Source organism: Theropithecus gelada, chromosome 17, assembly GCF_003255815.1.
Source record: "Theropithecus gelada isolate Dixy chromosome 17, Tgel_1.0, whole genome shotgun sequence".
NCBI lineage: Eukaryota > Metazoa > Chordata > Mammalia > Primates > Cercopithecidae > Theropithecus > Theropithecus gelada.
The window spans coordinates 82,394,407-82,466,495 of NC_037685.1; the positions used below are offsets into that span (position 1 = coordinate 82,394,407).

Consider the following 72,089-nt stretch of genomic DNA (forward strand, 5'->3'; position numbering starts at 1 on the left):
ATGACAAGATCAAGTTCACACATAACAATATTAACCTTAAATGTAAATGGACTAAATGGTCCAATTAAAAGACACAGACTGGCAAATTGAATGAAGAGTCAAGACCCATCAGTTTGCTGTATTCAGGAGACCCATCTCACATGCAGAGACACACATAGGCTCAAAATAAAGGGATGGAGGAAGATCTACCAAGCAAATGGAAAACAAAAAAAAGCAGGGGTTACAGTCCTAGTCTCTGATAAAGCAGACTTGAAACCATCAAAGATCAAAAGAGACAAAGAAGGCCACTACATAATGGTAAAGGGATCAATTCATCAGGAAGAGCTAACTATTCTAAATATATATGCACCAAATACAGGAGCACCCAGATTCATAAAGCAAGTCCTTAGAGACTTACAAAGAGACTTAGACTCCCATACAATAATAATGGGAGACTTTAACACTCCACTGTCAACATTAGACAGATCAACGAGACAGAAAGTTAACAAGGATTTCCAGGAATTGAACTCAACTCTGTACCAAGCGGACCTAATAGACATCTACAGAACTCTCCACCCCAAAGCAACAGAATATACATTCTTCTCAGCACCACATTGCACTTATACCAAAATTGACCACATAGTTGGGAGTAAAGCACTCCTCAGCAAATGTAAAAGAACAGAAATTATAACAAACTGTCTCTCAGACCACAGTGCAATTAAACTAGAACTCAGGACTAAGAAACTCAATCAAAACCGCTCAACTACATGGAAACTGAACAACCTGCTCCTGAATGACTGCTGGGTGCATAACGAAATGAAGGCAGAAATAAAGATGTTCTTTGAAACCAATGAGAACAAAGATACAACATACCAGAGTCTCTGGGACACATTTAAAGCAGTGTGTAGAGGGAAATTTATAGCACTAAATGCCCACAAGAGAAAGCAGTGAATATCTAAAACTGACACCCTAACAGCACAATTAAAAGAACTAGAGAAGCAAGAGCAAACACATTCAAAAGCTAGCAGAAGGCAAGAAATAACTGAGATCAGAGGAGAACTGAAGGAGATAGAGACACAAAAAAACCCTCCAAAAAATCAATGAATCCAGGAGCTGGTTTTTTGAAAAGATCAACAAAATTGATAGACCGCTAGCAAGACTAATAAAGAAGAAAAGAGAGAAGAATCAAATAGATACAGTAAAAAATGATAAAGGGGATATCACCACCAACCCCATAGAAATACAAACTACCATGAGAGAATACCATAAACACCTCTACACAAATAAACTAGAAAGCCTAGAAGAAATGGATAATTTCCTGGACACTTACACTCTCCCAAGACTAAGCCAGGAAGAAGTAGAATCCCTGAATAGACCAATAGCAGGCTCTGAAATTGAGGCAGTAATTAATAGCCTATCAACCAAAAAAAGTCCAGGACCAGACGGATTCACAGCCGAATTCTACCAGAGGTACAAGGAGGAGTTGGTACCATTCCTTCTGAAACTATTCCAATCAATAGAAAAAGAGGGAATCCTCCCTAACTCATTTTACGAGGCCAACATCATCCTGATACCAAAGCCTGACAGAGACACACACACAAAAAGAGAATTTTAGACCAATATCCCTGATGAACATCAATGCAAAAATCCTCAGTAAAATACTGGCAAACCAAATCCAGCAGCACATCATAAAGCTTATCCACCATGATCAAGTGGGCTTCATCCCTGGGATGCAAGGCTGGTTCAACATACACAAATCAATAAACGTAATCCAGCATATAAACAGAACCAAAGACAAAAACCACATGATTATCTCAATAGATGCAGAAAAGGCCTTCGACAAAATTCAACACCCCTTCATGCTAAAAACTCTCAATAAATTCGGTATTGATGGAACGTATCTCAAAATAATAAGAGCTATTTATGACAAACCCACAGCCAATATCATACTGAATGGGCAAAAACTGGAAGCATTCCCTTTGAAAACTGGCACAAGACAGGGGTGCCCCCTCTCACCACTCCTATTCAATATAGTGTTGGAACTTCTGGCCAGGGCAATTAGGCAAGAGAAAGAAATAAAGGGTATTCAGTTAGGAAAAGAAGAAGTCAAATTGTCCCTGTTTGCAGATGACATGATTGGCAATACCAGAAGTTTTATATTGGGTACTTGATTTTGTGAAGCAACAAGAGGAAAAAGACAAATATTTATTTGTCATTTTGTATATTTTTAAAATCATTTTTCACACATAAATAAAAAATGTTAGCAGAATTTCATAGATATGAAAACAACTAGACTAACATCTCTCACAAGATACATGTGTGCAGTCAATACAATGATAAAAAGCTAAAAAACAATCCAATGTTTTGTTATACTGGACTTTAATCGTGTAAGTCATTGTTTTTAAATTTTTAAATAAGTGGGCAAAAGAGTTCATATAAAACCTTTGCCTAATTATTTTCTTTAATGTGAACTAAATAGGAAAGGAGTGGATGTATGTGTATGTGTAAAAAAGGAAGGGAATCTAGCCATTCTAAAAGTTCATTGAATTCATTCTGTAAGTGATGAATTCAGTCAATGTATAAAGTTCAAACCCAAAGTTTTCCCCTTCATTGCAAGATTTATTTTTTCTACATAATTACTAAAATACCTGACTCCATTATCCAATTAATTAATATGCGTGTGTGTGTGTGTATATATATATATATCTCTCTCTTTTCAAATTGCAGTTTTTAAGCACCATAGTTCCACCAGTAAGTTGTACATGCTTTTTTCTTTTGAACTTTTTCTTGCTTATTTTTTCTTGACTTAGATTTTTCCCATCACCTGTAATTCAGCTTATTTTAGATAACCTTTGTCTTTCTTTAACTTATTTCATTTAGCCTAATTTCACTTCTTTCATACCGATGCCACAACCCCTGCTTTACCCCAATTTAGCGTGTGTCTTGTTCTTTCTAATGGTACTTATGTCAGCACTATCATTTCATTGGCAACATTCTCACTGCTTGAAGTCAGGCTCATTGATGAAGGAGAATTTGTTTAATTTTATTTTTTCTTGACAAATAGTAATTGTATATATTCATCATTGTGATGTTTGGATCCCTATAATCTATAGTGATCAGAGAGAGTAATTAGCATATCCATCATCCCAAACATTTATCATTTCTTTGTGTTGGGAACATTCAATATCCTCCTAGCTATTTGAAACTATGTTAGTGTTCACTACAGTCATCCTACATCTATACATGGTATAGAACACTAGAACTTATTCCTCCTGTCTAGCTGTAATTTTCTATCCTTTAACAAATATCTCCCTATTCCTCCCTTCCCCCTAATAATTTGCTTAGGTATAAATATATTTTAGAAATAACTGAAATAAAATGCACATGTTTAATTCTTTCCATTTTTTCCTAAATTTCTTAACCATTCAGATGGTACTTTTCTAACTTGTTTTCTTTACTCCTTCTATATTTATATTTCTTTCTAGTTTTTCATGATCTCCATTGTAGAATCTTTGTAATACCCAACTTGTTTTATGTTCCTTCCCTTCCCACATAAATAGAATGTGTACTCATTTCTCTAAGCTTAAATTGTAGTTTCTCAGGATAACTATATCCTTTCTGACTGCTAATACAGTTCTCTCCTTTCTGCATTGCCCTCTCCCCCAGAATTCCATTTGCCATCCTCAGCATCCCCTTATCTAGCTAGACTCCTTATCACTGTTCCAAACCCAGTTCAGAAAACCACTCCTGACTCTTGAGCCCTTGGTTCAATACTCAGTTCCAGTGCATAGCAGAGCTTGAGACCAAGTCTTACTTATTATAATATCTGCTCAAATATTTGTTGAATTAGTGAATGATTAGGTTACATGCCTTATTCTAAACTCCTAGTCCAGTTCATCTATATTTTTCTAGGTAGAACCCTCATTCTACAGTAATAGATTTTTTTTCATCTTGAGCTTCTCCTAAACATTTCACTCTTGTTACTTTCTGTCTCCCTTTAATCCATTCAGCCTTTTGCAGATAAAAAATTTTAATTTAAGGTAAAGTGCTCTTTATTTCTCACCAACAAGATCCTTTTATACTTTAAGGACCATTTTCACCTTCATAAGGAATCTGAAACCTATTCAGATCCAGTAGTTTGCTCTTTTTCACAGATCAAGTTAAGCAAACTCCCCTGGCAGGAAGCCACCAGAAATTCCAGTTACAGAATACTGCCATATTCTTTCACAAAAAAGGGCCTGGAAAGTGCAAGCAATGCCCTATTTCTCTTAGCTATCTCTAACCCTTACTCAAAGAAAGGGTAAGTAAAAATGGGTGACATGTTAGATGTTTAAAAATGAAATAAAAATGCATACACACATGGATAAGGTATTTTCTAAAGTATGATCTGCCTTATTTTCTCAGGTATAAAATTATTTTAGGGAAGTTTCAATAAATCAAATGTTAAGAAACTACTAAAACATTTTTTGTGAGTTGCTTTCATTTTGCCTGATTTATAATATGTATTTCAACACTCTGCTCTATCACAGAGTATGTAGGTTTGTCTGTCATATCATAGCTTTCAAAGGGATATTCTTATTTTAAATCTCAACATCATCATTAAATGGTTCTAATAATAAGAGGCCTAAATTTTAAGTCCTCAGGGACATCAAGGCATCTCATCTGCTATGTTATTCAAGCACTGAGAGCATATTGCAAAACATCTAGGCAATACAGGGCAAGAACAAAACCTAATGTTGTTATGTTATTGACAATTCCTAAGATACATCATAAAATTATAAAATATTTTGTTTAAAGCTGGTAGGCTAAGTGAAGAAAAGGGGATGGAACTTCTAAGTGTATCTATTTCAAGATACGTCTTATAATTGACCCTTTTTCCTCCTTAAATAAATGTATTCCTCCCAGTACATAGCTCAGAGCATTGTTATAACATCCTTGAGAATGAGTCATTTAAAAATGGAGTTAAGAAAAGTTCACATTTCAGCCTTGTATGTGGTTTAGTTATGTGATGACCGTGAAGATTTAGCTCCAATTGTAAAGTCTCGTAAAGGGTACCTGGCATAACTTAGAAAAGACAAGACCCCAAAATTCATTTTTACTCTACTAAATATTTTTGCGTATTATGGTTTTGTTAAGGAAGGATTGGAGCTGATAAAAAGGCAACAGGCATTTGTGTAGTGGTCTGAAGTTTGATGGCCAAAAATAAACATAGGAAAAAAATCATGACTTTCAGATGTGTGACTTTGAGATTTGGCACAGGCTGAATTTAAGTTTACCTTTGCACTATTAAAAAAAAGTTTGCTTGGCAGATGGGTAAACAGTAGAGTTTGTCTTACTTTATAATGAGTATTAAACTATACATGATCTTTAGCCTCAAAATTGTTTATTCACAAATAATAAAGAGGAGCATTGCAGCCATACCTAAAAAAGACCTAATTTTCATACCTGAGTCTTTTATCTGCCTTTCATTTATGTTGCTGTGTTTTTAAAGTTATAGTAGTTGTTAAAAGTTATAAACTTATCTATAAAAACTTATGAAACTTTTGGAAAACTTCTGGTATACACACACACACACACACACGAAGTAGGGGCTTATGCATTTATTTATTTTTAATTGATACAGGCTTTTCCCCCTGTAGATTCTCAGCCAGATACATTTAACTGGGAGACATTTGGAAAGGTATGAGGGCATTTTTCATTTCTCAATGATGGATGAAGGTCAGAGAGTGAACCGCTGACTTTCAGTGCCAGGAACTAAGGATATGAAACAGTCTACAAAATGTGGGACTGACTGTCCTGCACAACCATGAATTATCCCGTCCAAAATGCCAATAATGCTCTCACCCTTAAGAAACTCAAGGGACTCAGCTATAAAAATAAGTGAAGTGTTCATCTTGAGCAAGTACAGAAGCAGAGGAGTGTAAGAACTCCATGTAGACTGCAGAGAGCTTGAGTTCAAATCCAATTTATAGCTGTATGACCTGCATGTTTAATAACATTTAATAATGGTTTGAGACTCAGTTGTCCTATCTGTAAAATGGGTATAACAGTAATACCTGACTCATATACTTGTTTTAAGAATTAAACAAGTTAAAAGATAGAAAATGCTTGGCATATGGTAATCTCTCAACTGATGCTGGCTAGTGCTATTACAAGTTCATTCCAGTCTGTTTTATGTTAATTAGTATTGGTAAGAAAATATACAAATATATTTTCTGAAACCTGAAGCTTCTAAATTAAAAAATCTTTAGACCAGAATCCATTATGCATTAGAATATGTTTCTTGATGATGATAATCATAATGTAAACATGTTCTAGGTCACTAAATGTATCCAGACAAAGCAGTAGGAAAGGGTTAAGGGGTGGAGGGAGCATTCCCAGGCTGAAAAAAATTTTTGTGATCTGTGGAAAAGGGAGGGTGTAAGGGGGATGCTTCACAGGGTGTAGAGATGCAGAGGAGGCCTAACTGAATTGTAACTGCGAGTTTGCACAGTGGTAAGCATAGCTGATGAGATGCAAGCAAAAAAAGATTATTGCTGACCTGGGACTGTGAGGAAAAACCAAATCCAAATTAGTCAAGTTGGAGGACATTTGTTGAAAACTCCGCACTTCCATGAGGTCTGTAGCCTTGAGCCTATCAGTGCCGACACAGAACATTCTGAATAGTTCAATGCCTCTTTCTGTAAAAGAAGAGACGCCTCACTCTGCCGCTAAATCTTGGACTTGTTTGTGCACAGAGGTCCTTGCTTACGTAACACTCGCTTTTAACTATAATTCACAGAGTCCTTTGAACACATAAAGGGAAAGCCACTTTCACTCCTGTTAAGGATTTATAAGCACAAAAAATGAACAGTGAATTAATCCTAGTGTTTTATACATTAAAAAAAAAAAAAAAAAGAATCTAAGCTGGAATAGGTTACTGCCTGTGGGAAGAAGAAGACAGCTCATCACAGGTGAGTGTAACACATTTTTCATATGTACAAATTAAGCAGCCTGAAACAAAAAGCATTCAAAAGGTAAAAGAATACTAGTCACTCCTCTGATTTGTCAAATCAAAGTTCTGTCAACTGTTAGATGTGTTATGTGATAATGCAAATGATAAATGCCTTAATCACAAATAGGATTGGATAATATCACCATTAGTAGGAGACTTCCAAAAATAGCAATAATAGTACTATGTTGACTCATTCTCTTTAAAAGACTGAGTCACAAAGTACAAAATCTAGTGAGTTAGAACTGATGATGGCAAATATCCTATTCCCCTGTCACTCTTGCTTCCTCTTCCTACTCTCTAAACCTTCACATTGCTAAAGATTCAATCTCCTCCATTATGTTCCCTGGCTGTGTATTTACATCTTGTACACACACCCACTTTTCTTTTTATTGTTATTATTATTATTGTACTTTAAGTTCTAGGGTACATGTGCACAATGTGCAGGTTTGTTACATATGTATACATGTGCCATGTTGGTGTGCTGCACCCATTAACTCGTCATTTACATTAGGTATATCTCCTAATACCAACCTTTCCCCCCCACCAAAATAGGACCCGATGTGTAATGTTCCCCTTCCTGTGTCCAAGTGATCTCATTGTTCAATTCCCACCTATGAGTGCTATGAGTGAGAACATGCGATATTTGGTTTTCTGTTCTTGCGATAGTTTGCTGAGAATGATGGCTTCCAGCTGCATCCATGTCCCTACAAAGGACACTAACTCATCCTTTTTTATGGCTGCATAGTATTCCATGGTGTATATGTGCCACATTTTCTTAATCCAGTCTGTCACTGATGGACATTTGGGTTGATTCCAAGTCTTTGCTATTGTGAATAGTGCCACAATAAGCATACGTGTGCATGTGTCTTTATAGCAGCATGACTTATAATCCTTTGGGTATATGCCCAATAATGAGATGGCTGGGTCAAATGGTATTTCTAGTTCTAGATCCTTGAGGAATCGCCACACTGTTTTCCACAATGGTTGAACTAGTTTACAGTCTCACCAACAGTGTAAAAGTGTTCCTATTTCTCCACATCCTCTCCAGCACCTGTTGTTTCCTGATTTTTTTTTTTTTTTTTTTTTTTTTTGAGACGGAGTCTCGCTCTGTCCCCCGGGCTGGAGTGCAGTGGCCGGACCTCAGCTCACTGCAAGCTCCGCCTCCCGGGTTCACGCCATTCTCCTGCCTCAGCCTCCCGAGTAGCTGGGACTACAGGCGCCCACCTCTGCGCCCGGCTAATTTTTTGTATTTTTTAGTAGAGACGGGGTTTCACCGTGTTAGCCAGGATGGTCTCGATCTCCTGACCTCGTGATCCACCCGTCTCGGCCTCCCAAAGTGCTGGGATTACAGGCTTGAGCCACCGCGCAGTCTCCTGATTTTTTAATGATTGCCATTCTAACTGGACACATGCACTTGTCTTCAGAGACCCTCTCTAAAGTTTGCCTTACTTGGATGGCACTGCTGTAAATGTTTCTCAAATCTCTGTCTTCACTATTGTCCCCTTCCTCACACTCCAGTCTTAATGTTACTGGGAGCTTTGAGATAGTGCTACTTAAATACAAATATTCTACCTGAAATGCACACATTTTCTTCTTACAGTTCACATTCAAATCTTCAACGTTTCTGGTCTGCTATTTACAAAATACATCTAGTATCTGACCATTTCTCACCACCTCCACCCCGGTCTAAGCCACCATTAACTCTTCCTGGGTTGTTATAGTAGCCTCCTCACTGATCTCGATGCTTCTGCCCTTATTCCACTTCTCTCTCTCTCTCTCTCTCTCTCTCTCTCTCTCTCTCTCGTTTTTTTGGTTTTTGGGTTTTGGGTTTTTTTGTTTTTTGGTTTTTGTTTTTTGAGACTGGGACCTCACTTCGTCACCCAGGCTGGAGTGCATGAACACCATGAGGTCTGTAGCCTTGAACCTATCAGTGCCGACACAGAACATTCTGAACATTCTCACTGAAGCCTCAGCCTCCTGAGCACTCCAGTGCATCCCACCTCAGCCTCCCAGGTAGTTTGAACTACAGATGTGCACCACCATGCCCATCTCCACTTCACATTCTTTTAAACACAGCAGCCAAAATGATGCTTTTAAAATAGAAGTCACATCCATGACACCAATCTTGTTCAGAATAAAACCCAAATTCTTTACAATTTATAAGGTCCTACACAATGAGACCCTGACCTTGTCTGTTACTCTCCTTCCCCTCACTCTTCTTGTTCCCTCTGGCTAGAATGTGTCTCCCCCCACCCCCTAGGCATCCACATGACTTGTTTCCTCACCCCCTTGAGGTCTTCACTTGAATGAATTCTCCACGAGATCTCCCCTAACTACCCTGACCCTAGCTTATTCCCCTTTCCCACTTTTCTCCACAATGCTTTCTGCTGACATAAACTTATTTACTTATTTATTTTTTGTCTCTCCACACTGGGAACTGTAGAGACAGGGGTGTTAGTCTGTTTTGTTCACTGACAGATCTCTAGGGCCTAGAATGATGCTTGGCACACAGTTGCCATTAAATGAACACTTCTTGAATAAATCCCAAATCTCTAACTCTTCTAAAACCACCTCCAAATACAGACTATCCTACTTTTCCTGAAGATCCAGTTTTCTCCTGCTAAAAGTCTATCCAGTTTCAAAATTGTGCAGTTATCTCCTTGTCTCTGTCCATCACTAAGACTTACTAGTTGACAAATTCTTTCAATTCCATATTGTTATTAGAATCGGTTCTATTGCTGCTATCTTTTGTTACTAACAGCCTAGTTTGGTTCAGGCTTGAACTTGAATCCTATCTCCACCGTTTACTAATCGTAAGAACTTGGGCAAGTTTATTTGGGCAGAGGGAGGGAGGAAGTCTCAGGTTTTCTTTCTTTATTATTATTGAGACAGGGTCTCACTCTTTTGCCCAGGCTAGAGTACAGTAGCGCAATTATAGCTCTCTGCCACCTTGAACTCCTAGGCTCAAGCAATCCTCCTGACTCAGCCTTCCAAGAAGCTAGGACGATATAGGTGACTGCCACCATGCCTGGCTAATTTAAAAAATTTTTTGTAGACATGGAGTCTCACTTTGTTGCCCAGGCTGGTCTCTTACTCCTAGCTTCACGTGTTTCTCTGGCCTCGGCCTCCTAAAATGCTGGAATTACCGGTGTGAGCCACCATGCCCAGCCTCAGGTTTTCATTGATCAGGTAGTATCTACTTTACAGAATGCTTATGAGCATTACATGAGATAATGTTTCTAAATCACATACCTGACACATAGTAAGTGATCAATCTATTCCCTCATGCCTGATCCGTGGCAATGGAGTTCTGTTATCTCTTCTCCTTGTCTTATTCTATTTCAATACATCATACCAATGCTACCAGTTTTTTTTTGAGACAGAGTCTTGCTCTGTCGCCCAGGCTGGAGTGCAGTGGCCGGATCTCAGCTCACTGCATGCTCCGCCTCCTGGGTTTACACCATTCTCCTGCCTCAGTCTCCCCAGTAGCTGGGACTGCAGGTGCCCGCCACCTCGCCCGGCTAGTTTTTTTTGGTATTTTTTAGTAGAGACGGGGTTTCACCGGGTTAGCCAGGATGGTCTCGATCTCTTGACCTCGTGATCCGCCCGTCTCGGCCTCCCAAGGTGCTGGGATTACAGGATTGAGCCACCGCGCCCGGCCAAAAAAGTCTTTTATAAGTGTTGCTTTGATCATGCTACTCAATTACCTACAACTTTCAAAATCTTTCTACAGAGAAACGGAATTATAATTTGTGTGCCTACTATGCCCCAGGTGCTATATGTACATGACATAATTTAAAATGCCAAATCATTCACCTAACATTTATAGCCTACCCAAGTCTGCCTTTCCTTTTTCTAGCTTCGATGGTTAATTTTATGTGTCAACTTGGGCAGGCCATGGTACCCAGATATTTGGTCAAGCACCTGTCTAGATGTCTCTGTGAAGGTATTTTTTAAATGAGATTAATATTTAAATCAGTAAACTTTGAGTAAAGCAAATTAGTCTTCATAATATGCGTGGACCTTATCCAATCAACTGAAGGCCTTAGGAGAAAGAGTTGAAATTCTTAAGATGAAAAGACTGAGGTCTCTCAAGGAACAAGGAAGTCTGCCTCCAGACTGCCATGGGACTCTGGCTGTAATATCAACTCTTCCCTCCCAGCCTGCCTTGCAGAATTCAGATTTGTCAGCACCCACAATTACATATGCCAATTTTTTAAGGCAATCTCTCTCTTCCTTCACTCCCATTCTCCACATCCACATATACATCCTATTGGCTCTCTGATTAATATACTAGCCATATAAAGACCTATCAGAATCCTATATGTTTCTTATGACCCGTCTCTTCACTAATCTGTAACTATTCCAGCCAGAAATTTATGTTTTACTCTAAATTCCTTGAACTCCTCAAACATCCTTCTTTGCATTGATGTAATTTGTATTTGTAATGATATCCCTACCAGGAAGTCTGCTGTCCCACCTCTACCACTGAGTTACCTAGGCAAAGCTATTTTTTTTTAATAATAGAATAACTTTTTTTTATTATACTTTAAGTTCTGGAATACATGTGCAGAATGCGCACATAGATATACACGTGCCATGGTGGTTTGCTGTAGCCATCAACCCGTCATCTACATTAGGTATTTCTCCTAATGCTATCCCTCCGATAGCCCCCCTACCCCCTGACAGGCCATGGTGTGTAATGTTCCCCTCCATGTGTCCATGTGTTCTCATTGTTCAACTCCCACTTACGAGTGAGAACATGCAGTGTTTGGTTTTCTGTTCCTGTGTTAGTTCGCTGAGAATGGTGGTTTCCAGATTCATCCATGTCCCTGCAAAGGACATGAGCTCATCCTTTTTAATGGCTGCATAATATTCCACAGTGTATATGTGCCACATTTTCTTTATCCAGTCTATCATTGATGGGCATTTGGGTTGGTTCCAAGTCTTTGCTATTGTGAATAGTGTTGCAATAAACATGCCACAAAGTTAAAAATCTTTTTAACTGTGATGTTAGGGTGTCGATTTTAGATCTTTCTCGCTTTCTCCTTTGCTCATTTAGCATGATTTGGCTCTCTGCAATAAACATGCATGTGCATGTGTCTTTATAGTAGCATGATTTATAATTGTTTGGGTATATACTCCCTAATGGAATTGCTGAGTCAAATGGTATTTCTTGTTCTAGATCCTTGAGGAACTAGGCCACACTGTCTTCCACAATGGTTGAACTAATTTACACTCCCACCAACAGTGTAAAACTGTTCCTATTTCATCACATCCTCTCCAGCATGTGTTGTTTCCTGACCTTTTAATGATTGTCATTCTAACTGGTGTGAGATGGTATCTCATTGTGGTTTTGATTTGCATTTCTCTAATGACCAGTGATGATGAGTTTTGTTTTTTTTTTTTTTTTGAGATGTTTATTGGCCACAAAAATGTCTTCTTATGAGAAGTGTCTGTTCATATCCTTCACCCACTTTTTGATGGGGTTGTTTGTTTTTTTCTTGTAAATTTGTTTAAGTTCCTTGTAGATTCTGGATATTAGCCCTTTGTCAGATGTATAGATTGCAAACATTTTCTCCCATTCTGTAGGTTGCCTGTTCACTCTGATGATAGTTTCTTTTGCTGTGCAGAAGCTCTTTAGTTTAATTAGATCCCATTTGTCAATTTTGGCTTTTGTTGCCATTGCTTTTGGTGTTTTAGTCACAAAGTCTTTGCCCATGCCAATGTCCTGAATGGTATTGCCTAGGTTTTCTTCTATGATTTTTATTGTTTTAGGTCTTACATTTAAGTCTTTAATCCATCTTGAGTTAATTTTTGTATAAGGTGTAAGGAAGGGATCCAGTTTCAGTTTTCTGCATATGGCTAGCCAGTTTTCCCAACACCATTTATTAAATAAAGAATCCTTCTCATCATTGCTTGTCTGTGTCAAGTTTGTCAAAGATCAGATGGTGGTAGATGTGTGGTGTTATTTCTGAGGCTTCTGTTCTGTTCCATTGGTCTATATATCTGTTTTGGTACCTTTGCCATGCTGTTTTGGTTACTGTAGCCTTGTAGTATAGTTTGAAGTCAGGTAGTGTGATGCCTCCAGCTTTGTTCTTTTTGCTTAGGATTGTCTTGGCTATGCGGGCTCTTTTTTGGTTCCATATAAAATTTAAAGTAGTTTTGTCTAATTCTGTGCAGAAAGTCAATGGTAGCTTGATGGGCATAGCGTTGAATCTATAAATTAGTTTAGGCAGCATAGCCATTTTCACGATATTGATTCTTCCTATCCATAAGCATGGAATGTTTTTCCATTTGTTTGTGTCCTCTCTTATTTCCTTGAGCAGTGGTTTGTAGTTCTCCTTGAAGAGGTTCTTCACATCCCTTGTAAGTTGTATTCCTGGGTATTGTATTCTCTTTGTAGCAATTGTGAATGGGAGTTCACTCATGATTTGGCTCTCTGTCTATTATTGATGTATAGGACTGCTTGAGTTTTGCACATTGATTTTGTATCCTGAGACTTTGCTGAAGTTGCTTATCAGCTTAAGGAGATTTTGGGCTGAGTCGATGGGGTTTTCTAAATATACAGTCATGTCATCTGCAAACAGAGACAATTTGCCTTCCTCTCTTCCTATTTGGATACACTTTATTTCTTTTTCTTGCCTGATTACCCTAGCCAGAACTTCCAATACTATGCTGAATAGGAGTGGTGAGAGAGGGCATCCTTGTCTTGTGCCGGTTTTCAGAGGTTATGCTTCCAGTTTTTGCCCATTCAGTATGATATTGGCTGTGGGTTTGTCATAAACAGCTCTTATTATTTTGAGATACGTCCCATCAATACCTAGTTTATTGAGAGTTTTTAGCATGAAGGGGTGTTGAATTTTACCAAACGCCTTTTCTGCATCTATTGAGATAATCATGTCGTTTTTGTCATTGATTCTGTTTATGTGATGGATTATGTTGATTGATTTGCATATGTTGAACCAGCCTTGCATCCCAGAGATGAAGCCTACTTGATAATTGTGGATAAGCTTTTTGATGTGCTGCTAGATTCGGTTTACCAGTATTTTATTGAGAATTTTCACACTGATGTTCATCAGGGGTGTTGGCCTGACATTTTTTGTTGTTGTTGTGTCTCTGCCAGATTTTGGCATCAGGATGATGCTGGTCTCATAAAATGGCTTAGGGAGGAGTACGTCTTGTTCTATTGTTTGGAATAGTTTCAGAAGGAATGGTACCGGCTCCTCTTTGTATCTCTGGTAGAATTCGGCTGTGAATCCATCTGGTCCTGGGATTTCTTTTGGTTGGTAGGCTATTAATTACTGCCTCAATTTCAGAACTTGTTATTGGTCTATTCAGGGATTCAAATTTTTCCTGGTTTAGTCTTGGGAGGGTGTATGTGTCCAGGAATTTATCCATTTCTTCTAGATTTTCTAGTTTATTTGCGCAGAGGTGTTTATAGTATTCTCTGATGGTAGTTCTTTTTTTTTTTTTTTTTTTTTTTTTGTATTTTTGTGGGATCAGTGGTGATATCCCCTTTATCATTTTTTATTATATCTATTTGATTCTTCTCTCTTTTCTTCTTTATTAGTCTGGCTAGTGGTCTATCTATTTTGTAATCTTTTCAAAAAACCAGCTCCTGGATTCATTGATTTTTTTTGAAGGGTTTTTTGTGTCTCTATCTCCTTCACTTCTGCTATGATCTTAGTTATTTCTTGTCTTCTGTTAGCTTTTGAATTTGTTTGCTCTTGCTTCTCTGGTTCTTTTTAACTGTGATGTTAGGGTGTCATTTTTAGATCTTTCTCACTTTCTCCTGTGCGCATTTAGTGCTATACATTTCCCTCTAAACACTGCTTTAGCTGTGTCCCAGAGATTCTGGTACATTGTGTTTTTATTCTCATTGGTTCCACAGAACTTATTTATTTCTGCCTTAATTTCAATATTTACCTAGTAGTCATTCAGGAGTAGGTTGTTCAGTTTCCATGGAGTTGTGTGGTTTCTAGTGAGTTTCTTAATCCTGAGTTCTAATTTGAGTGCACTGTGGTCTGAGAGACAGTTTGTTATGATTTCCATTCTTTTGCATTTGCTGAGGAGTGTTTTACTTCCAATTATGTGGTGAATTTTAGAATAAGTGTAATATAATGCTGAGAAAAATGCATATTCTGTTGATGTGGGGTGGAGAGTTCTGTAGATGTCTATTAGGTCTGCTTGGTCCAGAGCTGAGTTCAAGTCCTGAATATCCTTGTTAATTTTCTGTCTTATTGATCTGTCTAGTATTGACAGTGGGGTATTAAAGTCTCCCACTACTATTGTGTGAGAGTCTAAGTCTCTTTGTAGGTCTCTAAGAACTTGCTTTATGATTCTGGGTGCTCCTGTATTGGGTGCATATATATTTAGGATAGTTAGCTAGCTGTTTTTGTTGCATCAATCCCTTTACCATTGTGTAATGATCTTCTTTATCTTTTTTGAACTTTGTTGGTTTAAAGTCTGTTTTATCAGAGACTAGGACTGCACCCCCTGCTTCTTCTTGCTTTCCATTTGCTTGGTAAATTTTTCTCCATCTCTTTATTTTGAGCCTAGGTGTCTCTGCATGTGAGATGGGTCTCCTGAATACAGCACACCCATGTGTCTTGACGCTTTATCCAATTTGCCAGTCTGTGTTTTTTAATTGGGGCATTTAGCCCGTTTACATTTAAGATTAATATTGTTATGTATGAATTTAATCCTGTCATTATGGTGCTATCTGGTTATTGTGCCTGTTAGTTGATGCAGTTTCTTGATAGTGTCAATGATCTTTACAATTTGGTATGTTTTTGCAGTGGCTGGTACCGGTTTTTCCTTTCCATATTTAGGGAAAGCTGTTTAACATATTGGAGCTTCTATTATTTCATGGTAAAACAAGAATAATAACATCCTTATTGAATTGACATATGGGGAATGTCCATGCTTACAGTTTTGCAAAACACATAGCATAGTGTGAAAAATGTACTTAATACCACTAATCTCCTGGAAACCTTGTGTGGCAATGAAATGAGCCATATTATGTCCTATCAGGTTCAGGAATGAAGACAGATCTGCTGGGTTAGATTGTAAGTGAGTCTCAGAGCACAGCAATCTGATTCTAAAATGAGCACATGAGGATGTAAGTGTCCAAGACAGATCCACAACCAAAAAGTTAGTCCAAGACAAAGACTGCTGACTAGACTCAGTACTCAAGATCCAGGGTATGCACCCATTTTGGGAGAGTGCAAGCAATCACCAGTACTTTACATGGATGGAATGCTCAGGTCAAGAAATTCCAGCAGTAAAATTCAGAACCTGGAAGTGAAAGTACAAAGCAGGTAGGTACACAGTACTAGGGACTGAGTTCCCCACATCAATGCAGGATGAGGAGTAAGAGTGACTCAGTGTAGAATCAATGAATAACATTATGCCCACCTACCTAGGGCCAGAAATGGTTCTAGAAACAAGATTAAGGCTAACTGTAGGTGATAGATAGATGGCTTCAGCTGATTTGATTAAAACATTTAGAGGAAGAGAGTCAGTAAGCCTGAGGACTTCGTTGGTAGGATCTGGAGTGAATCAAGACCTAGGGATACCTCCCTTTTATCTGTGGGTGTACTTACTTTCTTCATGCATAAATCAGCATCTTTATAAAAGTGTGGGATTCACTTTAGGCAGCTCAATTTGATTACCAATGGCCCCTCTTACTCAGTTGCATGGCAGGATCTATACAGGAGTCCAAGGACTAGATAGAATTATGGTTGAAATTAAATTTTGCTGCTGATGCCAATCAGTAAAAGGAGCTATTGATTAAGGATAGAACAACCTCAGTATTCCCAGTCATAGGCCTAGTCAACACTTACTGTTAGGATTTACCAGGTATAACAAGTATATCAGTCTGGGTTCCAACAGGAAACAGAACACTCAAATCAGGATAGTTTAGGAGAGTTTAGAAGGGACTAAATACAAGGCAGGGTTAAGGGAACAACAAGGGATAGAAATAATTCAGATAGCAACTGAGCAGTTACCTCTTGGGCCCAAAGGGAGGAGGAAAAGGAAAGTTGTGGAGCCTGTAAGGAGAGAGAATCAGGCCTTGCAGGTGCCTTGAGAGGAGCAATGAGTGACCTTTCGATAAGGACCACAGCCAGCTTACGGCAACCGCTCACTTTCCCCACTCCTTGATCCTCTCTGACTAGACGCATCCTGAAGACAAAGGTCATGATGCCATACAGGGTAGTAGCCTCTGGGGCTGACAGCAGAATGAAGAAGGGTAGAGAGTGAATCTGGAGGAGCAAACATAAGCTATCTGGCACCCCTGGATTTCCAAAACACAGTAGGATCCCTTTCTTACTCCTCCAATCAATCAATCCTTGTCTCTTCTTCCTCAGATTCTTCTTAAACATAGCCATTTGCCAAGGCTTCACTCTGAAAGGAGTCCCTTCAGAACTCCAGCTCCCTCTTGCTCTTACTCATGAATTTCATTCTCACCACTATGCGTGATTCCTGGAAATGTAGTCCTACCTCCAATCTAATCCAACTGCCTGCTCAGTAATGACCAGATGGCCATTGGCACCTTAAAATCAATAGATCCCAAACCAGACCTATAATCTCCCACCAGCTCACCTCCAGACTGACTTCTCCTCCTAACTCATGACTCCTAACTTCTGTTAATATTAGGTTGGTGCAAAAGTAATTGCAGTTTTTGCCATTAAAAGTAATGCTCTGCTAACTAGACAAGTAAGGGGGAGTTATCAAAGGCTTTTTAAAGCACTGGGTTTTGGAGGTAGGTGATGTGGACAAGCAGTTTCTCTGGGCCTCACGTTGTTACATGCAAAATGATTTGCACCATCATCCCTCCAATTACTCATCATTGCAAGCTCAGCCATGCTTATCTGTGCTTTCCTTCTTTTTTCCCCCTCCACCGCAAAGTCCTATACTTTTTCCTTCCCCTATGCTTTTCTAGTGTGGTCTAATCTCACACCTGTCCTAGTTGTGGGCCTCTACCTTTTACCTGGACAGTAGTAATAGATTTCTAAATATCACCCTGGCTCCAATCCATTCTATACCTATTCCAGTGCACAAACATGTTTGTTGCACCAAGTTACCTCACTGATACAGCCATACCTTTTGCCTCTGCCTTCTTGAAATGGGACATTTGAGGAGAGGGAACAATATATAAGATGAATCTTCAAGAAGCGTGTTACTCCTTTCAACGTGGAGCCTTTACAGTGTGTGTAGACTTAAAGAAGGAGTAGCACAATCTGCCATTTTGCATGTAACAACCAGAGGCCCAGAGAAACTGCTTGTCCTCAACACCTGCCTCCAAAACCCAGTGCTTTAAAAAGCATTTGATAACTCCCCATTACCTGTCTAATTAGAAGAACATTGGCTCTGCAGCTTGTCATTCTGTATTATTTCCACAATGAGTTCCCAGCTCTTGTTTTTAGTTCTTTATCCTGCAGACACCCTATATATACAGACTATCCTCTACCTAAAGACGGCATTCTGGAATACCACTTGTGCTTGTCCTCATTAATGTCTTTGCACATGCTTTCTCTTTACTTGTATTGGCCTTCTGTCCCCTCAATTCTTCAAATTCTAGCTGTTGAAAATCTATCTACCCTTCAAAGTATATGCATGGCACTTTTCCTTTAAAATATCTTTTTTTTTTTTTTGAGATGGAGTCTCACTCTGTCACCAGGCTGGAGTACAGTAGTGAGATCTCAGCTCACTGCAACCTCTGCCTCCCAGGTTCAAGCGATTCTCCTGCCTCAGCCTCCCAAGTAGCTGGGACTACAAGCATGCACCACCACACCCAGCTAATCGTTGTAATTTTAGTAGAGATGGAGTTTCACCATGTTGGCCAGTATGGTCTTGATCTCTTGACCTCATGATCCACCCGCCTCGGCCTCCCAAAACGTTGGGATTACAGGCACGAGCCACAGTACCAGGTCCCTAAAATATCTTTTATGAAACCTTTCTGAATTTTCTTTGACCAAATATGATATTTTCCTCCTTTGAGTCTCTAAAAAACTTTCAGCACTGTTATTTTACCGTGATCTTTAGAGTATTCATATTTCTTGTCTTAGCCCTGTATAATATTATAAGCTTCTTAAAAGCATGGCTTATGTTACCTTTTTCAACTGTATATTTCCTGTAGTATTAGTGCAGTGTACTTTACAAAAATATTTTTAATCCCCTAACCATTTAAAACCATGGAGTTGGCCGGGTGCGGTGGCTCATGCCTGTGATCCCAGCACTTTGGGAGGCCGAGGCAGGCGGATCATGAGGTCAGGAGATCAAGACCATCCCGGCTAACATGGTGAAACCCCGTCTCTACTAAAAATGCAAAAAATTAGCCAGGTGTGGTGGCGGGCGCCTGTAGCCCCAACTACTCAGGAGGCTGAGGCAGGAGAATGACATGAACCCGGGAGGCAGAGCTTGCAGTGAGCCCAGATCGCACCACTGCACTCCAGCCTGGGCGACAGAGCGAGACTCCGTCTCAAAAAAAAAAAAAAAACTGTGGACTTACGATATTTTTTCTCTTTAGAAAGAATTGACTCTGTCCATATACTTTCTCAACCATATCTCATGTATAATCCACTTGGCAGGAAGGGTTAAGATTTTAGTTTTAGTGTTGGTCTCTTGTTTACTAAAATGATGATATTTATGAGAGCTTGTCCCATTCCTCTGATTCCTTACCATCTTCCTTATCCAGTTGGTAGGAGATAAAGAAACAACTAGTCTGGTCTGTTTTGTAAGTGAAGTCTCTTTCTCATTAAATATTGTGTGCAATATATTTTGAAGTAATGAATGAATAATCAAAAGATTTCATACATATTGTCTTAGTCTCTTTGTGCTGCTATAACAAAATACATGAGACTGGGTGACTTACAAAGAACAGAAATCTATGGGTCACACTTCTAGAGGCTGGAGGTCCAAGATCAAGACTCAGTTGGATGGTACCTTGCTGCTGCATCCTCCAGAGGGGAGGAACACTGGGTCTTCATGTGACAGAAGGGATGGAAGGGCAAGAGAGAGACCAAGCTCCCTCTGGCAAGCCCTTTTATAATAGCATTAATCTATTCATGAGGACAGAGCCCTCATGGCCTAAACACCTCCCACACAAAACAATATTAAAGTATAACTTTAAGCAGCTCAGGGTCAACATGGCAGTTTTGCAATGTCTGGGACCCAGGCTCTTGCTGTCTTATTGCTCTGCCATCCCAGAGTGTGGCATCCTTGTCACCTCCTAAAGGCCCCACCTACCTACCAACACTATTGCATTGGGGATCAAATTCCCAACACATGAATTTAGAGGGGCACATTCAGACCACAGAACATATCATGACAGGTATTAGGTATGCTCTCTGTCTCATTGGATATATTTCTGCTGTAATCCTACCTCTGCTACTACCTATCCAGAGTACGTTGGCAAAGTCATTTAATCTCTCTGAACTCTGGAGAGTACGGACTAGGTCTATATTTTCAAGATTTTCTTTTGAGATGAAGAATTCTTTCATCCCCCCCCCCCGCAAAAAAATGACTTACTCAGATATGCACTATGTAAAACTGATGAAATCAGAGTTGATGTAGTTTGGTTGAAAACTGAGGAGGGAGTTTTGAAAAATGAGATGCGAAAAACCATAGACAAAGTGACCTCAAGAGTTCATTGATGTCTAGCTGCTGTATTAACTGTTTAATCAAAGAATACAATCAGGGCTAGAAGATTCAAACTAGTACTGACTGGTAGGGGTTTCTAAAATGCTAACTGATCGAGGGCATTAACATTGAGAGGCAGATAGCACTTCATACCCGTTAGGATGGCTGTTATTAAAAAAATAATAATCACAAATGTTGGTATGGATATGGAAAAATTAGAATCCTTGTGCATTGTTGGTGGGAACATAAAATGGTGCAGGCACTGTGGTAAACAATATGGTGGCCCTCAAAAATTAAATATAGAATTATCACATGATCTAGCAATTTTACTTCCAGATATACACCCAAAAGAATGGAAAGTACGGACTTGAGCCAGTATTTGTATACATTATTACATTATTACAGCAGCATTATTTATAAAAGCCAAAAGGTGGAAGATACTCAAGTATCCTTTGACGGAAGTATGGATACATAATATATGACATTCGTGCAATGAATTTTTTTTTCTTCAATTTAAATTTTAAGTTCAGGGGTACGTGTGCAGGATGTGCAGATTTGTTACACAGGTAAACGTGTGTCATGGTGGTTTCCTGCACCTATCAACCCATCACCTAGGTATTAAGCCCAGCATGCCTTAGCTATTTTTCCTAATGCTCTCCCTCCCACCACCACACCCCCAAAAGACCCCAGTGTATGTTGTTTCTCCCTGCATGTGCCCATGTGTTCTCATCATTCAACTCCCACTTATAAGTGAGAACATGCAGTGTTTGGTTTTCTGTTCCTGCGTTACTTTGCTGAGGATAATGGCTTCCTACTCCATCCATGTCGCTGCAAAGGTTGAACTAATTTACACTTCCACCAACAGTGTAAATTCGTTACTTTTTCTCCACAACTTTGCCAGCATCTGTTATTTTTTGACTTTTTAATAATAGCCATGCAGAAATATGTTTCAAGACCTCCAATGGATGCCTGAAACCTCAGATAGTACTGAACCTTATATATATCATGTTATTTCCTCTACTACATACCTATAATAAAGTTTAATCTATAAATTAGGCACAGTAAGAGATTAAAAACAAATAATAATAACAGAATAATCATAACAATATGCCAGCATCACCACTCTTGCACTTTAGGGCCATTATTAAGTAAAATAAGGGTTACTTGAACACTAGCACTACTGTCCTGCAACAGTTGATCTGATAACCAAGAAGGCTAAGTGACTGACGGGCAGGGAACATCTACAGTGTGGCTCTTCTGAACAGAGAATTTACGTCTTGGGTGGGACAGAGCAGGGCAGTGCAAAATTTCATCATACTACTCAGAATGGTGCACAATTCAAAAATTTATTGATTATTTCTAGAATTTTCCATTAATATTTTTGAACTGTGGTAGACCCCAGGTAATTGAAACCTCAGAAAATGAAACTGCAAATAACAGGGGCTACTGTATTCCCAGTTTCATCTTGAGGTTTTATTAATGAACATCTTATCCTAACCAGGCTTTGTTCATGAGTTAGACGAGGAGGAATGGTCCAAACTAGGAAGGTTAGAAACAAATGCATGACTTTAGGCAAAGACAAATAGTTAAATATTAAAGTACACCAGGACATTCTTGTGGCAGGGATAGCTTGCAGTCACATGAATTCAGAAAGTAGATCCACAATCAAGATGTAAATCCTAGATAGAAAGGTCCATTGAGAATGTGAGTTCCTTTACCCAAAATAAACAGAAAGAGGTTAAGGATCCAGATATAGGCATTGAGACCACAAAAGAAATTTTGTTTCTGTCTAGAATGCATCTTTTCTTTACACTTAGAAATTTGTGACACAAAATAATGACTGTTGAAAGATATTCCATGTTCTACTGTTATGATTAGAATTAGAAGTTAAAAGTTGCACAGTGAAGCTTGGGACTTCTGCATCCATGGTGGTGAGTCTGGAGCCAGTGGGAGGCTCCCATGTGGAGGCTGAGAATGGCATTAATAATAAGGAAATGAAGATAAGGTGTGGATCCTTGTGAATCTTGAGTTCTGGATCATACTGGAAGTAGACTAGCCTGAACTATTCATTCAAGTCAATAATTCCATTTTTTGCATAACCCATTTTGAGCTGAAATTTCTGTTTCTTGCAACCAAAAGACTTCTGTGTTGTATAATCACTGATATAACAAGCTATTTCTATATAGTTAGAACACTGTCACAAACTTTAGAGTAGAAAAACCTATATTCATGACATAAATATATAATATGTGTTTCTATAAATGGAAGATATATTTCACTGATTTTGTATCTTCTATCAAATAGTGATATAGAACTGATGTTGACTTAAATAGTAACCATGCTACATATATATATTTTTTATGTGGTTGACATAATTACTTATAAATGTTAGATCTGAAAGGGACTTTAATCCAACTGTCTTATTTTATACATGAGGAAACAAGATTCAGAGAAAATGAGTAAATCTTCAAAGGTCATAAAGACAGTTCTAGAACCCAGGAGGTTTCTGGGTATGTAGTTGAGACCTCTTTCCAGTACATTGAATTAGTAGGACATGATTTGACTTACTTATATTTAAGTCAATGCCATAACATGCCACATATTATCTTAACATCACAATACATTAAATCAAATACCAAGTTGTAATGACCAGTTTTATGTGTCATTTGTCCCAAGTTATTCAATCAAACACGAATCTAGGATTTGCTGTGAAGGTATTTTGTAGATGTGTAACATCTACAGCTGACTTTAAGTGAGGGAGAATATCTTAGATAGTCTGGTTGTGAGTCAGTCAGTTGAAAAGTGTGAGCAGCAGAGCCAAGATTTCCCAGAAGAAGATGAAATTCTGCTTATGGACTGCCTGCGTCTTTCTGACAGCCTGCCCTATAAATTTCACACTTGTCTAGCCAGCCACTGTAATCATGTAAGCCAATTCATTGTAATAAATCTCAATATATATATATCCTATTGGTTGGCTTCTCTGATTAAACCCTGACTGACACACACAAGTACTATAAAGTCATTTTAGTAAACTTTTTAAAGAAGAAATCATCAAGTAACATATTTTAAGTATATTATGAATAATTATTAAAATTATAATTAACTACAATAGATTTAATGAGCTTAAAAATATTATTCTACTATAGCACACCATGAATGATAATATTAAAAACTACTGAATTTACATTTATACCCTGACTTCATGCTCCTTTTTAAAAATAATGAATTTTAAGAATTTTAAGCCCTAGCCATATAATTCAGTAATTTTGATGAAAAAGACATCATCTCTTTTTATTTTTAAAAATAAGTTTCTTGAAATCTTGTCACTGGCCTGCATTAATGTTCTCATTTTCCTTGTGGTAAATTTATAATCTTTTCTAAACTCTCCATAAAAAGAAAAACTCATAGTCTTTCCTTAATGTTTCGATCTCATTTTCACTGCCTTAATTTTACTTTCACTGTAAAATGAAATAGAATTTGCTATGGTAAGCAATAATGAATCTTTGATGCATTGCTTTTTTTTCATTGACATTTTTAATTCTGTCTTAATAGAAACTGATTTCGTGCTCTGTTCTGTGGCCTACAGATATTCTAAGATGGTTTAAACAGTTTGATTAAGCAATAAATTTCAATATATCGATTACCTGAGTATATATATCTATTTATTAATTGTGAATAATGACATATTATGTTATTTCACATGCTCTTCACTTCTCCGAGTGAGTAGTTCTCAATTATCCATACTCAGAGAAAAAACAGTGGAATGAAAAATCCAAAATGGCAGATCTTCCAAAAATTACTTACATTTGACCTCATATTTAAACACATGGAATTAAACCAGACAGACATTGTAAAGGGCCTGGGATAACACTTAGCATTTTACATATCTGTGGTTCTCAATCTTGGCTATGCGGCAAAATCAAATGTGGAAGTTTTAACATGCATGCCAAAGTCTTGCTCCCAGCGTTATTTCATTCAGTAGGTTTGGAGGGGAGTCTTGGCTTGAGAACTTGCTTGCTTTCCTCTTCCACAGGCTCAGCTAATCCATTGAGGCTCTTCATGTTACTCTGGAATCACAAAATGTAAGAATAAAAAGGGTAGAAAGTCCTGTTGTCCAACCACTCATTCAGTACTCAAGAATCCTAAGCAACAGCCCGCAGTGGTCACCCAGCCTTGCTTAAATCCCTCCAGTGACAGCAGATTAACTTCTTCCTAAGGCAAGCTGCCCCATTCTGAAGATTGCTAGAATCTCCCTGAATTTTACATTCATACTTCCCTTTTCAGTCCCCAACTTAGGATGCCTTACTGTCTTTCTTTTTTTGTTTTGTTTTGTTTTTGACTGTTACAAAAGTTTACTTACAAAAAGTTTTATATGAAAATACACATGACCCAATATTTACATCACAGTAAAACAGGCCCTTTGGAGAGGGGACATAAATGTCTCTCCTGAACACAGTCATTATATATCCTTGTTCCAAGGTTTCTAACAAGATGACACCATTTCCTTGTATCACCACCACTCCATTATTGCTCTGTTGCCCACTAGCTGCCATCTCTACACATTCATCTATCACAAGATTGATGAAGGGATGGAATCCCCCACAATATTCCTTGGACATGTCTGCCACCATTTAATTTCAGTGATAACGTTTTGCCCATAAATAATTTCAACATGGAAAGGTAAGCTTTGCTCATAGTGTCTACTCCATGGACTCACAGAGGTCTTGAAACAGAATTCCCCTTCCTGTCATTCTGTCACATATACTCCTACTCTATCAAATGTTGCTGCAGGAAGTCACAAAAAAAGTGTTGATTGGATCATTCCATATCTGAGTTACTCACTATTGCTTGCCAACTCTTGTATTCATATTTTTTTGTCTGCTTCTCAAATTCCCCATAGCAGCTGAACAAAAACTTTATATATTCTTAAACCCCATCCCCATTCCCACATTCCCAAAAGACGATCTCACCTCCCAGTTTTTTGTTTGTTTGCTTAGATATTAAGACTATCTTTTTGTATTTGTCTTTTCCATCTCTACAATTGCCTATTTTCACCATTTAAGATGATACTTATGATGACCCTCTATTGTCAAGAAATGTCCATATTTTTCCAACTCTTAACAAATTCACTTATGTCCATCACAGTCTTTCATGCCTTGTATGGAACATTTTTCCATAATTTGCCTATTCTTTATTACATATTTACTCTTTCTCATTGCCCAAAATTCTACTTGGGTCTCCTGTATTTTAAAAACAAAATGAAAAATTTTTTTCAGCCCCGACATCCATTCAATCTACTATTCTCTCTTCCCTTTTTTACACAGCATATTTCCATTAATCTCTATTAGCTTCCTTGAGTTCCTCACTACTTCATGGTACACTGTCCTCTCCACCTCTGCCATGGTATTGACTTTCTGCTCTACTACAATAGACTGTTCTCAGCCTCATCTTCTGTGACCTCTTGCCAGAATGTTATGTGCCTCCCTTGATGTGATTTCTGCTTTCTCTGGCCTTTCTAGCCCTCAATTGATATGCATTCCTGCTACAGCACCTAACCCCTTCTAATAGGTGTTACAGTATCTGCTGCTTGTCTGATCTGTCCCATTAGACAGGAGGCCACATATAGCAGGGACTTACACAGAGAAGGCAATCTGTACGTATTTGATGAACAATATTCAACATTTTAGAAATTTGTAAGATTTTAAGTAACAACAAAGCCACATAGTAAAAATATGTCTGGGTAGCCAGCCTCCCTTTTTCCAATTTTCCCTCTTCTTGCTGCTCCTCACTTTCCTCTTCACATTAAAAATAGCTTTTATAGCTGATAAAATTTATGTGAGAAACCAAGCTGAAGCCCAGCTTAACCTCCCTCAACTTTCTCTTCTTCTTTCTGAGGTAGGATACATTTATTATTCATTAAATCATATCTGTGTGTGTGTGTGTACACACGTGATACGTTCTCATAAAGGATTCTCACCAAACTAAAACATAAAGCCTCCTGCCACTGACAGTTTGATGGGTATATTTTAAGTTATTTCGTCTATGCAATTAATACCTTCAAAAAAATGCAAGCCAAGATTTGCTATAAATAATCCTGATCAGGATAATCAAACACTGTAGTCATGTGACTTCCTATTTTTCTTTCACTTTGATTTATATCTGCCATGTTTGTTAGATACAGCTACTACTGTTTATTGCTGTTAATTCCTTGACACCAAATCTTTCTGAAGGGTGTGTAGGATTTTCCATTTTTCCCAAATGTACATGTATGTTACAAATCTTTCCTCTAAGTGGGGAAATTTGTAGCAAAAAATAAATGTTGCATCTGTTCAAATTGTCAAAGAAATTCTGAAAGAATGGAAGTGAGTACATTTAGCTGAGCAACAACACCAAAATGATAAATTCTGGGGAAAAATAATGACTTGGGAAAATGAGATTAAAATATATGGACAAAGTCTCAAATGGAGCTCTGTGACATGAATGCAGTACATAATTCATTTTCAATCATAAATTGTTCCTTTGCATAAGCACTTATTAAGTATCAGGCACTGTTCTAAGCACATTGCATGGATGATGGGATTCAATCTTCACTCCATCACTAAGAGGTAGATACTGTCATTATTCACATTTTATCGATGAGGAAACTGTGCCCAAGTCACACTATTTGTAAGTAATAGATCAAGTACTCAAATTCAGATCTGTCTAACTTGAAAGCTCACTATTTCATTTCTTCAACAAATATTAATTGAACACCTACTCTGAGCCAGACATTGAGAAACAAGCAGACAATGATTGCTGTCCACATGGAGTTTACAATCTAACAATGGAGAGAGGCATTAATTAGTTAGTAAAACAAATCATTATTTGGATTAAAATTGTCCTACACACCACAGGCAAAGGCATATTATGTGATCTATTCCAAACTTCTAGACAGTGACTGTTAGAGGTCCAATAAATTTGGTTGAATATTGAATAAGATTGCTTTGAAAGTAAAATGTGGTGGACTTAACCCTGTCTTAGTGGAGGCCAGGCAAGGCTTCCTGAGAAGGTGACATTTAAGCTGAGACTTGGAAGATGATTTGAGCCGATAGCAGGTAGGAAAAGCTTGCAGGGAAAGGGTGTTTTAAGCTGTGTGCCTACAGTGCTTGATTCAAGGAAGAACCTTGGTAGATAGAAGGATGGAAAGTAGACTAGTAAAGCGGAAGCATAGTCGGCAGGTGAGCATGAGTACGTAAGGGCGACCCAAGACAAATGGAGGAGACAAGAAAACTATGGTCACCAGAGGCACACGAGCAATATAAAGATTTTCATCTTACTTTTAAAAGCAATATGTTGCTGGGCGCAATGGCTCACGCCTGTAATCCCAGCACTTTGGGAGGCCAAGGCAGGCAGATCATTAGGTCAGATAGAGACCATCCTGGCTATCTTAGTAGAGACAGTGAAACCCCGTCTCTACTAAAAATACAAGAAATTATCCAGGCGTGGTGGTGGGCACCGGTAGTCCCAGCTACTTGGGAGGCTGAGGCAGGAGAATGGCGTGAACCCGGGAGGCGGAGCTTGCAGTGAGCCGAGATGGCGCCACTGTACTCCAGCCTAGGCAATAGAGTGGGACTCCATCAAAGAAAAGAAAAGAAAAAAAGAAAAGAAAAGAGAAAAGAGAAGAAAAGAGAGGAGAGGAGAGGAAAGGAAACAGAAGGGAGGAAGGCAGTATGTTGCCAGGAAAGGGTTTTAATAAGAAGAATGTCAGCAACAGATTTCCAGGGATCACTGTAGCTAGAGTGTGGTCAGTGAGGAAGTCAGTTAGTTGCAGCAGCAGTTCAGTCTTGGACAAGGATGCCAGCAGCAGAGAAGAGGAGAAGTGAACAGATGAGTCTTGCTTAGGAGATGAGTGTCTAGATATGAAGGCTAAGACAGAGTGCATCAGTCAGGGTGCCTGTGTTAGTTTTCTATTGCTGTGTAACAAATTACTCCAAATGTAGCAACTTCAAACAACATTTATTATCTCACACAGTGTCTTCAAAGGTCAAGAAACTGGGAGCAGCTTACCTAGTTCTAGCTCAGTCTTTCAAGAGGTTGCCGTCAGGCTGTTGGCAGGTGTTGTAGTCATCTAAGTTTGGACTAGGGCTGGAGGAGCTGCTTTCAGTCTCACTCACATGGTTGTTGCAGACCTTAGTTCCTTACCCTGTGGGTCTCTCCATGGGACTGCTTGACACAGAAGCTGGCTTCCCCAAAGTGAGAGAGAGAGAGAGAAAGAGAGAGAGAGAGAGAGAATGTGAACGAGAAGGAAGCTGCAGTGATTTTTAGGATCTAATCTCAGAAGTAACACATCATGACTTCTGCCACATTCTACTGGTCACATTGACCAAGTCTGATACATCGTGGAAGAGGACTACACAAGTTCGTGAGTACCAGGAAAGATATCACTAGGGGCCACCTTGAAGGCTGGTTACCACCACCATGTGATGGCACTTTCAAATTAGGGTAATTTGTGAACTTTCTCATGCACACATGAGTGTATGTGTATGAACAGTTTGTTTTCTTACAAAGGGACAATTTATAAATATATGTGCAAGGATTAGGCAGACCACAAAGGGATCATGCAAGTTCCTAGCACTCTAAGGAGAAAGAATCGTGGAGTGCAGGGACACCTTGAGAGGAGTTGTGCTGGGAGACACACACACAGTGATGTGCTGGAGCCACCTCATAGGACACACGAGAGCTGACTGCATCTGTTTCCAACTTGTATTCAATGATGTCACACTGATAGCCTAAAATAGGTCATGGTGGAAATACGGTACCATGGTAATCAGCAAATACTATAAACCAGAACTTTTGTTTTGTTTGGGTTTTGTTTTTTTTTTTTTCCGGAAAGCCAGTTGTTAAACATTTACTAGTACACCACCAAGCATAGACAGATGGAAGCAACCTCTTAAAGTGGTAGCTAAGAGAACTCACACAGATCCTACTGTCTCAAGGCAGAGGGAAGACGAAACTCAACCAGGAAGCCAGAGAACACAGGAGCCACTCTACATGCTCTGCACAAACCATCCCCTGGAAAAGATAGCAGAGCAGAGCAGGATATAGACTAGAACCGCATAGTAAGGCTACCTATCATGAATGCACTCCAGCCTGGGTGACAGAATGGCTCTCCAGTGTCTTCTTCAAGCAGGTGTGTGGACAGTGATTCAAGTAACTGAAAGAGAAACCAACAAAGTATCATTTGTCACAGTATCTCAATTATTCTCTCTTAACCATCCTTATCACTCTTGATTTCCCACATCAGTGGGGGGAACTTTGGCAGACCATTGAAAACATTAAATTTTCTGGTCAGGTTAGTGAATGAGTTTTGCTTTGTTTTGGTATTTGTAAACAATGGAAACTAACTCTGGCTAAGTTAAGAGAGAAAAGAAAGATGTGGGATAGCTCCCAGAATGAAAAAAGAACCTGAAGAGTGAGACTCAGAAAGAGCAGCCCTGGGTTATCCAAGGGGTAGAAAGTGGTTGATCATCTCTTCAGAGCATCATTGTTGAAATCCTGGTCATAAATGTGTGTGTGTGTGTGTGTATATATATAATTTTTTTTTTTTTTTTTTTTTTTTTTTACACAGTCCTTGACTTACCCTGCTCAAGATACATTAGTCTAGAATAAAATTTGATTGGCCAACTCTCTTGGCAAGAAGCAAGTTTCCTTAACTGGTGGTCCCACTGGGACTGCCACAATGAGGAGCCATTAGTTCCCAACAAGCAACTCACAGTGCTCTTAAAAACAGGAACAGAAGCTAGGAAGCCAAGGAGCCGCAAACGTCCTCAACAATCTGGGACATGACCTTGCTCCAAGGTCCCTCTTAAGTCACAGGTAGAGGGGAGCAACATTCAGACCACTAAAGTGGAAGTAATTGAGAATTAATTGTTCTTTTAAAATCTTTAGCCATAATATCAATAATTCAGAATGCCATAGAATTTGACATTAGAAGTTAACATTTAAAAATCAAAGGTATATAAATAAACATTGGAACGAAAATAAATAGGAAACTGGAAGAAAAGCTGAAATGTGCTCCTGTATAAAAGGTAAATCAAAGCCACTGTTGTGTCATATCTGATGACCACATAAGTATGTTCCAGTAGCACTGGGAATAAGTGGAAAATTTACAGTTAAAATAGAGACAGGATGTAAGCATTGTGAGTTTGTAGGTGACTTTCTGGTACACATTGGTTGTAAATATGAGGTCAGAGAAAATTCTTGGCCTTGGCGGGACATAGTGGCTCACGCCTAAGAGGCCAAGGGGATTGGATCACATGAGGTCAGGAGTTCGAGACCAGCCCAGCCAACATGGTGAAACCCCATCTCTACTAAAAACACAAAAATTAGCCAGGCATGGTGGTACATGCCTGTAATCCCAGCTACTCAGGAGGCTGAGGCACGAGAATGACTTGAACCCAGGAGGCGGAGGTTGCAGTGAGCTGAGATTGCACCACTGCACTCCAGCCTAGGTGAGAGAGTGAGTCTCCATCTCAGAAAAAAAGGAAGGAAGGAAGGAAGGAAGGAAGGAAGGAAGGAAGGAAGGAAGGAAGGAAGGGNAAGGAAGGAAGGAAGGAAGGAAGGAAGGAAGGAAGGAAGGAAGGAAGGAAGGAAGGAAGGAAGGAAGGAAGGAAGGAAAACTTCTTGGCCTTTAGGGCTGTGGGTCCCCCTGGTCTGCATTGTTCTGCTCTTTCCACTCCTCCAAGCCCTGCTGTCCTTCAAGACTCAGCCCACATGTTTTCCCTCTGAGTCTTCCTGGACCAAATCCAGCCCAATCCATGATTAAGTAGTGTTTGTCATGTATGCCAAGTACTTGGCACTTTTCAAATATCCCCTTAGCTTGTTACACACATCTTTTTAGGTAGGAGTCCTGATCTTCATTTAGGGTTCAAGAATATTGGAGGCAGGATCTTGATAAGTTGGCTGTTGGAGGTTTACTACAACTTTATAATGATCTTTCTACCTTTTTCTAGTTCCTCTTCTTCCTAAACCTCAAAAATATGGACCTTCACAAAGGTTTGCCCCTCTTCTCTCTTCTTTCTACCTCACAATGTTATGTGTTAAAGATTGATTAATGAGAGTATACATATGAAAGCCCAGGAAGGACTTAGGTGCAGATGTTTTAATTTTGTTTGATGCCCTTCCCACTACAAGGTCCCCCAAGCACATGCACATCCCTGTAATGCTTACTAATATTGATAGTATTTGCCTCATGCTACATGTACTTTCTCAATGATCTCATCTACTTGGGTAGTTTCACTGTGATCTTTTAGGGGACAACTCCCCTTCTGCCTCCAGCTGACTCATCTCCCAGCTTCAGGCCTGTATTTTCAATCGAATGTTCTGTATACATCTCAGACTCAGCACATCCTAAATTGAACTTATCCTTCCATACAAACCTAGTCCTTTTCTTTATGGAAGCACTTGATCTCAAGTCATAACTGTTCTAGATGTGAGTCATACTTGAAGTCTCAGAAACATTTCAGCTCCAGAATCCCCCTCTCACCCCCTCCTACCCAATATTGGTTGCCAAATCCTGGTTGAGCCTCCCAGTCTTCCTAATGTTCTGTTTCTCTGGATCCCCATGTCCGACCTTCATTAAATTTCAACTCAAATCCTGCTAGAACATCCCAACTAGTTCCTCTCTCTGTTCCCCACTTCAGCCCATCCTTTATACTAACTATCACCAGAGTTCTTCCCCTAAATCACCAATCAGATTATGCCAAACCCAGGAACCACCACTGCCCCACAACCATAGATCCAAGTTTTTAGGCCTCCTGCTGTTACATGTCAACAAGCTATCCACAATTTGTAGCACCAACCAAGCTGTCTGCCCTCATCTCTTCTGAAATCCTCAAACCTAGTGCCATCTCCATATTTCACATTCCCAGAATATGCCCTCCACCATCATACGATTAACTTGGCTGAAACGATTTCCTTTGTCTTGAGTGGTCTTGCCACCAAGATCTTTATAATCCTGCATCCTCCAAGACACCTTACAAATTTTACCAACTAAAATTAATTATTCCTTCTAACAGTAATAATTGCCCATTATAGAGAACTGAATATGTACCAGGGCCTTGACAAACACCATCACATTTAATCCAGACCACAACCCAGCAAGTTAGTTATTACAGACCTCCAATCCTTTATCTAAAACCATGAGGCCAGCTGTGCTTTCAAATTTAAAATGTCTTGTTTTTCAGAAGGGCAATACACTGGTATGTATCTCAGTTTCACCACCTGTAAAATGGAGGATAAATACAAGAACAGCACGTCCCTTATGGTATTGTCGTGAAACAGGCAAGGTGTCCCTTCTAGAAGACCCAAATGAAATGCCCATTCAAATGCATTTTTTGGGTCTATTTGTTTGACTGTTATTTTAGCTTTTGAATAATGTGTTACTAGGGAAATAAACACATTATTGTGTGTTTATTTATGGCTCTAACTTTACAGTTTCCTAGTATGTAGCAGGAAGGTGATTTTGGCCTTCATTTTGTTGCATGTTGTGTTTCTTTTTTATTTTTTATTTGCAACTGTTACTTCTTTCTGCTACTTAGCCTAACCCCCCCTGTACTCAGCATTTTCTATCAAAAGCCCAGGCCTCCTGCCACCCCAGTTACAACCCTTTCTTCACTTTTCTGGCCTATTTTATTATTAATTCCTAACTTTCTCTGGCAAAAGAAAAATTATCTAGACAATGATTCGCTTCTCTGACAAAACAACTTCATGACAATTATATTAAGTTTTAGGAATTCAATGTAAGCACCACCGATATATTTTTTCCTTTTATATCACCATGGGTCTGGATGCAGAAGAGACCAAGAATTTAGTACTGGAAGAGACCTTGAATCTCAGCTAGCACATATGACCTGGGTTTGTTTAATTATCTACTATATTTGCGGAAACGAGGGAGCAGGAAGGTCTAGTGACCTGCTCAAGCTCACGCAACTAGTTAGCAAGACAACACTGGCTAGATCCTAGCTGATTTCACCCTGCATCTGTTTTCCATTACTATTGATTAGTTTGTTTTTCCTAAAATTTCAAATAGGATCATACAGTGTGTATTTTTTGTATCTGGCTTCTTTCACTCAGCATAATGTTGTTGAGATTCATCCACATGGTTGCATACATTGGAAGAATATGCTTTTTTATTGTTGAGTAATATTTTTTTGTAAAGACATACCACAATTTATTTAGCAATTCTTCTACTGATGAACATTCGGGTTATTTCCAGGTTTTGCCTATTATAAATAAAGCTGCTATGAACATTCTTGTAATGGTGTTTTGTGAACATATATTTTTATTTCCCTTGGGTAATAAATACTTATGAGTAAGTTTGATGGGCTATAGTGTGGGTGCACATTTTATTTTATAAGAAATTGGTGGTGGCTTTACATCCTCACCCACAGTTGGGGTTGCCAGTTTTTTAAATTTTAGTCTTTCTAATGGACTCGAAGTTAAATCTTATTGTGATTTGGATTTACATTCTCTTGATGATTAAGTTGCATTTGCCTGATGGATTTTCATGCACTTACCAGCCATTCCCCATGCCTTCCTTTGTGAGGTGTTGGTTCAAATCTTTTGCCTATTTAATTGGGCTGTTTTTCTTCTTATTTGTGAGTGGTAAAAGTTTGTTTTATATGCTTAATAAAGTCCTTTGTCAGATGTATGTGTTATAAATGTATTTTTCCAGTCTGTGGCTTGCATTTTTGTATTTTAAAAGAAGTCATTAGAAGAGCTAATTAAAAACAAAATTTAATGAGATCAAACTTGTATGGATTGTGCTTTTAAAATTTCATTTTACTTTATTTTATTATATTTATTCAGTATTTCTGTCATAGCATGAATCATGCTTTTTTGTATCTTATCAAAAACATCTTTTTTTTGCATACTCCACTGCCACAAAGATTCTCTCCTATTTTTTCCAGAAGTTTTATCATTTTAGCTTTCATATTTATGTCTTTAATCCACTTTGAGTAAATTTTTATGGACAGTGTCAGATGAGGGTTGAGGTTCATTTTTTTTCATGTAGATTTCTAGTTGCTTTGGTACCATTTTTGAAAAGACCATACTTTCCCATTGAATTATCTTTGTACTATTGCTGAATATCAGTTACCACAGGTGTATGTGTTTACTTGTGTATTCTATTTTATTATGCCCATTGTTTGGACAAATCATGCTGTCTTGATTACTACAGCTTCTTGAAATCAGGTAGAGTAATTTCTCCAATTGTTTCTTTTGCAAAATTATTTTGACTATCCTTGGTTCTTTTAGAATTCGTTTGTCAGTTTTTACAAAAAGTCTGATATACCATAAATACGATATATCACATCATTTATTTAGACCTTCTTAAAATTCTTTCAGCAGTCTTCTGTATTTTTCAGTCTATAGGTTTTGTGTATATTTAATTTTCCATAAGTATTTCATGTTTAATGTTATCATAAACAGAATTTTAATTTCACTTTGCAATTGTTCATTGCTTGTTATATTCTTTATTTCCTTGTATAGAAATACAATGGACTTTTGTATATTAACCTTATATCTTTTCTCTTTTTAATTTGACACAGGGACTTGCTATATTGCCCAAACTCCCCCCGAACTTCTAGGTGCCAGCGATTCTCCTGCCTCAGCCTCTTAAGTAGCTGGGATTATAGGCACATGCCACCATGCTAAACTGTGGCCTTATTTCTTGAGATTTCATTAGTTCTATTATATTTTTTCTTGGTTCTTAGGGATTTTCTATGAATACAATAATTTTATCTGTGAATAAAGCCAGTTTTATTTCTTTATTCAAATTTATGTTTCTTCTGTTTCTTCCCTTCGTTTTCCTCCCTCACTCTCCTTATTGTTTTGACAGATCTCTAGTACAGTGTTGAATAGAAATGGTGATAGTGGACAAGTTTTCTGTATTCCCAGTGTTAGGAAAAAAACATTCAATCTTTCAACGTTAAAGATGATCTTAGCCTTAAGTTTTTTGTTTTTGTTTCTGTCTTGTAGATGTCCTTTATTAGGTTGAGAAAGTCACCTTCTAATCCAAATTTACTGAGAAACTTTTATCTCTCAGTAAATGATGAGTTACACTGATTAATGTTCAAATGTTAAACAACCTTGTATTCCTGGAATAAGCCCTCACTTGTTCACTATGTATTATCTCCTTTTTATATCTGCTGAATTTGATTTGCCAAAATTTTGTCTTGAACTACTTAGGCCTAAGAATCAGGAGAGTCAATAGTGTTAGTGCTGGTCCAGAAGCCATCATGCTTCAAAACCAAGAAGAGCTGATTTTCCAGTTGGAGTCTAAAGGCAAGAAAAGACTGATGTCTCAGGTTACGCAGTCAGGCAAGAGGAGTTCCCTCTCAGGGTTTTTGTTCTATTCAGGTCTGGAATTTATTGGATGAAGTCCACCCACATTAGGGAGGGCAATCTGCTTTATTCAGTCTTCCAGTTAGATATTATTCTCACCAGAAACTCCTCACAGGTACATCCAGAGTAATGTTTGATAAAGTGTCAGGACATCCCATGGCCTGGCCAAGTGGATACATAAAAGTAACTATCACACCTCTGAAACAAACATTTGGAACCTTTAAATTTCAAAGTTGAAAGAGAATTAAAAATTCTCTAGTCAGAATTTTTTTGTTAATTGTTTTGCATGCAATTAAGTGATGTCTAGAGATGTAATGGGCTGACCTAAAAATCACTACATTCATTCGTTTATTTAAAAATTCAACATTTATTTTAAAAACATTATTAAGCGTTAACCATATAATTGTCATTGAAGATATAAAATTAGTAAAAACAAAAAGTCATTGAATTGTGTATTTAAACAAGTCAGTATTATGGTACATAAATTATACTTCACATAAAGCTGTTATAAGAAATAAGATCCGGTTCTTTCCATCACAGAGATGACAGTTTAGTGGAAGTGTGAGACAAGCATAAATGATTACAATAACTTGTGAACATGCTATAACAGCTGTATGCTTAGCCTCTTAGCACTGGAGTACCAGGGCTCAGGCCTTGGACCTTTTATATTTTCTTCCCATAACCAGTCCCTTCATGATTTCATTCATGGCTTTAAAAATCAATTGCATTTTGATGACTCTCAAATTTTTATCTTTAGCAGATATCACTCCAAATTCTGAGTTCTTATCCAACTGACAACCTATTATCTCTCTTTTAAAGGCTAAAGAGCATCTCAAACTCAACATGTGCAAAACCAAATTCTTAGCCTTCCCCTCCAAATTTGCTCCCTTCTACAACCTTCAGCTCACTTCATTAGCAGCTTCATCTTTCCAGTTGCTCAGGCCAAAAAACCTTTGAGTCATCTTTAATTTCTTCCTTTCTCTCATACACTGCGTTTAATCCATCATGAAATCCTATTGGGTCTACCCTTAACATATATCCAGAATCTGACCACATCCAACTACCTCCCCTGCTACAATCCTGGCCCAGGTCATCATCTTCTCTTGTCTGATTTATTATCTTACTCCCTAACAATCCATATTCTGTAACAACGAAAGATTCTGGGAACCTCTGAAAATGTAACTCAGATCAAGTCAGTTCTCTGATCAAATTCTCCAACAGCTTCCTATCTCACTCCTAGTAAAAGCCAAAGTTTCCAGGCATGGTGGCTCACACCTGTAATCCCAGCACTTTGGGAGGCCGAGGCAGTCGGTCACCTGAGGTCAGGAGTTTGAGACCAGCCTTGTCAACATGGTGAAACCCCACCTCTACCAAAAATAGAAAATTTAGCCAGGTGTGGTGGCGGGCGCCTGTAATCCCAGCTACTCAGGAGGCTGAGGCAGGAGAATCACTTGAACCCGGGAGGCGGAGGTTGCAGTGAGCTGAAATCATGCCATTGCACTCCAGCCTGGGCTACAAGAGCAAAACTCTGTCAAAGAAAAAAAAAAAAAGCCAAAGTCCTCACAGTGGTCTGCAAGACCCCATAAGATCTGGGCCTCCAACTCTACTACCTTTTGCCAATCTAGTCTTCATTTCTCTTATTTCTGTTCACTCTATTCCATCCATATGGCTTTCTTGCTATTCTTGAAATATTGGCAAGCTCCTGCTGAAGGACCTTTGCATTTTCTGTTCCCTTTGCCTGGAACTGTCTTCATCCCCGTTGGCCACTCCCTCACCTCCTTCAAGCCTTAACTCCCATGTTACCTTCTCACTGAGGTCTTCCCTGACTACCCTATTTCACTTGGTAAGCACCCCCTCTACTTCCCACACACCCCCTCCCCTAGCACTTCTTTCCCCCTTCCCTGCTCTATTTTCTCCATAAACACTTACCATCTTCTAACATCCTACATAAATAATTTACTTATTTAGTTCATTGTCTGTTTATCCCCATGAGGCCAAAACCCCCATGGAGGCTTGTCTGTTTTGTTCACCACTATTTTCCTAGCATTCAGAACAGTAGGCATTTACAAAATATTTGGGTAGTGAAATAATATATACTCCTCCAGAACTCTTAAGAGAAGAAAATGAGTGGTTTTCTTCTGTGACCAGGTCAGAGTGTTTCTTCGGGCAAGGATTGCTAAGATGAGGGAAAGGTTGCTGGTTGTTAAGGAAGAGTTAACTGTAGAAGTGACAGTTTAATTGAGTTGTGAAAGATAATCAGGAATTTTCCAGGTGGAGAAGTAGATGGCATTACAGTTAGATGGAACAGTGTGTACAAGGCCAGAACATTTTGCAAAAGCACAGCATGGTCAGAAAATGCTGAAGAGTTGAGTATTGGATTAGGGAATTGTGGAGGAGTGAAAGAGAAATTGTGGGACCGGAAAGGAGGGCTGGGAGGCCATTCAGAGCAAGCTATGGAAGACAAAGGCAGATTAGACCCCAGTCTCCCAACATCCTCTCCAGCGCCTTGTCTATTGCTTCATACAGCCTCCCTTTTAAGTCTAAAACACATTTTTCTTTTGGCTACTATAGGTTAATACCTTCACTACCCATGTCTTCCTTTAGAAAAAAGAATGCTTCTTGACCCCAGAGTGTTGAAATTTAAGGCAGGTAATTTAAAAAATATGCACATTTTTAAAAGCAAAAAGCTGAAAGAATTTATATTTTAAAATAGATTATAGATTTTTGATTACTCAAATCCAAAAGACTAAAATAATGGAAACTTCAAAAGAAATGACAGCTGATGCCTAGTGCCAGCCTATTTTCATAATCAATTTTACTCTATAGAAAATAAAGTGCCATAGAGGACTGTGGAAATAAATGTAAATTTGGGGGGATTAAAAAAGTGTCCTTTAAATTTTTTAGCAACAGGCAACTGTTAAACTGACATTGATTTTATATTATTACCATTATGATTTGAATTTTTAAATTAAGCAATGGGGGATGGGAAATTGTGTGTAGTGAACTGATCGTGGACTATAATATTAGTTTTTTATTTCTTAAAAGTACTTTAATTCTCTTTAATTTGATTAGTCAATTTGAAGATCGGGTACCTTTTATTATATTAAAAATAGACAGCCTGGGCAACATGGTGAAACCCCATCTGTAAAAAAAATACAGAAAACAGTTAGCTGGGCATGGCGGTATGAGCCTGTGGTCCCAGCTACTCAGGAGGCTGAGGTAGGAGGAACACTTGAGCCCAGGAGGCAGAGGTTTGCAGTGAACCAAGATTGCACCACTGCACTTGACCTGAACAACAGAGTGAGACCCCGGCTCAAAAATAAATAAAAAAATAAAAATAAAAACAATGAGCAGAACAATTATACATTCATTCATTTAACAATTTTTCTACATCAGTCTATGAGCAAGAAATGTAATTTAGTTTTGGAGTCCAAGTGACCACAAAAGCAAGCAGCTATTTCTCCTTTCTTAAAATTCCCATGAGGAATGCATTGAGCTATAGTGTGGAGAACAACCTTTCATATGAATTTTTGAGTATACAGTCTTATTTTATTAAGATAAAACAGTCATGAGAATCTTCCAAAATTCCCATGGAAATCATATCATTTCCATTGACTTGTGTGTATAAAAACTGACTAAAATGTTGTTAATTTCAGATTCTTATAGAAACCTGTATTTGCCTTCAAATGTCTCTAAGACTTCCTACGTTGGAGTACACTCAGCCCTCATCCAGCTTATGCAGGCCTGATACTACTATAACAAGACCTATTTTTCTATACCTAAGCAAATATATTCATAGTATTTTAAAAATTGCTTTTTTTTTTGCAACATTCAGCAAGAGTCACATAGTTGTTCTGTCACTCTGACCCAGCAATCCTGCTCCTAGGAACTTACCCATGAGAACTAATTCCACAAAAGCAAAAATCCAGTTGCACAAAGATTTTAACACTATCTATAACAGCCAAAATCTGAAAGCAAAATCATTTTCTACAACAGGAAAATGACTTAGAGAAGCATAGTGCATCAACAAGGTGTCATATATGTGATCATTAAAAAGGAGTCTAGGAAGTGGCAGAAATGTCAAAAATATTTTTGATAAACTTAAAAAGCAGTATTTTTAAAATCACATTTATGTTGTGATTATAAATATACAAAAATCGATGAGCTAGTGGAGGACTAGAACACAATATGGAAAATAAAAACAATTGTTCAGGTTAGGATATCGGAAATTAGGAGTTTATTTTACTTCTTATAAAAATGTCTCAAGTTTTGTTTTACATCAGCTTTTCAATTAAAGAAATATAACTACTTGCTATGCAGAATCAATTTATACCATAAAAACACGTCCACATAGGTCACAAATAAAAGCTGGACTTGTACAGAAACGATCCATTTGTGTTCTCTGTGCATTTCCTCCTGTAGCTAACTTTCTAGTGCCATCATTTTTACCAATGTCTTTAAACCGTGTGGAGTTGCTTCCAAGATCATGTTGGACCCCTTTCAAACCTATGAAACCAAAATCTCTGGGGATTGGGCCTAGGTATATATGTATCTTAAATCCACCCTCCCATCCTCAGGTAATTCTAACATGCAATTAGGTTCAGAATCAGCGGCCTTAAAGATGACCTTTCCAAATCGGAAATTTAAAAACAAAACAAAACCTCATTTTAAAGAAATACAAAAGTTATAGTCAACATTCAGGTGACTACTTTCAATTTTGATTTCTTGGGATGTAGAAATGAGTGGCATATATGTTCATAGTACTACAATCCAAGGCATGATTTTGTGCTGTCCTTGGAAAGCACCAGACTAAAGAAGACCCTGCAGAACGTAGGTGATCCCATCCCAGACCGGTATCCTCAAGGAACTGGCTCCTGTGTCCACGTGGCCTTGCCAAAAGGCAGCTAGAGGTTCTCAGGAATTTCCCAGAAGGCAAATATTCCTTTTCTCATTAAATTTGCATATGGTGCTCAAAATGTTCTAGGTATCCCAGAATTTCTATTATTTTGATTTCTAGCCATTTTCAGATGCCCAGCTGCTCCCCTCAGGCACATACAACTCCGTAGCCACCAGGATTAACATAGCAGAGTGGATGGAGGCAGTAGAGCTTGCAGGAGGTGCAGAGGAACAGAGCCCACCACAAATGGTTCTCTCAGTTCTAGCCTGATGCAACGGGGCCTGCCTCTCAATCTGCCTTTTTCTCCAAAATGAGTACATTGTAATCCATCTTGGCCCTTCCCTTTTCTCTGCTTTGTGGGTTATATGTTATTTTCCCTCACTTTACAAAAACAGTCCATTGTCACAATTTAATATTAATTTAGAAGGAGGCTGGCCCAACAAATTTGAGAAAACCAAGTCCCAGAGAGGATAAATGACTTGCCCACAGTCATGTAACTTGATAAGGCCAAGCTGATTTCCTGTCTCAAAAGCCACTTTTCATTATCATGAGGAAATGCATACGATTAACCCATAGTCTGGAGGGCATATTCTTTAGGTTGCTCTCATAGCAGGGACGATTGGCAGTGACTTCATCCACACCCTCCTACCCAGCCATCCTGGACGGGTGACACACAGCTGAGACATCTGCCGTGGAGTATGGTAGGCTTCATACTGGGGCACACTGGAGAGACACTTGGGAGATACAGAACCTGTGGTGCTGTCCTTGTTAACAGCACACATTCTTAAGATTAGAGCATCTTAGAGTGGAAAAGGAGAAGTGAGATTCATTTGTGTCTCCAGCCCACCCTAGGTTGCATGTTAAACCACTCACCACAACATGCAGAGTGGGAGGTAAATAATTCAGTGTATACAGGCTGTGCATATATGTCATCAAAGATTGATATGTTTTTATATTCAGGTAGTTGTCAATATATGAATGAGATATAGCCTATATTACTCCAAAGAATTTAGTATTTAAAATTCTATATCCACTTTTGTTAGAGAAGATATTACTGCACAAAGACCTACTTAGCCCCATATTGCTGGATGTGACACTGATAGTTTCAGGAAACTTAACTGCTAAGGACTGAATTATGTCCCCCACCCAAAATTCTACAGGTTGAAGCCCTAACCTCCATGTGATGATATTTGAAGATGGGGCCTTTGGGAGGTAATCAGGGTTAGATGATGTCATGAAGGTAGGGTCCTCCTGATGGGCTTAATGCCCTTCTAAGAAGAGACATCATAGATTTTGCTGTCTCTCCCCCATATGAGTACACAGGGGGAAGATGGCCAACTGCAACCTGGAAGAGGGCCCTCCCTAGTACCCGCCCAGGCTGGCACTGTGATCTCAGACTTCCAGTCTCCGGAACTGTGGGATAATACATTTCTGCTGTTTAAGCCACCCAGTCTATGGTGTTTATTTTTTCATTTATTTATTTATTTTTTTGCCTAAGCAGACTAATACACCGACCTCCAAGAACCATACTGATTCTGTTGGCACACAGCATGGGTACTAGGAACACCAGATGCTCCTTGCTCTGGGCTGCCAAATATCCAGTTTTGGAGGGAGGTCAAGGATCCGAAACAGTAGTATAAGTTCTAATGCTAGCTCTGGAAGCTATTCCTGTGCAAGGTATCCAGAAATTAGGCATGTCATAGATAAACAAAAGAGTACAATTGCACAACAGTGTATTCATTCACTCATCCAACAAATATTTATTGAGCATCAGCTATGTGGCAGGCACATAGGTACTGGGGATATAGCAGTGAACAGAACAGACACAAATCTCTGTCTGCTGGGGAAGACAGACAATCCATGAAATAAGTAAGTAAAATATATAATCTAAGGAGTGACAAGAGCTAAGGAGAAAATTTAAGCTGCAAGGGTGCTAAGGGATACTGGTGGTGATGTTATATAGAGAGGTTAGGGAAAGTCTTATTAAATAGGTGCTGGGAGAGGTGAGCTAGGGAGCTGTCTGTATATCACCAAAAGAACATTCCAGAATGGACAGAAAAGCAAAGGGCATGAGGTGTGTTGGGAAAATATCAAAAAGGCAAGTGTGGCAAAAAAGACATGACAGGAAGTAAGAGAGGGCAGTGGGTGGAATAGATCATGTAGCATTCATACCATTCCATCGACTCCCCTTCTCCTCGGAGCAGAGCTGCAGCACGATCTGCTCCACATTTCAGCACAGTCTCCCAGGCTGCTGTGTGTGCAGGGTTGCTCAAGTAAAGGCAGCTTTGAAATGTGTGCTGCGTGGGTGTCCTAGGGCTGCCAAAACAAACTGCCACAAACTGGTGGCTCAAAACAACAGAAATGTATGAGCTCATATTTTTGGAGGCTGCAAGTCTGAAATCCAGGTGTCTGAAGGGCTGATTTCTTCTGGAGCCTCTGCCTGAGAATCTGCTCCATACCTGTCTCCCAGGTTCTTGTGGTGGCTGGCAATCCTTGGCTTGTGGCTACATCATTCCAAGCTCTGCCTCCATCTTTAGGCAGACTTTTATTCCCCTGTGTGTGTTTCTGTATCTCTGGGTCTCAATGTCCCACTCCTTTCTCTTATAAAGACACCAGTCATTGGATTTAAAGCCCATCCTAATCCAGTGTGACCTCATCTTAATTAATTATATCTGCAAATATGCTATTTCCCAATAAGGGAACACAATGTTCTGGATGAGCATGAATTTTGGGGGGAACACTATTCAATTCATTACCCATCACTAAAATACAGCCTTTAGGTTTATAAACTGAAAAAAAAAATAGCCTTTAAAAATAATCAGTACTTAATTTTAGTCTGTTCCTGCAGTTTATAGGTATTTAGAGGGTAAATACCATATGAAATCAGGATTGGCCTCTCAGCAAGTTAGAATTGGCTGAAAACAAAGTATAATAAAGAAGGCCAGAGTCCAGGGACTCTGAGGGACTAATCTGGCTTCTTTTCAAATTAATAGTGAACATATATGAATATCTGAAAAGAAAAGAAAAAGATATTTTCATGGAACTTTCAGTAATGATGACTTCAGTCCTGGCCTTAGTGAATGGCCTTGACTCTGGCCAGGTCGTTCAGTAGACCTGTACCTGGGGTCTCCAGTATACAGTCAGGGTAAATTGCTGCCAATCCTTTACCAGTGACTTTTTAAAACGGAACATGTTTGTGCTCCATGAAACAAAAATGTGAAATAAATTCAACCTCTACAAATAGTAATCATCAAATCTGAATTCTTATACTGGCATATCTCTTCTCCAAACTCACCCTTGGGCACTTCTTTCTACAATGCATTCCAAGGCCAGGTCACCAAATGCCAGGCAGAAGTGCCTGGAGAGACGATCAACAAGCATGGGGTACTGCTTCTTTTTCCTGTCCAGTTTGCTGTGGACAGCCATGCTCCCCTAAAGGCATTGTCTGAATATGTTTTTATACAGCTGTGTGCCCCTCAGAATAATGTCCTTCTGGGGAGGTTATTTCACCCCCAGCGCCTGGCCTTGTCAAAGGCCTGCCCCTCAGCCTAATGCTGCCTACCTGATGATACCCAAGCATGCTCCTGCCCCCTTCCCATTTGCTGATGTGGCATATAGAGCTTTGGCTGGATCACACATGAAATCAAATTGCCTGCAGGACAGCTCCATGTACAATCCACAGTATGTTGAGAGAGAGGCATCCCACCAAAGCTTCCAGCGCAGCACCCGTGGAAACCAGCAGTACAGATATCCTGCATCGCCCTTCTCCCCATAGGCTACCACCCCCAGGCCCTGGGTTCATATTTTGGCATGTTAATACTAAGCCCAGAGACACTGAAAGCATTTATTTATTTGCATGCCTTTTCATTAAAGTTCAGTCTTTTTTGCCTTTCTCTTTGGTTTCCCACTTTTTCATTTAAATGGTAACATATTAAATACACTATTGTATACCCGGCTTTTTATATAACTGTATTGCATATCATATAATTTACCCATCTCAAATGTGTACAATTGAAAGATATATATATATGTGTGTGTGTGTGTGTGTGTGTGTGTGTGTGTGTGTGTGTTTATTTATTTATTTATTTATTTATTTTGAGACGGAGTCTTGCTCTGTTGCCAGGCTGGAGTGCAATGGCACAATCTCAGCTCACTGCAACCTCCACCTCCTGGGTTCAAGTGACTCCCCTGCCTCAGCCTCCCGAGTAGTTGGGACTACAGGCACACACCACCACGCTTGACTAATTTTTTGTATTTTAGCAGAGACGGGGTTTCACCATGTTGGCCAGGATGGTCTCAATCTCCTGATGTTGTGATCTGCCCACCTCGGACTCTCAAAGTGCTGGAATTACAGGCATGAGCCACCGTGCCTGGCCTTCACTTATTAATATTATTATTATTTTGAAATAAGTCTTGCTCTGTGGCCCAGGCTGGAGTGCAGTGGTGTGATCTCGGCTCACTGCAACCTCCGCCTCCCAGGTTTAAGCAATTCTCCTGCCTCAGCCTCCTGAGTAGCTGGGATTATAGGCACATGCCACCACACCTGGCTATTTTTGTTTTGTGCTTTTTGTTTTTTGAGGTTTTTTGTTTGTTTGTTTTTTGTTTTTTTGTAGAGATGGGATTTCACTATCTCTACCAAAAGATGATCTTGAACTCCTGACCTCAGGTGGATGGCCAGGCTGGTCTCAAACTTCTGACCTCAGGTGATCTGCCTGCTTTGGCCTCCTAAAGTGCTGGGATTACAGGCGTGAGCCACAGAGCCTGGCCTGAATGATTTGTTTTTTGTTTTTAGTGAATTTACCAGGTTGTGCAACCACACACCATGAATCAGCTTTTGATCATTTTCATCCCACAATAAGAGCCCTCATGCCCATTTACAGTTACCAGTCCCCTCCTCCCCCAGCCCCAGGTAACCTCCTTTGGTCCTGAAGAGCAACTGTGATAAAGTAGTTCTTGGTGTTGTCATCACAGTCTAAATGGATTTGGCCAGTTTCCCTCCCATCCTAGGAACCAGGCATTTTCACCGTGGCTGTCTTTCTGGTCTGAGCCAGAGGGCAGTCACAGCGGTGACGCCAAAGGCTGGGGGAGGAAGGATGGAAGCTGTGGCTGGCACACCTCCATGTGCTTGAATCCACAGGCCCCTCTGCCCCAAACCAAACCACACCGTCTGCCTCCTATTTCAGCTCTACTGAGAACAACTTTTTAAAAAACTTTAAAACAAAATTTTCAAGAAAAATGACTAAATGCCTCAGTCTTAAATTTTCTCTAATTTAAAAAAAAATTAATGTATTTTTTTTAAATCCTGGATTATAATGACCTAAAAGGTTTTTCCTAAGTAAAAAACACAAAGTTGAGGTAAAATAACACATTACCATGCTCAGGTACACAAGGTTATGCCTGTCACTGACCATTTGGAGTTTTGGTTTTGTTTATTAAGGAAAAATCAGAGCAAACACAGGAATCAAGAACCACTGAACTCGAATGATGCCTCTATCAAGGCCTTTTTGAAGAGCAATGTTCAATCACAGAATTAAAAGGAAGGCAATCAGGTCAAGTTGTAATGCAGTTTGACTTAAAATGCACGTGCACAAAACAGCTATCTCTGCCTTCACTTTCCCTTATGCTCTGTGAGAACAGGAACATATAAGGTCTTCTATTAATATTTCCCTAAAGAATGAATAAACAAATAAGGGCCTATTGTGTCCTAAGCATTATGTAGCCCTGATGTCAAGAAATCCAAGTATAATGGAGAAGTGGACCTATAAACAAATAATTTCTATATGCAGTAGTCCTCCCTTATCCATAGGGAATACATTCCAAGACCCCCAGTGGATGCCTGAAACCACAGATAGTACCAAACTCTGTCTATACAATACACAAATTTATTTTTCCTTTTTCACAATATCACAGAAGTTTCATTCTTACTGTAGATTTTAGCAACCTTAGCATATGAGTTTTTTCCCTTAGTAATCCAAGAACTTTCACCTTTTCACTTAAAGGAAGCGCTTGATGGCATATCCAAATCGCCAGCATCACTACTCTTTCACTATGGGACCATCATTATGTAAATTAAGGGTGACGTGGACACAAGCACTGTGATACTGTGACAGTCGATCTGATAACAGAGAGGGCAAATAAAGTGACTCGGGGCAGGGAGTGTCAACAGTGTGGATCTGCTGGACAAAGTGAGGATTTCCATCCTGGGCAGGACGGAGAAGGATGGTGCAAGATTTCATCATGCAGCTCAGAGTGGTGGACAATTTAAGACTTATCTTAGTAAATTGTTTATTTCTAGAATTTTCCATATATTTTCCAACCACGGTTGACCACTGGTAACAAAATTGCTGAAAGCAAAGCTGTGGATAAGGAGGACTACTGTAGTATGATAATCAACAGAAGTAATGTCAAGGTATCATGATAGCTCACCATGAGCAGGGGTTAATTTGGGTTGAGGAGGGGGACAAATGATGAGGGAAACTTTGCATATGCGAAATGCAAACTTTTTGGGAGAAATAAGCATTCTCCAGGAAAGCAAAGACAAAGAAGGTCATTCCAGGCAGAGGAAATAGCCTATGCAGAGGGAAGAAATAGTTTAGTCTACTCAGAGCATAAAACATAGATAAGTTTCCCCCTGTAGCCATGAGGCACAGGGTAAGCCTGAAAGAATGAAGTCCTGGGTGAGGTCAGATGTGGGAAGCAAAAAACAGTTTGATGGTTGTATTAGGGCTCTCTAGAAAAGTGGAGCCAACAGTATATATCTATACATTACTACACTGCTTAATGATGGGGATACATTCTAAGATGCTTCGTTAGGCACTTTTGCATTGTGTGAACATCCCAGAGTGTACCTACAGAAACCTAGATGGTATAGCCTACTACACACCCAAGCTATCTGGTATAACCCATTGCTCCTAGGCCACAAGCCTAACATGTTACTGTACTGAATACCATACAAATTTGTAACATAATAGTAAGTAATTGTGTTTCTAAACATAGAAAAGTTACAGTGAACATGCAGTATTATAATCTTAAGGGACCATTGTTGAATATGCTGTTTGTTAACTGAAATGTATTATGTGGCACAGTGACTGCATATATATTCATATAGAGAGAGACAAAGAGACTGTATCAGGCTGTTCTTGAATTGCTACAAAGAAATACCTGAGGCTGGATAATTCACAAAGAAAAGAGATTTAATTTGTTCATGGTTCTGCAGGCTCCAACATCTGCTTCTGGTGAAGCCCGAGGAAGTTTCCAATCATGGCAGAAGGTAAAGAGGGAGCAGGCATGTCACGTGGTGAGAGCCGCAGCAAGATACAGAGGGAGGAGGTGTCACACATTTTTAAACAACCAGATCTTACATGAATCAGAGCAAGAACTCACTCATCACCAAGGGGCTGGTGCTAAACCTTTCATGAGGGATCCACTCTTGTCATCTAATCACCTCCCACCAAGCTCCACTCCAACACTGGGTATCACATTTCAACATGAGATTTGGAGGGGAAAAATATTCAAACAATATCAGAGATTGATTATAGGAATTGGCTCATGTGATTATGAAGGCCAAGTCCCACAATCTTCCATCTGCAAGCTGGAGAACCAAGAAAGCTGGTGTTGTGATTCAGCATCAGTTTAAAGGCCTGAGAACCAGGGAAAGCTGATGATGTAAGTTTCAGTCTGAGGCTGAAGTCCCAAGAACCAGCAGCACGAATGTCTGAGGCAGGAAAAGATGGATGTCTCAGCTAAAAAAGGAAGAAAATTTGCCCTGCCTCAACTTTTTTGTTTTATTCAGACCCTCAACCACTTGGATGATGCCTGCCCCTATTGGGGAGGATGGATCTTCTTTGTTCAGCTGCTGATTCAAATGCTAATCTCTTCCAGAAACGCCCTCACAGACACATCCAGAAAGGTTTTACCAGCTACCTGGGAATCCCTTAGCCCAGTCAAGTTGACACATAACACTGACTATCACAATGTTCAAATTCAAGGGAGTTGGAGGAAGCAAGAACTGGGCATAAAGCAAAGGGTCCTCAATAGAGGACAGAATGGACAGTGTGAGCAATGGTGCAGAATAATGAAGCAAAATTTTTGTACTAATTCACTTGCAGCTGAGAGCTGAGAATGTAAGGAAGTGGCAGTTGTAGAAGCTATAGTTTTGATGGACTAGGTGGCATATGGAATTGTTGTATGTGAATTTGGGGATGGGGAGGCAGGTGTACCAGATAAAAGTAAAGCAAGGCAAATACTCTTCAAATATTCAGTTGGTCAATATTTTGTGGATAGGGTTAGTGAATGGGTAAATGTGGACTTGAAGAAATTTTAACAATATCCCTAAAACCAGTAGAAAAACAAGATACTTGAATTATAAGTCAGGTATAAGGACAATTAAGGTGGGCTGAGTCAGGATAAATTAGTATCATGTGAGATCTGCAAACAGTTGCCTTTGTGGTTAAGATATACTCCCCTACCTCGGCATCCACCATTGCTGAGGCTTGAGTATCTCACAGTGTAAACAAAGAGTAAGGGAAGCATGAATTGGGCAAAGCCCACTGCAGCTCAGCAAGGCCTACTGCCTCTGTATATTCCACCTCTGAGGGCACGGCATAGTAGAATAAAAGGCAGCAGACAGCTTCTGCAGACTTAAACATCCCTGTCTGACAACTCTGAAGAGAGCAGTGGTTCTCTCAGCATGGCGTTCAAGCTCCAAGAATGGACAGACTGCCTCCTCAAGCAGGTCCCTGACCTCCAAGTAGCCTGACTGGGAAACACCTCCCAGTAGGGGCCAACAGACCTCAAACAGGAGGGTGCCCCTCTGGGACGAAGCTTCCAGAGGAAGGATCAGGCAGCAATATTTGCTGTTCTGCAGCCTCTGCTGGTGATACCCAGGAAAACAGGGTCTGGAGTGAACCTCCAGCAAACTGCAACAGACCTGCAGCTGAGAGGTCTGACTATTAGAAGGAAAACAAACAGAAAGGAATAGCATCAACATCAACAAAAAGGACATCCGCACCAAAACCCCATCTGTAGGTCACCAACATCAAAGACCAAAGGTAGATAAAACCACAAAGATAGGGAGAAACCAGAGCAGAAAGGCTGAAAATTCAAAAAAACAGAGCACCTCTTCTCCTCCAAAGGATCACAGCTCCTCACCAGCAAGGGAACAAAACTAGATGGAGAATGAGGTTGATGAGTTGACAGAAGTAGGCTTCAGAAGATCGGTAATAGCAAACTTCTCTGAGCTAAAAGAGCATGTTCTAACCCATCGCAAGGAAGCTAAAAACCTTGAAAAAAGGTTAGATAAATGGTTAACTAGAATAAAGAGTGTAGAGAAGACCTTACATGACCTGATGGAGCTGAAAACCATGGCACGAGAACTTCGTGACATATGCACAAGCTTCAAAAGCCAATTCAATCAAGTGGAAGAAAGGGAATCAGTGATAGAAGATCAAATAAATTAAATGAAGCGAGAAGAGAAGTCTAGAGAAAAAAGAGTGAAAAGAAATGAACAAAGCTTCCAAGATTTATGGGACTACTGAAAAGACAAAATATATGTTTGATTGGTGTACCGGAAAGTGATGGGAAGAATGGAACCGAGTTGGAAAACACTTTTCAGGAAATTTATAGTACTAAATGCCCACAAGAGAAAGCAGGAAAGATCTAAAATCGACACCCTAACATCACAATTAAAAGAACTAGAGAAGCAAGAGCAAACAAATTCAAAAGCTAGCAGAAGGCAAGAAATAACTGAGATCAGAGCAAAACTGAAGGATATAGAGACACAAAATACCCTTCAAAAAAGCAATGAATCCAGGAGCTGGTTTTTTGAAAAGATCAACAAAATTGATAGACCTCTAGTAAGACTAATAAAGAAGAAAAGAGAGAAGAATCAAATAGATGCAATAAAAAATGATAAAGAAGCAATCACCACTGATCCCACAGAAATACAAACTACCATCAGAGAATACTATCAACACCTCTATGTAAATAAACTAGAAAATCTAGAAGAAATGGACAAATTCCTGGACACTTACACCCTCCCAAGACTAAACCAGGAAGAAATTGAATCTCTGAATAGACCAATAACAGGTTCCGAAATTGAGGCAAATTATTGGTAGGCAATAATTAATAGCCTACCGAACCAAAAAAGCCCAGAACCAGACGGATTCACAGACGAATTCTATCAGAGGTACAAAGAGGAGCTGGTACCATTGCTTCTGAAACTATTTTAAACAAAAGAAAAAGAGGGACTCCTCCCTAACTCATTTTATGAGACTAGCATCATCCTGATACAAAAGCCTGGTAAAGACACACACAAAAGAAGAGAATTTTAGGCCAACATCCCTGATGAATATTGATGCAAAAATCCTCAATAAAATACTGGCAAACTGAATTCAGCAGCACATCAAAAAGCTATCCACCATGGTCAAGTTAGCTTCATCCCTGGGATGCAAGGCTGGTTCAACATACACAAATCAATAAATGTAGTCCATCACATAAACAGAACCAATGACAAAAACCATATGATTATCTCAATAGATGCAGAGAAAGCCTTTAACAAAATTCAACACCCCTTCATGCTAAAAACTCTGAGTAAACGAGGTATTGATGGAACGTATCTCAAAATCATAAGAGCTATTTATGACAAACCCACAACCAATATCATACTGAATGGGCAAAAACTGGAAGCATTCCCTTTGAAAACCGGTATAAGACAAGGATGCCCTCTCTCACTACTCCTATTCAACATAGTGTTGGAAGTTCTGGCCAGGGCAATCAGGCAAGAGAAAGAAGTAAAGCGTATTCAATTAGGAAAAGAGGAAGTCAAATTGTGTCTCTTTGCAGATGATATGATTGTATATTTAGAAAAGCCCATCGTCTCAGCCCAAAATCTCCTTAAGCTGATAAGCAGCTTCAGCAAAGTCTCAGGATACAAAATCAACATGCAAAAATCACAAGCATTCCTATACACCAATAGTAGAGAGCCAAATCATGAGTGAACTCCCATTCCCAGTTACTACAAAGAGAATAAAATACCTAGGAATCCAACTTACAAGGGATGTGAAGGACCTCTTCAAGAAGAACTACAAACCACTGCTCAACAAAATAAAAGAGGACACAAACAAATGGGAGAACATTCCATATTCATGGATAGGAAGAATCAATATCAAGAAAATGGTCATATTGCCTAAAGTAATTTACAGATTCAATGCTATCCCCATCAAGCTACCATTGACTTTCTTCACAGAATTGGAAAAAACTACTTTAAAGCTCATATGGAACCAAAAAAGAGCCCACATAGCTAAGACAATCGTAAGCAAAAAGAACAAAGCTGGAGGGATCGCACTACCTGACTTCAAACTATACTACAAGGCTACTGGTACTGGTACCAAAACAGATATATAGACCAATGGAACAGAACAGAGGCCTCAGAAATAACACCACACATCTACAACCATCTGATCTTTTGACAAACCTGACAAAAACAGGCAATGGGGAAAGGATTCCCTATTTAATAAATGGTGCTGGGGAAACTGGCTAGCTATATGTAGAAAGCTGAAACTGGATTAAAGACTTAAACATAAGACCTAACACCATAAAAACCCTAGAAGGAAACCTAGGCAATACCATTCAGGACATCGGCATGGGCAAAGACTTTGTGACTAAAACACCAAAAGCAATGGCAACAAAAGCCAAAATTGACAAATGGGATCTAATTAAACTAAAGAGCTTCTGCACAGCAAAAGAAACTATCATCAGAGTGAACAGGCAACCTACAGAATGGGAGAAAATCTTTGCAATCTACCCATCTGACAAAGGGCTAATATCCAGAATCTACAAAGAACTTAAACAAATTTACAAGAAAAAAACAACCCCATCAAAAAGTGGGCAAAGGATATGAACAGACACTTCTCAAAAGAAGACATTTATGCAGCCAACAGACATATGAAAAAAATGCTCATCCTCACTGGTCTTCGGAGAAACACAAATCAAAACCACAATGAGATGCCATCTCATGCCAGTTAGAATAGTGATCATTAAAAAGTCAGGAAACAACACATGCTGAGAGGATGTGGAGAAACACGAATGCTTTTACACTGTTGGTGGGAGTGTAAACTAGTTCACCCATTGTGGAAGACAGTGTGGCGATTCCTCAAGGATATAGAACCAGAAATACCATTTGACCCAGTGATCTCATTACTGGGTATATGCCCAAACAATTATAAATCATGCTACTATAAAGACACATGCACACGTATGTTTATTGTGGCACTGTTCACAATAGCAAAGCCTTGGAACCAACCCAAATGCCCATCAGTGATAGACTGGATTAAGAAAATGTGGCACATATACACCATGGAATACTATGCAGCCATAAAAAAGGATGAGTTCATGTCTTTGCAGGGACATGGATGAAGCTGGAAACCATCATTCTCAGCAAACTAACACAAGAACAGAAAACCAAGCACGGCATGTTCTCACTCATAAGTGGGAGTTGAACAATGAGAATGCCTGGACACAGGGCGGGGAACATCACACACTGGGCCTGTTGGGTGGTGGGGGGCAGGGGAAGGGATAGCATTAGGATAAATACCTAATGTAGATGACGGGTTGATGGGTGCAGCAAACCACCATGACACATGTACACCTATGTAACAAACCTGCATATTGTGCACATGTACCCTAGAACTTAAAGTATAATTTAAAAAATTTAAAAAAAAAGACATACTCTCCTCCCTCTACAAGAATTCAACTGTAAGAATTATAAGAGCAAAAAGAGTAGAAAGTCCTGCCTTCAATATATGGTGCCTCTTGGGATGCACTGGAAAAATTCTAATTGACATTGAATAGGGAGAGAGCAGCTTCTACTCCCAAACTTGTGGTGCTTTGTCCAGCACACACAGAATTCTTTTGGATAGATAGGATGTGGTTGATACACTCTTAAAGTGGGTTCTTGAAACCCCATTTCTCAGAATTTGCCAGGGTTCAATGCTATAGACAGTGGTTAAGAACTTTCCAGACCAGAGGGCTATGAGATGTGTGAATCATCACTTCCCACTACCAAGTATCACACAAAATGCTGGGCATTAACCCACAATTTCAGAGAATGCTTTGTTGCAAGTGGAGAATCCAGTTGACTTGAGTTAGGGTACAGAGTCTCAGAACTGGGTGTGGGAGCATGGCCTTCAGCAGTTGAATACCAGAAAAAGGGAAACACAGTCTCTGGCTCAGGCAGTAGTGAACTTGGGGAGGAAGGTACAGTCTGAGGTATCAAATTGCAAGGGCACAAGAATTAGATTACAAAGGAAGTGAAGATCAGAAAGATTCCCGAGACTGTGGTATGCAGAGGAGGGAACTTACTGTGGAGTCCTGTGGTCTGGTCCAACGACAATTTGAGAGCTGTTTAAGATGTTACTGATTGAAATTCCTCTCTCCTCACCCTTCCAACACTGTTGGAAGGTTTTCAGTTCTTTCAAAACTGTTCTGAGAGATCTCACTAGAAAGATATGGAGAATATCAGAAACCTTTAAATTTGTTTGGGAGAAAAATAATGCAAAGAAAATGGCATATTTCTATGAAATACAGTTCTAATTATAGAGAGTAACTTCATTGTCAACAAATCTTTTGTGGTTTTTATAAACTTCTAAGTTAATAAACTCTTCTGGTGTTATTTATTATTATTGTTATTTTAATTTTTGAGACAGAGTCTTGCTCTGTCACCCAGTCTGGAGTGCAGCAGCACCATCTTGGCTCACTGCAACCTCTGCCTCCCAGGTTCAAGCGATTCTCCTACATCAGCCTCCTAGGTAGCTGGAAGTACAGGTGCATGCTGCCATGCCAGGCTAATTTTCGTATCATTTGTAGAGACAGGGTTTCACCATGTTGCCTGAGCTGTTCTCAAACTCCTGGGCTCAAGCAATCCACCTCCCTCAGCCTCCCAAAGTGCTGGGATTACAGATATGAGCCACTGTGCCCAGCCCGTATTATTATATATTTTTGGCCAATGTGAGCAATATCTATTTGAGTCCAGGTCTACATTTCTGGAGTAGACAAACCCAAGTAAACAGTTCTGTTGCAGAATTCTTTTCTAAAAGTTTTTAAAGGGCTTTTTTGTTTTATTTTGTTGGTCTAGATATGCACTTATTCATGTACATAATGCCATAATAACTTGTAGACAAGATAATCACTTGGTAACTTTGTCTACAGGAAATCAAATCATGAATAGTTCTATTTTCATGTTGACACACTCCTGATAAAGGAAAGATATTGGGGACTAGAGTGAAGGCAGCTCAGTTGATACATTAATGTCTCATTCAAAGAAAAGGGAAGCAGGAAAATGTGGACTGTGACTTCATTACATGAGTGAAGTGTGGTAGTTTAGGGAGATGAGGTGAGGATATTTGCCCTATTTCTCATTGCTATAGCACACATTGATTCTGGAATCCCAGCAAAGGTCCTTGTAGGTCACCATGCCCTCTCCGACCCACAGGAAGTCACCACCTTTTCTTTGCGTCATAAATTATTTAGCAAACTATTCACAAAAGCAAAAAATTATAGACTTCCATGAAAATTATTTTGAGCTCTGAATGACTATATCCAAATCAATACTATTTTATTGTACACGATATTCTTAAAAGGTAAAGCTCAGCTGAAGCTTCAACGAGTTGATTATTTGGCATTTTGAGAAGTCAGGGAATAGAAGAGACAGCCTCTTGCTTTACACCACTAACCCTGAGACAGCCACAACCACTTCCCGGGTGAGGTTTCCTGAGGCCACTCCTTTAGGCCCATGACTGAGACATGATGTCCTGCGTCCTGGAAAGGGGGCATGGCCTCACTTTGGCACATCTGCCCCATTCGAATGCTCCCGAAACGTTAACAGCTGCAGCTGGGCCTGCCAAGGGGCTGCTTTAGTGACACAAAAAGCCATTCATTACAGTTCTCAATGCAATTTGTGATGTTTTAGTTCTTCTGTTGTTACTGTTATTCTTGAAGGTTGCTTCTTGTTTGGAGCACTGGTTAAAACTTGGGGATGTCTTTTCCTTAGACCAAAATTATTTTGTGCACACAGACAGTAGTATATAAGTACAATAAATATTCCTTTGGCACAAATGATCTTCCAGATGGAATGAAAACACCTGAGCTATTCAATACAAACCCACATTTTTAATGTGACATACCATGTCTTATATTTTAGTGTTGTATCCTTCTGACTTCAAGTCTTCATCCTGCTTTAAATGTGAAGATTTTTCTTTAATCCAATTTCTTCATGAAACAAGAAATAGGGAGATAAAAAGTTTAGGATTTTTAAATGTATGTTCCAGGGATATTGACTTATTCACTTTGTACCCCTTGGTGATACAAATGAAAAAAGGATATCAAGCTAACTTAGAAGTTAGCAGGGGGTTTCCCTCATAGGATTCTGTGCAATTAATTAGGACAACAGGGAAGCCTTTCATGAAAGTCCTATCTTTGGGTTTACCCTCATGTTCTTTCATCTTAACACAACATGTTGGTTTTTAATCCCCTCCACCCCACACACAAGATGGTGTGGCTTAAAAGCCAATCAAAAAGCAAAGAGGCTTTCTAATATTCAGATTTTAATATATTTAACATGATAAATCATATTTCTAATTTCAAATTATAGCTTTAATTAAGAGGGGAAATGTCTTTATAAAAGTTACTATCTTCAGGCCAGGTGCGGTGACCCATGCCTGTAATCCCAGCACTTTGGGAGGCCGACCGCGGGCGGATCACCTGAGGTCAGGAGTTTGAGACCAGCCTGGCCAACATGGCAAAACCCTGTCTCTACTAAAAATACAAAAAATTAGCTGGGTGTCGTGGCATATGCCTGTAGTCCCAGCTACTTGGGAGGCTGAGGCACGAGAATCATTTGAACCTGGATACAGAGGTTGCAGTGAGCTGAGACGACGCCACTGCACTTCAACCTGGGCAACAGAGTGAGACTGTCTCAAAAAAAGAAGTTACCGTCTTCAAATCACAGTTAATGTTTTGATTAATTTCTTTTATCTTTATCTGTCAAAAATATTATTGAGTTCCTAATAGCATCTTAGCAATATGATACATTTTATACTTCTTTTGAGCCCAGTATAAAATGGGGATCTGTTGATGAGGATCTTGTTAACTAGTGGGAGAAATCATGTATGAAGACAACATTACCAAGCTCTTCTTTGGCATTATAGCAGAAGCTGCGGAGCCTTCTGAAGGACTGTGGTGCTCACTTCTCCAGTTGCTCGGAGTGAGGGTGACAGAGCACCTTCAGTGAAGCCCTTCTCCCAGAATTGCTCCCAGAATTGCCACCTTGCCCAAGGTCATGCTGCCCCCATGAAAGTAGCCTGTATCAATGACTGGTTGGTTAGGGAGGGGGCGTAGAGGCCCCCGGCCCTTGCCTTAAGGCAGAGTGACTCAGAGGGGTCATTCCAGCTCTGAGCACATGGGGGATCATTTGAGCGGCTCAACTCCTTCATCTGCCCAGCCCTAAGTCCTTCACTCCCCCATAGGTATTTACCCCAAGGTCACTCCCCATTGTATTTCTTGCAAGGAAATCTTTGTCAGGGTCTGGTTTCTGGGAGGTACCCAGCCACAGTGGCATTAAATACTTATATAATAGAATTTGGAGGCCTAGGTTTTGTCTTGCTCTGGCCACCATGTTAAGTTACCTCTCTCAGCTGCATTTAAAGCTAAAGGTTGGACTAGATCCCCAAAGTAACTTACATCTCTAAAAGTCTATGATGTGTCACAACAAGCGCTCAATCTTGATTGCTCTTCTAAAAATCATAACTATTATCAATGGAAAAGAATGTGGAATCAAAATTCAATGACTTGATGGCCGGCATGGCAGCTTATGCCTGCTATCTCAATGCTTTGGGAGACCAAGGTGGGAGGATCACTCGAGGCCAGGAGTTCAAGACCAACCTGGGCAACATAGTGAAACCCCCATTTATTAAAAAAAAAACCAAAAGCCCAAAAATTCAGTACTTCAATTCGGTTACTAGTGTGTCTGGCAATACAAAATAGATTTTCCCACAAATATCCAAATATCCCTTTGACAAAACAAGATACGACTGTAAGTCATCCATATTCTGAGTTTAATTCCACAGCTTTCAGCTCCTTTCTTTTCTCTGAAAGGTTTGTAGGTACAGAGGTAAAACCACTCAATATCTCATTTCCATTTAGAATATGGCTAATGGTCTCATAGACGGTTGGTTAAATCCATCTGGAATCAGATATTTCAGAATCAAATAATACTGTATTAGTATTCTTAAGTGGTGAATTTTAAAAGAAAGAAGGGACTCTTTTATAACAATTTAACAAAGATAATATGAAAAAAATTGTGACCAGTTTACGGAATGAAATACACGTATATGAGCTACGAGATCACTAATTATGCTACATGACTCCACTACTTAAGGCTTCACATCCTTTGTGTCTTGTTTTATCCTCTTGCTTTTTCTGATGTAGATGTATTAAAGCCATCGCAGTGCTTGCATCAACCCTCTCCTTCTTGGTAGGTAGCTTAAGAGAACTTAAACTTCCTCTGAAAGAGGCACATTGTCAGCTACCACCACCAGCACCAGGTCATTCTTGCTAGGATAAAGTGGGGCTTTCCTTTGTTATCATTGTTGTGTTTTTGTTTTTATAGTGATGAGAAAGAATCTTGGTCCCTGTCCTACAGAGGCAAAGACAAATGGGAAAATATGTTCTCTCTTTTGTTTCTTTGCATATGCTGTTCCCTCTGCCTGGAACACTTCACCATTTTTTCATCTGGTTAATTCTTTTTCCCAGATTCAAGCAATTCTCCGTCCTCAGCCTCCCAAGTAGCTGGGATTACAGGTGCCCACCACCACGCCCAGCTATTTTTGTATTTTTACTAGAGATGAGGTTTCGCCGGGTTGGCCAGGCTGCTCTCAAACTCCTGACCTCGAGTGATCCACCCATCTCAGCCTCCCAAAGTTCTGGGATTACAGACGTGAGCCACTGTGCTTGGCCCTTCTGGTTAATTCTTAACATTTTTCACATCCTTAAAACTCTCAACTCTGACATGATATCCCCACAGAAAAGCTTTCTGATGCCCCAGCATGGGTTAGGAGGCTTCCACAGTCTCCCACAAACTCCTGTCATGTTCTTACGCAGACAGTCATTTGTCTGTCTCCTTGCTCTGACTAGGCTGAGCAACTTAAGGCCAGGATGGCAGACCTCAGCTTTTTAGCCTTAGTACCTAGCACTTAGGTGTCTGCTACATAATATGTGCTAAATATGGGGTAATTAAATTAATGATGATGAAAAAAACCAGTAATCTTTACAAACCAGGAGGACTCTTTTCGAACAGCCATGCCATTGCTCTAACAAGCAAAGATATGTACTGTACTGAAAATCGTCATTTAAAAATGGCATAATAAGCCAAATTTTATTAGAGCCCTTTTTCTCTCTTCCTGGGTAGTAAATTGCTATGGAAGTTACATAAAAGAACACAACTAAGTTAAATGGTGAGAAATTAAAATAAAATGTCATATTGTCTCAATGAGGTAACCATGGAGCTAGTAATACTGGTCCAAAAAGTCTAACAGACAACAGCCAGGCTGGAGTCATTTTTACACAGCAGCACTGATTTTACTCCTTTATAGAACTGTGGGGGAGAAAGATTAATTCCTCCACATTATAAGTATTTTACAGAATACCTTTTAAAACGACAAAGACATTGTCTCTGGTTGTTACGGAGAAACAAGAGATGTTAATCAAAGTTAAGTGAGTGGTTTTGGTTAATGCTGGGGGATTTACTGCTATGATAATCCAGGCTATGGTTTAGGGTCACCTGAGAGTCAGGTGTGTGGGTTTTTTTAGGATCACGTTACCATATCAACCTTCAGTAGGCAGGGAAGGAAGACTTTAGTAAGAATGCGTAAAAATGGTCCCTCCCCAGGAAAAGAGTTTCAGCTTTTCTTTCTGCTTTACCTCCCACTCTGATGATCTTTGGTATATTCACCACACACGGGTGTCTGCAGCTCCCTCTCCCATCACACATACAGCCTCATCTTCACCCAGCCAGGGGCCTCATGCTTTCTCCCAAGCCTGTTAGACCTGGAGCCAGTGAGGCCATAATCGTGAGGGTAAAAATGGTCCAGAAAGTTGAACTTGTGATCCTAGGCAGGGCCATCAGTATTCTAATAGATAAAGTCTTAATCCAAGAAAACAAATTCCTGATTTTCAAAGTTTCAGGCATCAATAAGCAAGCAATGGAAAGGGTTTTTGGGCCTTGCCCATGGCAGCTTAGACTTAGACGGCTGATGCACCATACATTTTAGGTTCTTTTCTCTTTTTTTTTTTTTTCTATTTTTTAAAAATGTCTCTTCCTTCCTCCGTAAAAATTTGCCTAGGGTTGTGGCCCCTTAAAAAATTATAATCGGCTGGTCATGGTGGCTCATGCCTGTAATCTGGGAGGCCGAGGCAGGTGGATCACGAGGTCAGGAGTTCAAGACCAACTTGGCCAAGATGGTGAAACCCCATCTCTACTAAAAATAAAAAAATTAGCCAGGCTTGGTGGCGGGTGCCTTTAATCCCAGCTACTCGGGAGGCTGAGGCAGAGAATTGCTTGAAGCCGTGAGGCGGAGGTTGCAGTGAGCCGAGATCGTGCCACTGCACTCCAGCCTGGGCAACAGAGCAAGATTCTGTCTCCAAAAAAAAAAAAAAAAAAAAAAAAATTTGCAATCACGTGTACTGCTTTGAGGAAAATTCACAGTTATGAAAACCTCAGGGTAATCTTTCATCCCAACATTTCACATTATCTGAAATTATCAAAAATTAATATGGTTACAACCGTATTAATACTATTAATACTATAATAATATTACAACCATGTGGTTACAACCTCCTACTCCCCAAATCTGATCAGAGTTTTGAAGTTAACAGTGTTTCCCCAGCTAATATCATTCTGGAAAAAAAAAAAATCAGCATTCAATCAAGTTTAGACAAGATTTTTTTTGGTTGTTGTTTAAGATTGCTGCAATGGTTTCATATTAGACTCCCTTGCCCCTTTCCAAATTGTTTACAATCACCCCTCCTTCCCCAGGGGTTTTAGAATGACTCATCAACTTTCCTTTTTCAACTACACTATTAAATTAGGATACAGCCTGGAACCTAACATTTGTTCTTACAAGCATTTCTTCCATGTCATCAGCTGTAATAGAAACCAGAAATTCAGTAGGCAGGCCTTATCTCCAACAAAGCAGAAGCGGGACATCCAGGCCTGCACATCTGCCATTGTACACCATTTAAATACACTTAAGATTCATTTTTAAGGGTTGGAGAACTAGTGCTAAAATAGAAAAAGGCTAAATTAAATGTATATGAAAATTCGTAATTTAATTCAGAAGAAACATATGTAATTTATACTGAGTAAAAAGTTCAAAACAGCTTCTTCCTCTGATTGTTAATCTTATGTCCAATGCCTTTAAAAGACATCCACATGTTAAACAGTGATTTTCAAAATCCAACTTCAAGAAATTAAAGACGCTTTTAATCCTTTTTTTTTCTTTTTTTGAGATGGAGTTTCCCTCTTGTCACCCAGGCTGGAGTGCAGTGACATAATCTTGGCTCACTGCACTGAACCTCTGCCTCTCAGGTTCAAGCGATTCTCCTGCCTAAGCCTCCCAAGTAGCTGGGAATACAGGCGCCCACCACCATGCCCAGCTAATTTTTTTGTATTTTTACCCAGCTAATTTTTTAATATTTTTAGTAGAAATGGGGTTTCACCATATTGGCTAGACTGGTCTCGAACTCCTGACCTCAGGTGATCTGCCCACCTCGGCCTCTATAAAAATCCATGATTATAATAATAGCTGCCATTTAGTGGCATATTATTATGAAAATCAAACCTTTATCAAAAGATATAACTGAGAAGTAAAAGCACCTAGCATCATTCATGAATTCATTCATCCATTCCACAAATAATGCTCTCACTCTGCCACTATCCTAGGGACTAGGGATGTAGCAGTGGACACAATGTACCAAAACCCCTGTCATGTGGAGCTTTTATTACAGAGAGGGTGAGGTGAGAGAGATTATAAACAAAATACATCAATAAATATACAGTAAGTTAGATAGTGAAATGCTATAGAGAAAATAGAGGTGGGAAGAAAACTACTGAGTAATGGGAGCGGGGAGGAAGTTAGAACTTTAAGTAGGGTGGTCAGGGAAGGTGGTATTTGAGTAAGCCATGCAGGAGATATGACTTTGAAGGAGAGGAGGACTCCAGGCAGAGGACACCATAAATGCCAAGGGTGTAAGGCAGGAATGCCTGGCAAGTTAAGTGACAGAACAGTCCAGTTTGCAGAATGAGTAAGGGGGAGAGAGTTAAGAGATAAAGTCATAGGAGGTGCCGAGGAGTAGGGGTGAGCAGGTTATATAAGCTTTGTAGAGCATTATGAAGACGTTGGTTTTTACTTTGAATGAGGTGGGAAGATTCTGAACAGAGAAGTGACATGATCGAACTTGATCCTTTAGAAGATTATTTTGACTGCTGTTTTGCAAATAGATTTCAGAAAGGCAAGAATGGAAGCAGGTAGATACTAGGTGCTCCAGAAACACTTGCTTATTGTAAATTGTATTTTTACATTAAGTTCTCTCTCCTTTTCTTTTTTAACTTACTCTACCTTTAAACAAATTTATTTATTTTCTTATTCTCCATGTATTTGGAGTGCAATATATTCACATTTGGAAGCAATACAATTGCATTTCTTTAAAACATGGAATAAGTTTCAGACTTTTCACCATCAGGTCAAACTGGTCTCTCATTTGATGTTTCAATTTCTTTTTCCTAATTTGGGCAAAGGGTTAAAAATAGTTTATTCTTCCTGAGCAGAAATAACTGCAAATAAACAGAAGTAGATAGGAGTAGCCATAACACTAATGGCCAACAACTTTTGAGTGTTCTACATACACTAGGCACAGTGCTAGGTGTTCAGCAATGAATTAGCTCCTTTAATCTTCACAGTGACTTGCTGAGGTTAGTACTATTTATCATTCCCATTTTCATAGACAAGGAAGAGAAAAGTTAAAGAACTACTTGAGGTTACCCAGCTGGCACATGGCCAGGTGAAGATTGGAACAAAGCCTGTGGAGCTCAGAACTAGAACAGTTGACTGTCACATTTTATTACTCTTACCTCCCAGCAATCTAGTAAGGCCCCCACCAAGAGACTGAGGAGAGAGGGAAGACTTCAGGAAACTTGGACTGGAGAGTACGCTGTAAAGTGAGTCTGGTCCACATGATATTATCGTGGTCCATATCTGGGGGAATGATATGTTAACAGAAGGGACTGGAATGAAAAGACAAAAAGAGTCGAGACCACAGGATAACATATATCAGGGTTTTCCCAGCATTGCCCAGGGAATAGAGGGCTGTATTTATTGACCAGGAGTACCCTGATCACGCAGAGTAAGTATACTCTATTGCAGAATGGGACAGCACATTAGGTTTTTCTGCAGAGTGAATAAAACACTCCTCTAATCCCCCTGTGCTGGTTAATGAACAAATGGCATTTCTGTTTATAAATCAGCCTTTTGTGAGTTTGGTTTGCTTGAATCAGCACCTCCGCCTTCCCTATAACCCCCCTCCCCCTCAATCCCCTACTATTCCTCTCCCATCTGCCTCCACTGCCCAGAGCTTCATCAGTCCCTCCACTTCCCCCCACCCTTGGGCTGAACTACAGTGATTATGAAAGCTGCCGGCTTGCACCAGTCAGCTAGCTCGCCAGCTTTACACACCACCATTCTGAGCGGCTGCTCTGAGTTGTTTACAGCATAATACAAATTTATCTGGGGAACGGCTTTTAAGTTATTTTTGTGCCATGGTTTTGATTTATTTAAGCTTATCCCATCTAATTGAAGAAGCTTAGTACATTTTGGTACAGAAATTTGATTTGTCATTTTGTGCTCTTGATCTGTTGCCTCCCAGGAATGTGTGGTTCCTATCTTATTTGCCATCTGATGCAGGGGAAAGCTTAGGTGGTGGACATTTATATTTTGTGCAGTTAATGTGGCATGGATTCTAGATTTATCTTTTGCTGTAACTTGGTGAGAAAATGCATTTGGAGTTTAAATAAACTGGTAACTGACAATATTGGAAAAGTACCAGAGTTTTTTCATCTGCTTCTCTCTCTGTTTTTGAACAGACTCCCAGACTCCTTCTCAGGTCTTAGCCTTCCATTTGACTCCTTAAAAGTACTTAGCACATTGTCTTGTTCACATAGATATATTTTTGTATATACTGCATATATTTCATATATCTGTCTCCCTGTGTGTGTGTGTGTATTATACAGGTATATACTTTTAAAATTTGTTTGTTTTTAAAACTCTGCTCTAACAGAATACAGCAGTTGCTTGCAGGGAGAAGAACATGGTGGCCAGGGAGCAGGGTGAAAGGAGATTTTATTTCATTGTGTATACTATTAACATTTTGACTTTTTGAAATTTGCATGGTATTTGTGAACCAGCTATTCAAGTTTACTAGTTGATTTACTTTCAAAATAAAACTATTTCAGATTGAAAGAAATTAATTTTCTCTTTATGCACGGTCAAAAGCACCATATAATTTATGAATAAGAACTTGTTTTTTTAAAAAAAAAATTAGAATAATAGGCTGAGCACAGTGGCTTATGCTGGAATCCCAGCACTTTGGGAGGCTGAGGCAGGAGGGTCGCTTGAGCCCATGAGTTCAAGACCAGCCTGGTCAACAACAAGACCTCATCTTCACACACAAAAAATTTTTAATTAGCTGAGAGGCTGAGGTGGAAGGATCGCTTGAACCCAGAAGTTTGAGGCTGCAGTGAGTTATGATTACACCACTGCACTCCAGCTTGGGGGACAGAGCAAGATTCTATCTCAAACAAATAAATAAAAGAATGAACTGAACATGAAATGTGGTAGGCCTGTGCAAAGAATCTACAAATCCTGACCGAGAGTCATAAAGACATAAATAAACGGAAGGATAAACTCTGTTTCTGAACATTTTAATATTGTAAAAAGTAAGTTCTTCCTAAATTCAAATATAAATTAAATGGTATCTCAATGAAAATCCCCCCAAAAATCTGGGAGGTGGAGGAAAAGGGGAAATGTGCCAAAATTGATATTTTAGAAATATTCAGGAATAAATATGTAAGAATAATGGACATTTTGACAAAGAAGAGTACAGCTAAACATAAAATATAATTTTTAAAAATATAAAGAAGAGATAAGTCATATCAGATATCAAAATGCATTATAATTAATTTAATTAAAAGTATTGTACAGGTATAGAACTCACAGACAAAACAGGCAATTAAAATAAAAAGTCCAGAACTGATTTTAATTTACTGAAGAATTTTTATATATTAAAGACAGCATTTCGATTGAGAAGAGAAAGGAATGGATTATTTTGTAAATGTTGGAATTGCCAAATAATGGGAAAAACTAAAATTAGAGTCGCATCTCAGAGCTATAATCAAAAGTTTAGTAGGTTAAATATTTAAATAAAATTTGTTTTTAATGAATCCATAAATTGCTGAGAGAAAGTATAGTTTCCTGTTAGATCATTATCTTAGATGTCGGGTACAGAATGTCTTTTTTTAAGCAATGCAACATAGGTAGAATTATAAATAAAAAATGTTATACATTTGACTACTTGAAAACTCTTTGTGCCAAGAAAATCAAATTTAAAGTTAAGAAAAATTGGAGAAAAACTCATTAGATTATATGTAATTTTACATATATGATAAATATGTAGACAGAGCTCTTAAAACTCAATCAGAGAAATATTAGAATTCAATATTTTACGTTCAGAGGACATGAAAAGGCAATTCACAAAAAAAGCAATATGCATAGCCAATATGCATTTTATTTAAAAATTCAGGCTTACTAGAAATCAAAGAAATGCATCCAAAACCAAGATCTTGCTTTTCATCTATTTCACTAGCTAAGATGAAAAATAATTATGTATTCAGGGTGATAAGGGTGTGGGGAAAGGGTGTTCTCAACTACTGCTGGTGGGAATATAAATGGAAACAATTTAGCAATGAGTGTTTTTAAAAATCTTAAATATGTACATACTCTTGGATCTAGAAATCCCACGTCTAAGAATTTGTTCTACGGAAATAACCAGCTAAGTATACACAGATTTATTCACAGGGATGTCCACTGATGCACTGTTTATATAAATAAAAAAAAGTTAACATTAAAACATTAACAATATGTTTAAGAGCAAGTTATTGACAAAATAAGTTATGATGTATCCATACTATAAAATAACATGCTTTGTTTTCTTTTTTTTTTTTTTTTTTGAGACAGGTTCTTGCTCTGTCACCCACGCTGGAGTGCAGTGGTGCAAACATGGCTCACTGTGGTCTCCACCTTTTTCTTTTTTTTTATTGTATTTTAAGTTCTGGGGTACATGTGCACAATATGCAGGTTTGTTACATAGGTGTACATGTGTCATGGTGGTTTGCTGCACCCATCAACCCGTCATCTACATTAGGTATTTATCCTAATGCTATCCCTTCCCCTGCCCCCCATCACCCAACAGGCCCAGTGTGTGATGTTCCCCGCCCTGTGTCCATGCGTTCTCATTGTTCAACTCCCACTTATGAGTGAGAACGTGCCGTGCTTGGTTTTCTGTTCTTGTGTTAGTTTGCTGAGAATGATGGTTTCCAGCTTCATCCATGTCCCTGCAAAGACATGAACTCATCCTTTTTTATGGCTGCATAGTATTTCATGGTGTATATGTGCCACATTTTCTTAATCCAGTCTATCACTGATGGGCATTTGGGTTGGTTCCAAGGCTTTGCTATTGTGAACAGTGCCACAATAAACATACGTGTGCTTGTGTCTTTATAGTAGCATGATTTACAATTGTTTGGGTATATACCCAGTAATGGGATCCCTGGGTCAAATGATATTTCTAGTTCTAGATCCTTGAGGAATCGCCACACTGTCTTCCACCATGGTTGAACTAATTTACACTCCCACCAACAGTGTAAAAGTATTCCTATTTCTCCACATCCTCTCCAGCATATTGTTTCCTGACCTTTTAAAGATCGCCCTTTTAACTGGCATGAGATGGTATCTCATTGTAGATTTGATTTGCATTTCTCTGAAGATGAGTGATGATGAGCTTTTTTTTAATATGTCTGTTGGTTGCATAAATGTCTTCTTTTGAGAAGTGTCTGTTCATATCCTCTGCCCACTTTTTGATGGGGTTTTTTTTTCTTGTAAATTTGTTTAAGTTCTTTGTAGATTCTGGGTGTTAGCCCTTTGTCAGAAGGATAGATTGCAAAGATTTTCTCCCATTCTGTAGGTTGCCTGTTCACTCTAATGATAGTTTATTTTGCTGTGCAGAAGCTCTTTAGTTTAATTAGATCCCATTTGTCAATTTTGGCTTTTGTTGCTATTACTTTTGGTGTTTTAGTCATGAAGTCTTTGTCTATGCCTATGTCCTGAATGGCATTGCCTAGGTTTTCTTCTAGGGTTTTTATGGTGTTAGATCTCATGTTTAAGTCATTAATCCATCTTGAGTTAATTTTTGTATAAGGTGTAAGGAAGGGATCCAGTTTCAGCTTTTTGCATATGGCTAGCCAATTTTCCCAATATCATTTATTAAATAGGGAATCCTTTCCCCATTGCCTGTTTTTGTCAGGTTTGTCAAAGACCACGTGGTTGTAGATGTGTGGTGTTATTTCTGAGGCCTCTGTTCTGTTCCATTGGTCTATATATCTGTCTTGGTACCAGTACCATGCTATTTTGGTTACTGTAGCCTTGTAGTATATTTTGAAGTCAGGTAGTGTGATGCCTCCAGCTTTGTTCTTTTTGCTTATCATTGTCTTGGCTATCTCGGCTCTTTTTTGGCTCCATATGAAATTTAAAGTAGTTTTTTCCAATTCTGTGAAGAAAGTCAGTGGTAGTTTGATGGAGATAACATTGAATCTATAAATTACTTTGGGCAGTATGGCCATTTTCACAATATTGATTCTTCATGAAAGAAAAATCAGTACTGTGACAATGTGGAGTCTCATACTATCACCCAGGCTGGAGTGCAGTGGCGTGATCTTGGCTCACTGTAACCTCCGCCTCCTGGGATCAAGCGATTCTCTTGCCTTAGCCTCCTGAGTAGCTGTGATTATAGGTGCCCTCCACCACGCCCAGCTAATTTTTTGTATTTTTAGTAGAGATGGGGTTTCACGATGTTGTTCAGGCTGGTCTCGAACTCCTGACCTCTTGATTTGCCTGCCTTGGCCTCCCAAAGTGCTGGCATTATAGGTGTGAGCCACCACGCCTGGCCAATTCTCCACCTTTATGCATCTATTACATAATATTTTAATGGTGTGCTTATGGCATGGACTATATTTGTTATATTTTGGTAAGTTAAATTATAAAATGAGAAATATAGTTAAAAAATTATAAAATCTATATGCATTATTTTGGCAAAAGTATGAAAGCAAATAAATTACCATGATATATGCTTTATGAATTATGGATAATTTTTCTTTTTCATTTATCTTACTTACATCTTTCTACAATTATGTAGTAAAAATGACTTTCGGCATGGTGCAAAGTTCACGTCTGTAATCCCAGCACTTTGAGAGGCCAAGGCAGACAGATCGCTTGAGCTCAGGAGTTCAAGGCCAGCCTGGGCAACATGATGAAACCTTGTCTCTACAAACATACAAAAGAAAATTAGCCGGGAGTGGTGGCACATGCCTGTAGTCCCAGCTATTCAGGAGGCTGAGGTGGGAGACTCGCCTGAACCTGGGGAGATAGAGGCTGCAGTGAGCCATGATGGTGCCAGTGCAACTCCAGCCTCAGTGACAGAATGAGAGCCTGTCTCAAAAAAAAAAAAAAAAAAAAAAAAACCTTTCAACAAGAATGACAAAATTCAAAGACTGAAAAGGAAATAATGGGGAAATAACCATCAAAAATAGGAGAATCCTGAAGACAGATCCTCTTTGTAATTGAATCTCTGAATGTAAGCTAGGCTATGTTGGTGCTATGTAAAAATACTTTTGACTTTGCCAAACACTGAGCTACAGCTACCCAAGTGGCATAAGGGAAAAGTCTGAACATTCTTTGCGAATTTCTACTTCCACAGCATTATTTAAATGTCTAACTAATTTTTATTACATAATTGTAGAAAGATGTAAATAAGATAAATGAAAATAAATATTACCTGTAAGTCATAAACCACATATCATGGTGATTTATTTACTTCCATACTTTTGCCAAAATGTTGTTTATAGAATTTATAAATTTTTAACTATTTTTTCATTTTATAATTTAACTTACCAATATATAATAAATATAGTCCATGCCAATAAGCACACCATTAAAATATTATGTAATAGATGCATGAAAGTGGAGAGTGCAGTGAGTGTTTGCACCACTGCACTCCAGCCTGGGTGATAGAGCAAGGCCCTGTCTCAGAAAAAAAAAAAAAAGGATGCATGATATTTTATAGTATGGATACATCATAACTTACTTCATCAATAACTTGCTATTAAACATACCATTAATGTTTTAATGTTATCTTTTTTTAAGCTGTTGTAAAGAATCTCAAAAAGTGAAGCTTCAATAAGTTTCGATGATGGAAACAAATTAGTAGAAAGGATCTATGATCTAGGAATTGTTATGTGTATGATAAATCAACTCAACATCAAAGGCCTATATTTTAGATGCAGCCACAGAATCCACACTGAGGAATTCTTAAGGAGCTCTGCTGAAGTGGCAAACTCATTTTATTTACTCTCCATTTTTTCCAACTATACCCTGCCTGGAGCTGGGCTCCCTGTTGTTATACATCTTTAAGAAACAAAAATAAATTCTAGCATAATGGGATCAAAACTTGGTAGTCTCTTATGGTGATGAATTCAGAGATCAGTTATAATGAGCAAAGAGACTACTTCCTGCGACAGCCAAAATCATATGGTACCAAACAGACCTAAGATATTTCTCTTCCATGAATGTATGTGTGATATATGCAAAGTGCATACAGCACGCCCTGGGAGTGTCTGATCATGTATTCTGTATTTTGAGCATTATCCACCATGTTTGCTTTTTTTGCACTGTGGCTTAACCTACACAAAATGTAGAGAAATCTGCATCGTTTGATTATTGATTGCTTGAATATGCTATTAATGAGGTCTTCTACTGTCTTAGGTTGGGTTCCCCAGGAAGTAGATTCTGAGACAGAGAGTTGTGTGCAGGAGTCTATTGGGAAAACATTTGTGAGGGCATGAGGAAGTAGGACAGTGGCAGAGTTTGGCCTGAGGTGACCTCTTGGGGAGGGGCGCTCAGGAAGTGGGATGGCTCATTCAGGTTGTGTGGAATTGAGTCAAGAGGACTGGGTCTTTGCATCTCCCACACCTGTTGCAGCCACCCCCTCACCCCTATGGATAGGAGACCTTGGGAGAGGCCACTTCCTTCATCGAAGGCAAGTCTTTGGGAGGCCTCAGTTGTAACCTGTCAGCAGCCAACACTCTCTGCACCAGAGAGTAAGAGGGTCTCCAGCCTGAAGGGGAATCTGGGCTGGGTGCTATGCGATGGACCAAATGTTTGTGTTCTTCCAAAATGTATATGTTGAAACCCTAATCCTCAGTGTGGTGGTATTTGGAAATGAGGCTTTGAAAGGTAATTAGGTTTAAATTAAGTTATGAGGGTGAAGCCCCTGTGATGAGATTAATGCCCTTATAAAAAGAGAGTAGACAAGAACACATACTCTCTCTCTCTCTCTCTCTCTCTCTCTCTCTCTGCACGCAAGGACCAAGGAAAGGCCTTGTGAGGACATAACCAGGAAGAGAGTGCTCACCAGAACCTGACCATACCGGCACCTTGATCTCAAACTTCCAGCTTCCAGAACCATGAGAAATCAATGTTTGTTGTTTTAACCACCCAGTCTATAGAAATTTGTTATAGCCACCCCAGCTGACTACCACATTGGGCATCACAGCAAACAGTACAACCAGTAAGTCTCTGCTTGTATTAACAGTGGGACATTTCCAAAGCCTGTCCTACTCAGGATAAATGCACAAAAGAAAAATTAGTAGTTGAAGGCAGAATTCTTAAGAGAGCAGTTTTGCGTTTTTTACCAAGTAATACTTATTTAACTTCTAGGGCAGTAAAGTAAGAAAAATTATTACTCTCCACCTCCTGCCATTATGAATTTAGGAAATGTAGAAAGGTATTCTGTTAATAAAGATGTGAACTTGTTGTTAAAGAGAAAATGTTTATGTTGCATCTGTTTCCCTGTGTTTTGGCCACTGCAAGATTCTGTCCTGTAATTTATAAAGCACAGAAGTTTATTTTTCACAATTCCAGAGGCTGAGAAGTCCAAGATCAAGCCTCTGGCAGGTTTGGTGTCTGGAAAGGGGCAAGTTCTCTGCTTCCAAGACTGTGCTCTTTTGCTGCATCTTCTGAAGGGAAGGACAAGAGGGCTGAAGGCCACGTGAAACCTCTTTTATGAGTTCCTTAATTCCATTCTTGAGGGGAGGAGCCTTTATAGACTAATCATCTTTTAAACGCACCAACTCTTAATGCCATCACATGAGCCATTATGTTTCAACACCCAAATTTTGGAGGGGACACACTCAAACTATAGCAGTCCTTTTGCATTTTGTTCAGGATATCAAAAAGGCCACTTATATTTCATAGGAAATAGTGGAAAAGCTTGCATTCAAACTTTATCTTGAAAAATGCAATACAAATTGTGAAATCATGTTTATTATATTTCATATGTAACGAAATGTAGGCTATAATGATATCTAGATACTTATTCCTAGAACTAAGAATAAATGGATTGGAATTTGGGGATGTAATTTTTCCAATGAAATTTTATAATAGCCCAAATGACATTCTTCACTTTATAGTTTATTTGTACAGCATGATAGTGAAGATGGACATTTTGACAAAAATGTTTGAGGATTTTATGAACTTTTCCCAGGGCCTCTCAGTCCTTTAATTTTGAACTCATTATTTTTGGAAACATCTCTGCTGTCATTATCCTCCTTGATGTTTCTCTAGTTGTAGACATGTTTACTTCGACACCTAAGAGGCATGCCAGTATTAAAAATGTGTCCAGAACAGAAACCTTGATTCTGTTTTCCTTGCACTCTCTTCCTACCTTCACTCTAACTTCTCTTCTCCTCCAGTTGCT

At 39.1% G+C, this 72,089-nt stretch overlaps 1 pseudogene; it reads right to left on the reverse strand.

Annotated features, from left to right (window-relative positions):
- Window positions 1-24,972: 24,972 nt before the first annotated feature.
- LOC112610698 lies at window positions 24,973-25,315 on the reverse strand (annotated as a pseudogene).
- Window positions 25,316-72,089: the final 46,774 nt, after the last annotated feature.